Source organism: Patagioenas fasciata, chromosome 2 (assembly GCF_037038585.1).
Source record: "Patagioenas fasciata isolate bPatFas1 chromosome 2, bPatFas1.hap1, whole genome shotgun sequence".
Lineage (NCBI taxonomy): Eukaryota > Metazoa > Chordata > Aves > Columbiformes > Columbidae > Patagioenas > Patagioenas fasciata.
In genome coordinates this window covers 143,551,167-143,623,255 of record NC_092521.1, presented here as the reverse complement: position 1 = coordinate 143,623,255, position 72,089 = coordinate 143,551,167, and the positions used below count along the sequence as shown (strand labels likewise).

At 39.2% G+C, this 72,089-nt stretch overlaps 1 protein-coding gene and 1 pseudogene across 1 annotated transcript; one reads left to right on the top strand and one right to left on the bottom strand.

Moving 5' to 3' along the window:
• The first annotated feature begins 24,863 nt into the window (after positions 1 to 24,863).
• Positions 24,864 to 53,728, top strand: LOC136097731 (probable acyl-CoA dehydrogenase 6; annotated as a pseudogene).
• A 7,386-nt stretch (positions 53,729 to 61,114) lies between these two features.
• BET1 (Bet1 golgi vesicular membrane trafficking protein) lies at positions 61,115 to 68,275 on the bottom strand. The gene is made up of 4 exons (XM_065832683.2): positions 68,072 to 68,275; positions 64,977 to 65,092; positions 62,998 to 63,054; positions 61,115 to 62,481 (listed from the first exon to the last, which is right to left on the bottom strand). The coding sequence occupies exons 1-4, from the start codon at positions 68,088 to 68,090 to the stop codon at positions 62,326 to 62,328; spliced, it is 348 nt and encodes a 115-aa protein (XP_065688755.1). The 5' UTR covers positions 68,091 to 68,275; the 3' UTR covers positions 61,115 to 62,325.
• Between the last annotated feature and the right edge of the window lie 3,814 nt (positions 68,276 to 72,089).

The window sequence follows — 72,089 nt, the reverse complement described above, 5'->3', positions numbered from 1 at the left end:
CAGTTACTCAATTCCATAACATTTCCCAGGAGCTGAGGGGTTTGGCTGTGCCTCTGGGCTGGCAGTCTCCCAGGGGATGACCAGGCTGTGCTGTGCCTGGACTTGGTCCTGCCAGAAGGAAGCTGTCCATCTGTCTGACCTGCAAGCTTTCTGCCCCAGCCAGTGCTCAGGGTTCTCGCCTGATGCATAAAATTATTTAATCTGGAGTTTTCTGTACATCATTAAATGAGTAATCATTAATTTGTCTTATGTTCACATGAATAAGGATTATTCGTGCGTCAGAGAGGTTTTACAATTAGGTTAATCACCCTGTTCCTAGAAACTATAGATGGTCTGCCAAGCGGACAATGTCTCAGCAAAGCACTTAATATATGCTTACATGTTGTGCTTTAAGGAAATAAGATTTTAGAGTTACCTTTGATAAAAGAAGAACTAAATCTAGAATGAAAGTTTATCCAGTCATTTAAAATCTATGGTAAAATAAATATTTGGACTTTTTTTCACATGGACAGCATATTCCTGGCAGTTGACAGAGTTGACCAGAAAGCTGGTGCTCCTTGGCCTGTCAGCTGCTCCTCAAACCTTTGAGCATGTAGCACAAGATACCTTTAGGCCTTTCATTTAAATATGTGCTTAAATGCATTAGATGTCTGGTCTTATTGCTTTGACTTCTAAGGGATGTGATTGTCAACTGGTTGCCACTTGATATCAGACACTCACACTTCAACTGTTTTTTCCACTAATGTGAAAATCTATATTGTCCAAAGAGCCAAAGAGAACAACAGAAATTTTGTTTCCTGAAAACTGCAAATCAATAGAGAGGACATTGATAAGATATGATGAATTGGTAGCTGTTTTTCTTGGAATTTTGAATGAAAGCAAAATAAGTTATTTGATTTCTTTTCAGGTTTGTTTGGTTTATTTTGTTTGTGGGTTTTGTTGTTGTTGTTTGGTTGGTTTTTTTGGGGGGAGATGTGGTGGTTGTATTTTGGGGGTTTGGGGTTAAGTTCTGCTTAGGTAGGATGCTTTCTCTGCAGTCTAGCATCATCACACCAAAAGTTAACATGGTACTCTTAGTGGGTTTTGTTTGTCTGGTCTCCTACATGTTTGAAAAAGATGATGCAGAGATAATGTTTAAATGGAAATGCACGCTGTTAACTTTCAGGACAAACAGAATTGGGTGTCACTTCAATCTCTGTAGAGGATGGGTGCAAAATGCAGGGTAAAGCTAAAGGATGGGAAAATATCACAACTCCAAGGCTCTTTGGAAAGATATTGGTCTTTAGGGGTGGAAGGAGCACTGAGCAGGACTGGTGAGTCAGGTGTGTGGGGCAGAGCTTGTTGCAGTCTTGCCTCCATGGTTTGGTGCCAGTGAAATCTCAGAAGCTGTCTTGGTTATTCTGCAGCTGACCTTCTGGAGGGAGACATTGGGAGGAAATGTGTTAGAAGTTTATTGGGGCAGAGGTTGGGGGGTGGGCATGGGATAATGGGCTTCAGGAGGAAATGGGGAAAAAGTTGCAACATGGTGTGAAGATTTGTTTAACACTTTTATTCCAGGTGGGTTTGGATTTGTGCTGTCATTTCAAAGTCATTACTATCTGGAGGCAATACAGCTTCCCTCTGTTTGAAGAGAATACAACAAAAACCAAGAAAAGTGTCTGTCAGGTTGGGTTTGGGTTTTTTGTTTGTTTTTGTTGCTTTAAAAAAAAAAAAAAAAAGAAAAGAAAAAAGAAGGCTGAATTAAAACTTCTTAATTTTTATTGTTTTCCTTCTGTCCACTCAAGAAACCCTTTAAATACCTTTAGCTTCTAGGGTTTTTTTCAGTAACATAAAGAACTTGAAGCCTTTATTGAATGTAGAGAGTTGTTACAAAGCATCTGTTTAAGTATTTGAAGCGTTGGCTAACTGTGAAGGACAGTGTGGTAAGTATAGTGTTCTTCTAAACACCAGAACTGTGCAGACACTGACATTTAATAACACTTCTCTGTTCTACAGAATCAGTTTTGAAACCAGACTTTGAAACCAGAAACTTTGAAACTTTGAAACCAGAAAAAGTGTCCGGTTATTTTTCTTTTGCTGTTTTGTTCCTTGAGCAGATGCATGGGAGACCATTTGGGACAGACAATGTATTTCTTGCAGGACAGTGGTATTTCCTGAAGAACATGCCTGTTTGTTCCCTTTCTGCCTTTCCTGGGATAGCCTAGAAGAACTGGTTTCTCAGTTGTCTCTAGTGCAGTAACTATTGTTTCCCATAAGAGCACAAACCCACTCTGTGGTCTAGTCTGCTCTGGGAAATGTCTTCAGTGCTGGGAAGCACGAGCCAGGAGCACAGCTCAGCTCTGGAGGAGAGCAGGGACATTTTTGCGTAGGACCTTTGAAACACTATGACCTGTGTATGTGCACTTTCCTCGAGCCTGTGAAGCTGAGAGGAAATGTGAACTTGGCCAGAACCTCAAGTGTTTAAAAATTAGCTCCCCTTGTACAGTTGAATGAAAAACAAAGGGCAGAATTAATGGAAATTTTCCTTGAACGAGTATCACAGGGCCACGTATTTGAGTTTTTTATGGCATCATTAAATGGTTTAAAGATCTCTGACGGTGACTTTCCTCAGAATTTCTTCTACTTCCTATTCTGTACGTCAGAGAAAATGAATGAGATTTTTATGCTCACCCTCACTTTATTATTCAAGAACTGGGGTCTCAGTGGAGTGGAAGATCAGTGAGTAATAAGCCTGCTGAAAGGAATTATTTTCCTTTTTTTTTTTTCTTCTTTTTTTTCCCCCCTTTTTTTACATTATGTATAACCTGTAAAACTCATCCCACAGAAATCACAAAGAGCAAAGTTTAAGAGGAATCCAGAAGCTACTACACACTTTTATAGATAGTGGGACTATCCTCAGTTACTTCAGGAGAGTAATTGTATGCCTGATCACCAGCTACTCACTTACTTAACTGGAGAATACACTATTTCACAGCTTCTTATATTCTGTAGCCTCTACTGTCTCACAGATACCCCCTTACATAGCACATCTAGCACTACCCTGTGTGCTGGGGTCTAAGTAAAGTAGCATGTGAATGCATAATGGCAGATAGGTGGATCAGAGCTTTAGTCCCAGCAAGAGGTTGTAATTTTATGCCTGAAATGTGGACTTTATCTCATGACATTAGTAACCCCCTGGGCTGAGATGTGGTTTAGGATGTTGGTCACATCAACTTGCCTGAGAGCAGAGCTCAGCCTTTGGTTATGGCAGATGCTGCTCAAGGGGGTTTCTGTTCCTCCGGATGGAGTTTAGTGCTTCACTGAGACGCAAGTTGGAGCCCTGGTGCTTTTGTTGGACAGCGGGGGTACCGCTGTGTAGTTGGGGACGAGGGGTCGTGGCCCTGAAGACCTTTGGAAGAAGGTCCAGTTTTCTTGACTGAAACATTTCTGTCTACCTGTTGACCCGTGGGGAGCTTTGCAACTGCAGGACTATGATAGTAAGGGTTGAGTGCCCTTATCTGCTTGAGAGTTATGTGGAGAGCACTGTCCAAGGCTGGGCTCACACAGACATTCCCTCAGAGCCCTCTCCACGTGCTGGTTGAGCACCAGAGGGAAGGTGACATCAGGCTTCAGACAGCTGGTCCAGAGCTGCCGGGGGCTCAGGCAGAGCATGGCAGAGCCAGGGTTCGTGTGGAAAGAAAATAATCTCCTGGGGAACTACTTCTAGCAGAAAAAGATCCACTCCACACTCATTTTTGCCAGGAATTAAAAGCTCAAGTAATAAAAAAAAAAAATATATATATATATATACACCACAATGGATATTTCAGCTTTTCAGGATCCTCCCCCAGCCCAAAAGAGGAAGCTTTTAGTTTTTGCACTTCCTGTTTTCTTCGTATATTGGAATAGTTATGATCACATTTTTTGACAAGTCATTTCTATCTATATTTGTTTTCTAGACCTGACCAGTTGTTTTCAGCCACTTCTGTGTACTCGTGTTTTCCCACTGAGCCTGTTATCTTTTTCTTTTTGCTACTTCTCTAGCAACTGCAATTTGCTGTATCTTCTTTTTTTAACTTAGTTTGGAAAGGCTGAGGATAGTAAGAATATTTTGTGAAAAACTGATTAAATTCTGTGATTAATGAGGTAAAAATCATCTTTTATGGTCAGATATTCTTGGCATTACTAAAGACCTTAAGGTCTTCAAGGCTGATAAAATTGAGGCTTTTTTATCATCTACTTGGTCGGATTTATTCTTCAAAGTCAGTGCAATTCAAGAGAAATTTAGACTGATGGAGTTTGCTTCATGGGGAAAGCTTATTAAAGATCAAATTGCATAATGTTTTCCTCGAGCTAGTAATATACTTTTGTTTCTTTTACCTGTTCTTCTGTTTGCTCTTGTTCCATAATCTTCTCAGGAGTTTTATTTTGGAAGATAAGCAGGATATCTTATTCCTGTGGCATTCTAATAGGAATTTGCTTTCCGAGTCTCTCTTCTCACAGCTGAGCAGTTCAGACAAAATCCTTGTATCATGGAACTTCATGTTTACAAACCGAAACAAAAACCCCCCTCTGAATCTATTTTACTAGCTTTTGGGGGTTTGTTTGTTTTATGTAGAATGCTGAGGGTTTTTTTCCCTTTTCTCCTAAGCGAAGCAGCACAGGAGCAATTTGCTCTTTTGTAGCTGATGTGAAGAAGTTGTTAGCTGAGCTTGTCATTCACAGCAAGTCAGGAAATTCTTTCCAGTGCGTCCAGATGCTTCCTGTGTACAAGGCTGGTGTCATGCTTGGCACATGATTTAAAAACAAAACAAACACAACAACAAAAAAAACCACACACACACACACACAAATCAGACTCAAACTGCTTTTTATTTTGCATTTAACAAGGTCTTTTGGCACCATGGAGGGGGGATAGCCTTGCGGGTTTGACAGTGTCACTGTGCTTGGGTTTGTTTGGAAGCATGAAAAGGAACCACGTAAAATATAATAATTTTTTTAGCAGTTGAAAGCTTCTCTTGACTTTCTTCTCCACGCCACCTTCATGCTGTCATCCTTGAAGCAGTAGACTAACTCCTATTTCATATGTGTCAGGTTTTGCGTTGCTATAAGGTAGTTATGACAGCTGATGGTTGTAGCAGTGCTACATTTCAAAGGGGGAGGAGATGATGTTGTTAACTTTGCATTCTGTGGGGGATTTGAGCTGACCAAGATACACCCTCTGAGCCCTCTGTAGATTGTATTGTTCTCTTTATGTGCCTCTGCATGGGAAAAGTTGTGTAAACCATACACTCTGTTTTGTGCCTGTAAAACCTTATGTGCTGGTGGACCTGTAAAAGAAAGTATGATGCACTTTCTACCTTTGGAGAGGCTTGCCTGGACTCCCAGTCACCACACTACTGATGTGTCTGGATAAACCGTATTCTCCCAAGAGTAAAAGCAGTTTCCTATGCTTTCTCTTTTTCTTCTTCCAAACACAGTGTTGGGAATCCCATCCTCTGTCTCTGCCCAAGTCATAGCTGGATGTCATCAATTCCGTAGTCCCTGAGGAGGATGTAGAGGGAGGAGAAAACAAGAGGAAACAAATGCCAGGAGGAAAATTCTTTAAGTAGGAATCATTTCAACAGGAAATGTTCTGCTCCTTTCAGCAAATTTGCTTTGTAACTATTTTCAAGATGCAAATTTTATTTTATTCCAGTTCTGCAGTTATTTCTTGCTACTGAGAATCCAGTTTCTTAAGAAACAAAGAAGGTGTTACGAATTCTGCTAGGTTGTACTTTTAAAACCAAAGGAACCCCCAGTTTTTGGAGATGCTCATGCAAACTGATGCGCACAAGAACTGATTTGGCCCATGGACTCACTGCACTGTGTAACCACAAAGCAACTCCAGGGATTTTAGAGTTGCACCTGTCTGTGATAGATCAGAGTATGGCCATTGCACAGTTTCTATGGTGTTGCCTACTAAGTTAGGGAAAGTAGGAAAAATACCAGTTTTCTGTTTAGAAACAAGAGAAATGGAGTGGAAAAAAAATTAATTGGACTTTGAAGATGCTTTTCAAATAGTTTATGTCTGAAACATAAAACATGTAGATGTAGAGAATTCAAAAATCTTCCAACTTTGATCTTGTGAAAACTTTATCAGGTTTTAATTGCTCCCAGGTTTAAGGCAAGCGACTTTAAAACAGTTTAAAATTCCAAAGCTGAAAATATGATGTTATTAACACTGGAGATTTTTACCATTGCAGTGACCATTATCTAGATTTATAGCAAAATGCGGTTTCTGCAAGGAAAAGTGGGCAGAGTGGAGAGGGTAGGACATGTGAAGTTGTACCTTGTGCCTGTGTGACAAGGAATCAGGAGACAGCATCAGGTCTTCTGTCCTACTTCTGAGCTGTCTGGGGCTCATGCTGAGTCCTGTGGATGTGGCTTCCCTGCATGACTTTAAAATGTTTTGCCTGGATTTGGGTAGATTTGTGTTTGCCCTTTGGTGTGGATCATCTTCAACTGATGGATTAAGTGAGGAGAAGCTGGATAGAGACTGGATATTCTGTAAGGAAAGGTGGAGAAAACCTCTAGCGGGAACTTTGGGTGTCCTGATGTGGAGAAGGAGCAACACAAGTGAAGGGTGTTGATCTCTAAGGTTAGCTACCATCATCTCCTTTGGTGTTTTTTGAATGAAAATACTTATAGTGCTTGAAGAGAAAAATTAGTTGATACATTAAAATAATTTTCTCTTCCTTTCAGTATTTTATTGATTCAATGAGTTGTAGTGAGCTGTATTGTGTGAGTGCCTCCACATGCTGAATGATCTCATTTTCCATGTAGGAGTACAGAATAAGCTTCAGAACACAAAAGATTGCGCGAAAAGGTGGCATTCATTATATAAAATTACCATCAGAAGGCAGATTATTAGACAGAATATTCTTTTTGACATTGTGAAACAGCTTTTAATTTAATATTAAGTTTGATCTGACAACACTGGGAAATAACCACAAAGCTCTGCAGTTTCATTTCTGGCAAGGGGATATCCTTAAAGCTAGTTATTGAAGCATACAAACAGTTGGGGCACAGGGAGGGGAAGGAGTTTAAATATAAGTTCTGCTGAATAATAATTAAGGGCTTAATTGAAATGACTAATTTTTAGTCATAACATAGCTCAGGTGAAATGGAAAAATACCCAAATTCTTCTCAGAGTCCCAAATATCTACTAGCTGTGAAGTAGTTAATGCCATGAACATGCAAATGTAAACATAAAAGTTTGCAGAAAAAAAAATGGTTTGACATTTAGTTGATGTATTGTTTGAAAAGAAAGAGGAAAATTAATACAGCAAATAAGAAGCTAAATCAAAACCCAATATAGATAGCAGGCACCAATTTGTCTGTGGCCACAATTGCAAAATGTGCAGTGAAGCAAACACTGGTGAGGTAAGGTTTGTATTTTGCAATTATCCCTGGCTTTGGAGCTGCACAAGCCCTTACATGATTCCTTTTTATCTCTGTTTGTGCCAGAGAGATACTGGCTTATTTTAAAAGGGAAAAAAACAACCAAACAAACAAACTACATTTGCAGGGTTAGGAAAGTAGGATGGAAACTCTCATATGGTCATAATTATTTTTCCTCATGTCCAGAGGCCTTAAGCAAGGCCCTTTATGCTGAGCAGTTTATAGATGCCCACGCGGAGCTCATCACTGGCCTGAGATGGCTCCAGGAGGCTTCACAGCTGGGAGCTGAAACGCAGAGGTGGCAAATGCAGTCTGAAGCAGAGCCAGAAACTGGACCAAACTTTTAGGAGGCTGGTTAGCTATGATGAACATGAGAGATGGGAAATTCCTCATCAGGATAGTTTGTGTTTGCTTTCATAAAATCTTGGGCTAATCTCTGTAGTCCAGCGCTTGCAAGACCCCAGCAGATGAACGATGTCGAGAAGTGCTTGCCTCCAGCATCTCCTTAGGTACCCGCTCAGTATCTCCTCTTCCTCCCTGTTTTTGTCTGTGATGTTTTTCAGTCAAGTTATTTTTGTTGTGAGTTAATTTGTTGTGGTTAATTTCAGAAATATGGGGAATGTTTTTCAAACATTAAAAAACTTTCTTGCTTCTCTGGCAGCAGGCTGTGAAATCACTTGGCAGGGATGCTTTCATTTCAGCTGACGCTGCAGAATCTGAAGGATACAAATGCATTTTTAATGGTCAGCTGCAATTTTACTCACAAGTAATAAATTGCAACCAATCATAGCATCATTTAGGGTGAAAAATAACTCAATGATATGAAGTCGCTCTAAAGCGTAGGGCCAGATGAAAATATCAGTGTTCAACACAGGCTTTGAACTCATCATGTTTGTGAAGATGGGCAATAAAAATCAGAATCAAAGTGTTGCTTCATTATTTTTTGTGTGAGATGTGTGTTGCAACCTGCTCTGCAAAAGACACAAACTCGAGGAATTATAGTTAAGTTCATACTCAAGACGTACACAATGAAGACCATATGTCAGTGTTGTATCTTGCTCTTGCAGCAGTGCTTTAAACACTCAGGCTGCTGGCTGAGATTCTCAGATAATGGAATATAGAAACCCTGTCACTTGGCTGGCCCTTTTTATCTGCTTAGGGCTGAATATCACCTTTGTTTACACAATCTCTGTGCAAGATAAACTTTCAAAGGCTTGAGTTCTGATTGTATTTTTCCTATTGAACATCAATAAGAGTTAGGAAAATATTTGCAATTTTAGTTTTTCGAAAATTGAGCTTGTGATGAGAAAAAGGAAACAATGTGATAAATATGCTTCCTCATGTATTACTTCCTTAGAACATCTTTCCTTGTTGTTTCTAACAATGCCTTTAAGCTGCCTTGAACTGTGTAACCCGATCAGCCAGTCTGCCCTAAGCATTAACTGCTGTAGATCTCTCCTCTCTCCTAGAAGGATAATGCTGGTGCAGTGCAGAGTAAGGGGAAGATGAGACAGGTGGTGAGTGCTGCTCATAGTGACTTTTTAATGGCAGCATCCTTGCTGATTTTAATGAGGTATGGATTAAAGCGCAGGAAACCTTTCATGCAACTTGTCTGTAACCAAGGGAAGCCCCCTGAGCCACCTGTGGACATGGCAGCTCTGACAACAGGCAGATGTCACCATATCCCATTTATTGTCCAGAACAGCTTTTAAAGATGGGGCAGAGTTTTACCTGTGATGAAATAGCACTGATGTTACCTGGGCTGCAGCAGTGGTCATTGCAAGGGAAGGGGGCATTGAGAAGAGTTATGGAGCTGTGATGTGGTTTAGCTTGGTTTCCTGAAAAAACAAACAAACAAACAAACAAACAAAACCAAACAAAAAAAAACACACACACACACAAAAAAACCAAACCTCTTACATTTTTAAGTGCTCAGTTTCCTTTGATATTTTTGGATGTTACCAAGCTTAGACATATTAACTGAAGGTCCCAGAGATAACTGGTTCCTGCATGTCTGAGAAAGTCATTAAGGAATGAGAGGAGCAATACAAGAATAAATGCCACCTAGAAGAGAAACGTGGTGGTGTGAGCTGAAGTTGTCTCTTCCTTTGACCCTGTCTTACCTGGTACCAGCTTGGGTGACTGCGTTTGGAGCCACTTACCCCACATGCTGCCTCCTCCCTGGCCGCCACCTGGCCGTGGGCATGGAGGGGGAAGCTGGTCGTGCACAGGTACACAGGACAGTGGGAGGAGAGCACCTGGAGCTCTGCTTTTCGGACAGGATTTCCCTTGATGCAATGGCAAAAGGTATCACAAATTCCTTCACTGAGTCTTCAGGCAGGGTAATGATCATCACTGGTGGTATAAATATTTATAGAAAAAATTTCCATCCCATTTTCCACCTTCATTGACTTTTTTTATCCTGTTTTTCTTCTTATTGTCAAATTACCTGATTCATTTTTCATCATATATCCTCCTCACTCCATGCTTGCGGGATGCTGTAATACTGCGTATATTTGGGTTATCGTGAGAAGAATTACTCTGCTTTTTTGGAGGAATGCACACTGTGTTTCTCTATTGCATAGAGTGTTTCTCTATTGCTTTGAGATGTTATGTTACTATTGTCATTTTTTTTTTTTTTTTTTTTTTGTATATTAGTTACACAGCAATGAAGCTTTTTTGATATTTTAGAAAAGGTTTCACCAATTTGGTTTTTTCCTAAGGAAATCTTTATAAAGCCATTTTCAGTAGCTGTGCTTTACACAATCATGCATTTATACATAATTTAAACGGTCTTAGTATGTTAAAAAAAAAATTAGGGATCAAGCAGAGGCTCATGGATCCAACTAATGAGTTTTCAGTAAATGCCCTTAGATCTTTTGTGTGTTGGGAGTGGGGCACAGAAAAACGTCTCTTGATGCTTATTTCTACTTATTGCTTCAATATTTAGTTAGCATGGCTTTAATTCTCTGTGAGATTTTTTTAAGATTTAATTTGAAAATAATTGGACTCATGCACTGACTCTTAACTACCCAGACCTGCAGATGTAGGAATGGTCAGAAGGTGGTCTCTGTGAGGACATTGGGTATGGTTCTAGATCAAGACTGAAGCTCAAGTGTGGATGAGTAGACTTAGATCTCTCCAGCTTTCCCTGTACCCCTTTTTGTCATCTGCAGAGAGGGAAGAGGTGAGTGGCATAATAGCCTTGATGCTGTCTTTGTCTTACAAAGAGAACTACCAAGTAAGCCCTATGTAGTGGTCTTCAGTCATGTCTGTAATGTGAGCAATATTGGTAAGACATGTTGCTGGTGTGCTTATACATTTCGTATATACACGTCTTATTATACATATACTTTGTGTGTGTATATGTATATGCACGTTAAGACACATCATAGAATGTCTCAAGTTGGAAGGGACTCATAAGGATTATTGAGTCCAGCTCCCTACTCTCTGCAGGACTACCTGAACATAAACCATATGACTAACAGTGTCATCCAGACGTACAGAAATATCAATATTTTCCAGGCTTCAAAGAACTATTAATGAACAATTTTTATTCTGTCAGGAATTTCAAAGGACAAAACGATTGCACTACTTGCGGAACACAATCTTTTTTTTTTTTTTCTGAGGCCCTTTCCTAATTGGGTTTACAGGTATGGGTGGTCTGTGAGGGAGGCCTTCTTTCTTAGAAAATCAGCATGCTTATTTTCTGGCTAATAGACATATTGCTAGTTGGAGATGTTCATTTGTTAATCAGCAAGTGAATTTCCAGTGAAACTTGACAAACCCTAAAGTTTTGCATTCTCACAATTGGTCAGATGGACATTACTATAAATTTGCATTAAATCTGTCATATTGAAATTCGAGAACTGGACAGTTTTATTAAAGTGAGGTTGCTTCCTTATGCTTTGTAACTCTTGAAGTTTTGTTTAAGCATTTCTTAAGCAATCTAAATTGTGTTAAAGAGCATCTAACTGAGTCTCCTTATCACTTCAGAAAAGATATGAAGTGGAGGTTCAGGTCTAGCAATCACTTTTTTTTTTTTTCCCCACATTTTATGAAACAATACTGTCCTTCTTTTCTGCTGATTAACTTGGTTCTCACTTGTGCCTTTAGTCCAAGGTCTTACATCTTGCTCAGTGTTCAGATGTGACTTGTTAGCAGTGGATTTGCAGACATGGGATGTGTTCCTGCGGTTGCTGTGCAAATCCCTCTTGGCTTAGCTGTTCTCCCACATACCTGCAACCCTGCCAGGCAGCAAAATGTATAGATAGATGGCAGAGCAGAGAGCCTGATGAGACACTGCTCCAGTTCAGTGAGGTCTGGTCATGTAGTGATACAGGGATTAGGCTTTTCTGTCCATCATTTTGTTCAAATGGCAGCATGAACCAAACATCTGCCCGATTAAAACCACTACAGTAGTAACTGTGATGGGAAAATATTAGCAAGACTTTTTTTTCTGCGAGTTTACAACTGTTCCTGGTGTGGTGGAAACACATGTTTCCAAATGAATTACTATTTGGAGGGGTGCCCTGTGTTTTGGAGACTTTCAGCTACTGTGAATTGCAGTAATTCAGTGTGAAAGGGGTTGTTCTTCACACAGACATCAAAACTGGCTACTTTCACATCAGTCTCCCAACCCCCCAGTATGTTTTCCTCATCTCAGAAGGAATAAAAGAAGCAGAGCTGTCTCCTAAAATACAGAGGAGATCAAGTGTATCTACTTTCATGTTTCTTGGAGGAGCTAGAGGCCGAACAACTTGAGCCTGTAGTACGAAAGGTGACTGCAGTTTCTGTCACCCTTCGTATTTAGAAAAAGGAACAGTAAGATAGTTTGCAGTAGAATTGGTTATTGAATCACCAGGCATCAGCTGCTCCAAATCCTAAGCAGCAATTGAGGATATTCTTAAGTGAGGTGTCTTTTAGTCCATTATCTGTGGTATACAGTATACATTATTGACTACGAAAGCTGTGTTTTATTTGATTAAGAGCTCAGAAAGAATAGAGGCCTTTTCCTGGCCTGTGCCATGTCTAGCGGCAATAAAAATAACTTGGATATGGTTTCAGTCTTTTAACTCAGGTTAATTTCTTATGCTACTTTTGGTTTTTCCAAATAAAAATATTGAAAAATACCCTTTTTTTTTTTTTTTTACATTCTGCCAGAGACAAGTTATACATATATATGTATATAGATATATATGTATGTATAAAATAGTCTTATTTGGTCTGTGATTTTTGATTTCAAACATTTTTGTGAACCATCTTTCTATCAGCAAAAGAAACCTTTTTGAAAGCTGTTCATGTCTGACTGTTGGAATTACTCTACTCTGGTGCTGGACTTTTTCTGCCAGGAAAAAAGTGGCACCAAACCATGTTCTGAAGCTTGTAGTTTTCCTTTATTTAAGTGCAAGCAAAATTTGATCTGTTCTTTGTTTTAAGAAGTTGATTTCTTTTCCCTCTTTGCTACAAGGCTGCTTTCTACAGCTGTTGACCGATGTTGAAAGGGTCACCATTGTAATTACTAGTGAAAGTTCAAAAAAGAGGGAGTCGATCTTTCTTGTGTTTCAGGGAATTTTCTTTTACAGCTCTTTGTACAAATGCAAAATTAACTGCATATTTTACCAATACTGAGATGGATTTGGAATGGGAGCTCCTAGCTGGGCATGTCTTGGCCTGAAAGTTTTTGGCAAACTCATGAGTTCAGGGAAGAAATGAAGAAGGCTCAAAGGATTGATTTGTAAGAGCAATTATAGAGCTCTGCAGTTGAGCTAGGGAGTGATTAAAGGTGTGTGATTACAATGTATGTGTCAGGCATAAATGAGGAAAGGAGCTATTTAGGACAGAGGAAGTAAAGGAGAAATATAGCCTGAAAAACTGCCAGCAAATAAAACTGAGATTTTAACTTATCACCAACAGTTGGAAACCTTACTGCTGGAGACACAGCAGTTGTATTAAATGAGCAGGAGGAGATATGCAGCTGGGACTTGCTCTTCTGGAACTCACAGGATCCTTTAACTCTTTAATTCTGATTTAGTTGTAAGCAGGTGACTGCTTGAGTGTGTCAGCTGACTTCAGGCTTAATATGGGCAATTAAGTTCCATGCAGTAATCAACTGATCAAATCCAGTACTTGTGTATAGATTAGAGAAGCAGGTTTCAGCCTGTGGCCTATGGATCTCTATAGAGTATTTCCAAGATGAGTGGAAAAAGTTAATAAGGACAGCAACCTTCTTGTCAGTAGGCTCAAATATTTACTGTAAAAAGTCATGTCCCTGAAGAGGGGTGTGAGGGGAAGTAAGCAGTAAAGATATGTCTGTATATGTTTTAAAAGACATCAGACTTTAATTTTTATAGAGGAATGGTCAGCACACTATTTGATGAGATTTTTATAGTGGTTAGCTATACTTGCAGACATAAAAATCTGTGTCTTGTTTCAAGACTCAATTTTGCTATTTTTCAGCTTCTGGCTATTGGATCATGTATTACCTACCTTCTGCTGAATCATTACTTTGGTTGTGGAGTCACAGTAACAGCAGGAACACCAAAAAGTACTGTGGAGCTATCAGAAAGTAACATAGCAATATAAGTTTCCCAACAAATATTTGAAGGGGTAACATCTCCATCAGATTTCAGGCCAGATCAGGTAGCATCTTTCATTTTTGGAGTTGGAGTAGAATGGGAAATCTCATGTTGTGTGCCCTGGCTAATGTGACAGAAATCTGCATGTGTCTGACCCAAGTTGAATTTTTACTGTGATGCAGCTGCTAAAGCATTGGCCTAATATCAGGGACTGGGGAGTCCTGGCTTCTGCTAATCTTCAGTGGTGCAAATACCTACAGTACTTTCTGTGTTACAACTTTTTTTTTTTTTTTTTTTAAAGTACCGACTTACATTTGTTCTCTACATATGTTTTTTTTTTTTTTCTCATTAAACTCAGGAAATGTTTTGAAGATTTTGTCTTTGAAATAACGGTGAAATAACAGTACAATGAGTCATTTCAAATCTAGTTTTTGTAACTTAGTATGGGAAGTAAATTGAAATAAAAACAGAGGAAGTCCTATGGTCAATATTAATACATATATATGAAATATTAAAGTAGGAATTCAATACATTAATATTATTTTTATATACAGACTACGTCTACATTTAACATATCTGTAGAGTTACTTGGCTTGATTTCTCATGTCCTCAAGTCTATTGTTTAATCACCATTAAGAGCACCTTTCTTTATAGATACGATACAGATATAACTCTTTTTTCAGTGAACAGTGTCACAGTATGAATAATGAAAAAGGAATCAAGTTGGTATTGACAACAGACAGTTTGTCTTCAGAATCTTCATAAATTTGTTCAGACAAAGCGTTTATTACAAAATTTCAAATACATGTTTATAAGTCTGTTCCCTGTGAGATAACAGTCCGAAAATCCATCCATTTCTGACTGTGAATTATTTTCTGTGAACATTTTAAGTACATATATAACTTCAGGTATAAATTTTCAGTAGTGAATTATCTTGTATATTTTTGTTTTAAGTTTTGCTCTGTTTCTGTGTAAAAGAAACCTGGCTTGTGGTATCGTTGAGAGTAGTGAAAAATGTTAAATCATTTATCATTGAATGGGAAATAACCTCAGCTGTAAACAGAAAAAGATAAAACTAAAGGCTAATATTTTTCTTGTTTCTTGTTACTCCCTCTAGACAGCTTGTTAAACAGGCAAATCTGAAACTTTATAGAGAGTTTGGATAAGGGACAGGAGTTTTTTTTCATATAGTTCTAGTTTGATTTTTGCATTATCCATACAGTTGTTCTGTTGTGTTAGTGATACTCATTAAAGAGTGTGTAGTGTTGCTTGCAGCATTAGAAAAAGGGTGGGTTTAAATGGAAGAATACCTTCTTGCCACAAAGGTTCTTTGAAAGCTGATGTAAAGATTACAAGTTCATTTAAAAAAAAAAAAAGTGTTCTGTTCTCTTCTAAGAATTAAAAGTAGGGACTTACTATGTTGTGCAGGGAGACAGAGTAACCACTGAAGTGTGCTATAGAAAAATTCAAACCAATCTGCTCTGCTACTTCTGCAACTTCTTTACACCTGAGAGCTGGTTTGCTCTGGATGCTTCCAGCTTACATCTTGCCCTGCTGGTGTTTGGGGAGTGCCTCTGACTTACTCTGAGCAGTGGAACTGGGTTAAGTTTCTCTAAGGTCTCCACCTGCCTCTCAAGCAGCCTTTTCTTACTGTTTCCTTTTGCCGAAAGGAATCTCCATTTAGAGCACATACCAAGTTTGTTGTAAGGATTCATATTTCCCACCACACCTTGCTTTGTTGAATTACATTTTAAAATAAAATACTTCTGTTCTTAAACTTCCTTCTCATTTGCTTTGTGTGATAGAGAGCATCACTGTCTCTGTCTGTTTGCCTTCCTGCCCCATGCTCTTCCCTGAAATTACTCATCTATTGTGTTCCTTGATTAATTATACTTTTCTCAGCTCCAGGCCTTTTTATTTCTCCTTCGACTTTTTCAAGATTGAGACAAAACCCCATAATTTGTTTATCAAGAGACTTGCTCATTATACCTCTTTTGGGTATCTTGCAGCATCTACTTTGTCATAGAAACCTTAAGCAACTCTTCCCTGTCTTTTAGCAGTTTTGTGGATCCTGCTGTCATCTCTAAGGGGAATGGATCTTTCACCTTTTTACTAAGTAGTAAGGCCTTTTAAAAGAAAATCCATGGTATAATGCCATGCCTTTATTGCCTCACAGTTCATTTATTTTAAAGGCACACAAAATGCTTCTGTGCTTATGCAAGCAGATGAGAAAGTGAAGGTAGGTGAGTGGGTAAATAAGGGATAAGAGATTATGGGTGTTTGGCCCTTCTCTTTCATATGATGTTTTCTCAGCAAGAACGACCTGACAGCAGGCAGTGCCCTATATTTCCGGAGTGAAACTTGACCATCCAGAAATGGGGACAGCAGCGAGGCGTGTGGGGAGGTGAAGACTTTTCTCTCAGCAACTGGCAGAGCTCAGTGCTGTGGCTGTTGTTGGCCACAGCTGACAAACTTAGAGGTTAGATTAAAAAAAAAAAAAAAAATAGAGTGAGTCAACATGGAAACATTAGGGATAATGAAATTCCAGTATGATTAGTTTTTATATAACCTTGTTGTTGCACATTCTCCGTTGCTGGCAGCTAAACAGACAGGTCTTCTGATCCAGCTCTCAAATGTGCATGAATTTGTTTTGTTTTCCATCTTTTCTGTGTTTGTAATTGACAAAACAATCAGATCAACAATGCCCATTAATCTCACTAGGATATTCCAAAAGAATCCTGAATGTGGCAAAAAAAGAAGATAAATCTTCACTAGCATAAAGGCTGGGTGATGCATGGTGCACAGAGCTGACTTTACACCGATGATGACCTTTCAACAAGGGAGAAATTAGGAAGCAGTTTCATCCTAGGTCTGGGTGGGAAACACAAACGAAAGGACAGGATTTGTCCGAAGACTCAGTCGAGCTCTGGAAAGCCAAGCATGGAAGGACACACTGAAAAGAGAAAAAAAAAAATAAATAAATCAAGATATGTTGTGTAATTTATCCATACTTGCCTTCAAAGAAGAGTGAGTGGTTTCCAAAAGCTCTTCATTCCAATATAACAAGGCTTGGGGTTTTTTCATATATTTTGCTCAAAGTTATTTAGGCTTAAGACTATTTTTCCTGGAAGCTGAAAGGCTACACACATTTTTTTCAACTTATAGTTCTGGATTAAACCGGACTCCAACAACACCGACCACTCCAACACAAAAACAGAAGTAAGCCAAATCTTGTAGTGCGAATCGCAATTAAATTGCAAGTGGGAGACACTTTCTAGTACTAAAACATTAGCCAGGGCAATCTCAGTCTGCAGCAGCAGAGCTCCCAGACACAGGAATTTCCCTAAAATGGTAATTAGTTGAGGTTTGTTTGTGGTTCTTTTGTTGTGTTTTGTTTTGTTTTCTCTTTATGGTAATACTTCTAACACGTAAGAAGAACCTGTGCAATAAGGAATTGTATCTCATTCTTTTTCGTGTACCTCCTTAAAACACAGGTAATGATGACTTGGTTTGTTGAAAGTATAGCTGCTAAGATCTGTGTTTTAGCATGCTATTTAGGTGAGTTTGTATTTGGTACATTTTTCATGTCTTACTTTAATTGCTCAGTCTCAGTTTAGTCCATACTTTATCAGTGCTACTCTGAAATTTAGAAAATAGCATTAGCCACAGTCACATAGTGAAAAGGATTTCAAACAAGAAAAGACTCCTCACCAGCACTTGGTGTAAGAAAAACAGAAAATCTGTAGCTTGGTCATTACAGATACCATATTTGGATAAATGTGGGCAAAATAAATGAGCCAGTTTTTTTCCCCTGGTTTTTATGGGTTTATTTGTCTGTGTGTTTGCTTTTTGAGGAAGAAGATAAGCATTAATTCATGTTTGACTTCTTTTATGTCCCCTGACTTGAAGTAGTGAGGCTGTAGCCTAGGAGATGCTGTGATCTTTTCCGGATAGAAAAACTTATCTCAATTTGCCACCTCCATCTCTTCTTCCCCCCACCTCCCCCTTTTTTTTTTTCCCTGATGGAAAGAGAATTTCAGCCTTACATTTGAGGAAGTTTCAGTGAAGTATAACGTGGTCTTAAACCTTATTGCTAATTTTGAGGCCATTCAGTATTCAATGAACAATGTTTTTGTTCTTTCCTCAATTATTTTCAACAGAGTAAGTGTCGAGCATAAATTGGTGTATTTGGTTTGGGCTTTCTCATTCTTCATGTTTCACTATAATGATGTAGTTGGAGAAAGGAGGCACAGTCACTGCTGCTTTGCTTGCTGTTAATTTAGAGTTGCCAGAACAGCTCAATTTGGGACTACCTAATGCTGGGAGATGCTATAAACTGGCTTCTCATTAAGTATAATGAGTAGCAAACAGTCGTAGTCCTTAAAAGAAGGAGAGAAAACATTATAATAATGCAGCACTGAAAGGATATGCACTATGCTCAACATTGTGAAGCTTTACATTTACTATAACTTCACGTGAGACATTGCAGAAGCATCAGAAAGGATCATATTAAAATCTGTGGCTGCTTTTATAGCACTTTGCTGCTTTTGTGTCTGGCTCTGGACTTTGATCATTGTTACACAAACTTGAACAACAGATCTGGCTCTTGGGCAGTCTATGAAGACAGTCTGGAGTTGGTGTGGGATTGGTGTCTCCACCAGGCTAAGTGTATGTTGAACATGCTATGTCTTTCCATGGGTGTGAGATACAAGATTTATGCTGGAAATCCATCTTGAAGCTCGGAGCCACTCCAGTGCAGACATCTGCAGGTCTGCTGCCCCTGCTGAGCAATGCAGAAAGCCCACAGCACCTCAGCTGCAGGTAAACTCCGAAGGTCCAACAGTGATGGGCTCCTCGTGTGATTTGTAAGGATGATCCCTCCATGTGCAGCCACCTCCTGTGTCATGCACTGCCTGTCAATGAGCAAACAAGTTCAGCCCAGTTCCTCTTCAGGATGTCTCTGAAATACTGGAAAGATGATCAGCCAGCCCTTTGGAAATGTAGCTTAAGAGCAGCAAGAAGGTGGAGGAAAATGTTTTTCTCTCTAAACAGAAAGAGTGTCCAGGAGACCACGGGAAAACAAAGGGTGCATCAGCAACCTTGGTAGTGTGGCTATGCAGTCAGCCATCTAACCGTGATAAGGGGTGCTTATGGTAATAAAATCCTCTTCAGTTCCCTTTCTTACAGCTCTGTGCTACTCAGCAGGGTCTCATGGCCACAGAAGCCTGTTTTGCTAGAGCTGGATGGATGGGGGCATGTGAAATTCAGCCAAATACTTTCATGGCTTTTGGATGTATTTCTAAAATAGTACATCTGATGACATGGAAAGGAATGTAATTCTCAAAACACATGCCCAAAAGCCTTAATATATTAACACAATTTTATAATTGTGTTTTCTGTTTCTGGAGATTCTTACACCTATGTACCAATAAATTCGCTGGGATTTTCTTTTTTGGTTTAGATGTTTCAGTTGCTTATTTAGAAAGAGTACACACCTCTGGTATCTGATGGATGGTTGCCAAGCCTATCATGTTTTTAATATGGTTTGCAATTAGATGGATCTAATGGAAAGTGCACAGTACAAGACCAACTTTTAAAAAATAGTAATAATATGTAGTTTTGACAACTGCTTTTTCCTTCATGAAAAAGCTATCTTTCCCTCTCCCATTCTTCCCAGTTTTTGCCTACCTGTAGTTGTGTGGGAGAGATGAGGGAAGCAGGATGGCTCTGGGACATTTTTCTCCTCGGGAGGCAGAGAGGACTCCAGCCTCACTGGTATTTTTCCTCCAGTTTGAAAGGAAGGTATGTTATTGGTGAGATTACTGAGCTGCGAAGATAACTCAGGTATTTAGCAGTACTTCTAAAACTATTTTTCAACCATTTCCTGAAATAATTTCCTAATTTCTGGGAAAAAAGATTTCTCCCCTCATCCCCAGATACATGAACTTGTTTTTCTGATTTTATTTTCAAATGTAAATGTTTCAGTATCAGTTTAAGAGCCATCCTATAAGTATGAATATATGCAACCTATACATTGATTTAATATACCTTCCCTTTCAGAATTACTCAGAATATGCGACAAAATTTAATTCCTTTGCAGATTTACTATGTGACCACATATTCAAGGTATTCTTTTCCTGAAGAATACATTTATTGCCATGTAGTTCTAATATATTTTAAGAAGAAGAATGTGGGATGTAATTTGTTGTATAGCTACTTATAAAAAGGCAAATGATTGAGATAAATAGCCAGTCTCTGATGTTCCTGGAGCTCCTGAGTGGTAGCTGAATGTATGAATGTCCCTGCTCAGGTTCCTGAATGGTCCACCATACATAGCAGAGAGAGTATTCACAATTACGAGAGGTCTGACTTTAGCTGCAAGTCTTTATACATCCAATAATGTAAATGCACTTTCATTATAAACTTGGCTTTGCTATGGCTAAATCTATTTTCTGTTTCTGTTGTGAAAAAGTGCAGTTAAACTGTATAGTAAAAGAGTGGTTCTACTACTGGGTGCGTAAATGCTTCAGGTCAAAGTCGTTGTTCAGGTAGGACTGGGAATCAGAGAAGGTGGAATTAATTTTGTGGGGGATTTTGTGGGGTTTTTTTCTTAACTCATCTCACTCTTCTATGGATACCTTTAATCATGTGATTGTTCCCTTTTATCCTAGGCTATTCACTATGTATGTTACATACCTCATTGTGTCATTAGGCAATTGGATATGTCCTTTATTACTGTTTTATCTGCTCTAAGCTGGGTGCTGTCATTCCCTCGTGAAATAACTTGCTTTTTGTAGTTTTGAGTACTGATTTGTTACTGACTTCAGAACCAAATAAATAAGAAGAAACAGATAATCCCGATCAAGAATAATTTCTTGAAGCATAGTACAGGTGATGATGAAATGCTCATAGAAATAATGAAATATTTTGAGTGAAGGCTCTTTTGAAGAAAACAGTCTTGAATGGGGAATTTGATTTCCCATATGTTTTTCAATATACTGAAAATCCTTTCCTTTGTGGCCAGTACCACATATAAGGCGCATCCTCCAATTTCAACATAAACAAAAATGCGATGTAGTGTATACAGTATGGCTGATGTATATCTTAAGGGTAAGGGTGCGCACAGAATCAGAGGCAAAAGAGAGACTAAACCAGATATTTTCAGCTTGAGAATAGTGTTTAAAGTGTTTGTCCACACTCCTTAAAACCAAATAAAAGTTCTCAATGAAATGTTTTTTCCATTAAAATTATCAAGAATAGAGAAAGCAGTTTGACTGAAATATCTATTTGGTTGGAGAAAAAGAAGGGGAAATGCACTGGTTTGACACCGTGCAAAATATTTTATTTTCATCACAGAAAGCGGGTTTTATTGTGAAATTTCCTTTGCGTGTCCTTTTTCTTTTTTTTTTGTTTGTTTGGAGGGGGGAACACACAACAACCACACACACACACAACAACCAAAAACCACTAAAAAAACACACACACAAAATTTAAAAATTACACTCGCCCACCCCCACCCCCCACCCCATCAATTCCATACTATAAAAATATTAGGGGTTTTTGCATTTTTATTTGACTTTTTTTGCCAGTCTGAAATCAAACTCATGACCTTTCCTTGAAACCTAAAAAAATCTCAGTTTTGTCTTAAAAAGCTAACCACACTCTATTGCTCAGAAATAGGGATGCTCTTTTATTGCTTCACTTTTGCTAACTCAAAGCTATTTCAAAGCCAGTCAGATTTCACAAACCATCACCAAATACAGAAGATGCTCCCCTTTGATCTCTGCGGTACTGGGAAACTGAGACATCTGGAAATGCTGCAGCAGGGAGACAGGAGACAGGCTGTGCTGCAGGACAAGGGCTTGGCAGGTGCTGGGTATGAGGAGATGTAACGCTGATGGTCCCAGCCCTGCCCTTGCTGATGCCTGTGTTACCCCTGCGCATGCAGACCTTGCCAGCTGAGGAGAATTTTGCCTGTTAATACTTATAAACAAGGAAATTACCTAATGACAGAGAGGTGTGCTTCTAGCTGTGGCAATAGTCGATAGATGTCACTAATAATTGGGTTGCTGCCACCGTGTTATGAATACGTTGATCTGCAACGTGGCAGGTATTCTGGGATGGTGCAGTATGGTTTTTTCAGTATCTGGCCCAGCTTCTCAAGGACTTAGGGGGTCAGCCACTGGAAAAATCATTTAGTCCTGCAAATCTGTGAGGATCAGAAGTTCCTGTGGAAGCCTCCTGTGGTGTGCGTCTGCTCCAAGTTAAGTGCTGCTGAACTAAAACCCCTTTGCTGGCCATGCTAGCTCCAGAGCATGTCCAAAGTTCATTTAGTTATTCACTGCACACATTCCAAACCTGTTTTTTCAGGAATTTATTCAAAATGAGTATTTCTCAAATTTGTCCCCCCATGCCTGTTAATTCTCAGTTTATAATGACATTTGGAGATTGCAAAATTTGCAACTGCAAGTAAAATTTATGCCTTTGGGAGTGACATCTTGAGCTAAGTGGCTAAAGTTTTCCATATCGGACAAATCTGGATTTCCAACAAGCTGTTTTTCAGGTTGGAATGGAATAAAAGATTTTGTATAATAGGAAAGAAAGTTAAACACAGCTTTCAGCTGATAAGTAGTCAGCCTTTGTATTAAATCTTAGTGAAGGAATTTTAATAAGCAGCAAATGTAACAAGTCTGTTTAATCCCTGAATCACGCAGTATTGTTTTTCAGTTTAGTTATTTATTTATGTGGCATTCAGAAGAGCCAGAATGAGCTCTGGATCTTTTGAATATTGACTCTATATCCTGATGCCTTCAAGAAATGAAAGTAATTAGTTTGCTTTTTACTCATAAGGTTTGCTACAAAACCAAGTACAATTCCTTCTGATTTGAGATCTTGACCCCTTTTCTTCCAGCTTTTAAAAAACCTTTACAAACATACATCCTTGTATTCAGTCCTGTTACTCATCCTTTCTCTCTGTTGTTTTTACACTGGAGAATGTTATTTGGGTTCACCATCTGTTAAGTATCGATAAGTCTATTACCAATTTTAATTTGACCTGCTTACCTGTGGGGTGCTGAATGTCTCTACATTATCGTAGATTCTTTATAGTACTTATTTGTGTATGCACACTTCAGATCCTGTTGGAGGAAAACTTGCTGTGATCTTTTTGTAGTAGTTTGCGGTAATTCACGTGAGGCAGACTCCTGAGTAGGAGCACCAGCAGCATATAAAAAATCTTGTGCCTGCTTCAGTCTTGTCCAGGTGTGAGATTAATTGATTTATTACCTGTTCAAAATGAATGAATAGGTTTAAAAGACACTAGCTGAGCAGCTGTGCAGTTGTTTTCTTGGGAAGAATAGCACATTTTACGTGAGGCTGGCAGATGGCTCATCAAGTCCAAAGGCAGATGTTGGTGCCTGTGGGGTCTGATTCACAGTGGTGTCAGTAGGGCTGTAGTAGACACGCACCACAGTGAAGGATGTTGATGCAACATTTGTCTGTTTATCAGAAGGGTGGCAACCTTCAAGCTGGAGAGAAAAAGTATTCCCTGCTGGATAAGTCTTGACTCAGAGAACTAAACTGAGCATCCTCAAGTAAAGCTTAAACCAGGTAAATGTGCAACAAGTTGTAGGAATCTATATGTTTAGTGTATGTAAGGAGGCTGACAGTTGTTCCTGATTGACTAACCTCAAGCAGGAGGGAGGTTTCAGAGGTGATATTCTTGAAACCTAGACTATGGTTTGTTTATGAGCTTGCCCAAAGAGAAACTTCATGAAAAGTAGCATGGCTTTGCACTGAAGCTCAGGAACTGTGATATTCAGCCCATACACTATTTTACTTCATTTTTTCCATGTTTTTTTCTTGTTTTGTTCATGCTGTGGCATTTTCTTTGACTGACATTTTCAAATATACAATAATTGAGATATGTACTTTTTAACCTTATAGAAAAAAAAATAAGACGGTTTAACTATGCTTCTGTGGAATTGATGTTGGGTCAGATCCAAGGGGGAAAAATAATCTCAGTTTAAAAGCAAGCAGAACATGACTGGGGAATCCGTGACAAGTGATTGCACAAAGTTTTTGTCTGAGTTGGCTCTGATGCAATAGCTGGTGCTTGGGACTGTGTGCAATCTTGGGTTTTCTTTTTATTCTATTATACTGTGCAACTTAGCTTTTCCTTCCCTGCAACCTTTTTTATATACATTTTTGTTTGGGTTTGTTGTTTGTTTGTTTGTTTTGTTTTAAGAGGTCTGATACCATTCTGAGTTTAAAGAATTATGTAGATGTGATTGCTGACTCTGGTGGCACTGCATAACCATTTAGAAAATAGAGAAACCTTACAAATTTGTGAGTGAGGTTTTTGGAAGTTGGAGGGTAATGAGTGCTGCTGCTGTGAACCAGTGATTTAGACTATAATGCTCTGGCTTTCTGAAGTAGTGTCCTACACAGCTCTGAATCCTCTTTAAACATGTCAGTGCTGTCCCCAGCTAGAGACAAGGCTGTGCAGTGCATTTATCTGCTCAGTTGCAGGCACTGTCGAGTTCCCATTTAGTATTATGTGTTGACTTTATAGGTTTTTTGTTGTTGTTCTTTTCAATCCTTTCACTGTGGGTGAAGCTGCTTCTGTATTTTCCAGTGTAGCTGTGTCATAATCTAAAATGGTGCTAGACAGATCAAATCACCTCAGATCCAGTCCATCTCAGTAAATTTAGTTTCTGAAGTGGCAATCATGGTGACTTCTAGTCAATGAGTGCTGCAAGACCACACTATTTGCATTGTTAATTGCTCAGGGATTGTACTTCTCCTGCTAACTGCATATATTTGAAAAGGAATGAGCAGCTAATCCATATTTTTACTTTTCCAGAGACCACTGGATCACAAGAGTGATATTACAAGTAAAACTTTGGCTAGCAGAGGAGGCTCTTATCTGCCTTGGATTTTTTGGATGAACTAGTGAGTATCTGTAGAGCACTGTAATTTTTCCTTGTTTGGGACAAACATTCAGTCAGACTGAGGGAATCTGATCCATCTAAGGTAATCTGTTAAGGAGAACTTTGTATCTGGCACAAGGGTTTTATTTGGGATTTTTGTTTGTTCATTTTGTTTTGTAAATTGGTCCTGAGGAAGTAGCCTAGCCATATGTATGTGTTCATCTCAACAAGACTAAAGTGGATTCACAGTGTTTCTGTTGCATGAAATGAGAGTTTTTTCCACTGCATCCAGCAAGAAACAAATAACCAAGAAGGCAGGATGTATTTTCTGAGCTTGCTTGGACTCAGCTTTTCAGAATGGGTTTGTGGGAAATTGCACAATGTGATTACACCTTTGGTAAATTTTTTAATTGCTTTCATGTATAGAAGAGGAAAGGCATTACAGTAGGACTTCTGTACTGTCCTATCTGATGACATTTGCAATTATGTAACTTCAGGGCTCTTTGTAGTCCTCTGGAGTTGAAATTCTTGAACCATATTTATGGCAGATAAGTAAGGTTTGAGCACTTAAATTTTACTCCTGTTGATTTAAAGTCATAAGCTATGATGAAAACTGGCAATCGGCTCTGTTATTCTAGTGTGAAATGTGGGAGTCTCTCAGACCTGTCCTCAAGATGGGAGTTGATTCATGTTTTCTTTGTCTTTCTAGTCACTAGAAATAAGAGTACATGTTTGTTTTTTCTTGCACTGAGTTAGATGCCAGCAGAAGTAATAACACTGCATGATTTCCTTTGGTGTAGATATACTTTATGTGAACTTCGGAAGGTATATAAACAAACAAGATAAATTATATAAGCATTTAAGATTGAGTTACAAATATGGTTATATTGTGTTTTCAACGTTGCTTTTTTCAGGCTCACTCACATTCTTAAAACGCTCTGAAGGCCCTCTGCTTCTCCTTGCTTCAAATCATTTATAGGCTCTTTTCACACAGATGTTGTCGTTCCCACTGACAGCTACTAGATCAGGTTCAGAAGGAAATTCCAGATAGGTTTTTTTTTTCATAGACATTCTTTGCCTTTGTTTTCCCAGATGATCTTCTCAGCAGTGTTTGCGTTTTGACATGCCGCAGCTGAAGATCAGATAGGCCCACTATTTTATTTGTATTTTTAGGCATCATCTTTGCTGTCTGTCTATATCATATATAGAAGTCCTGATATTCTAAATTGTCAGATTTAGTAGAATGTACATCTGCATCTTTCAAAAACAATGGTTTTCAAAACTTACTGTTTCATCTTGGACTCCCACTCCACTCTCCACTGCATTATCACAAACTTAACATGTAGAAATAAGCTGGTCTATAAATATAAGGAGCTTTTTAATTTTTTTTTTTCCAGGTTAAAATAATGTGGTGGTGACTAGTAGGTAAGCACAAAGACAATTTAAAAGAAAAATAGTTGAATAGACTGACTACGTGTGGTGGATTTACCTTGGCCAGCAGCCACCCAGCCACCCAACTGCTCAGTCACTCGCCCTCCACAACACGACAGAGAATAAAACCCACTGGCAAGGCCCAGCTGTTGAGAGAAAGTCAGGGAGACTACTCACCAGTTACTGTTATGGTCAATGCAAACTTGGCTGGGGGAAAATTAATTTAATTTGCTGCAAATGAAAATAAATTTGTGTAGTGAGAAACAAAAGCAAATTAAATCAATGTGTTCCCTCCATCCTCTTGCCCTTTGCCCCAGGCTCATCTTCAGTCCTTCATTCATGAGTCATCGACCTCCCACCCCTCCTGGGCTCCACAGGGGCATGGGGATGAGGGGCTGTGATCATTCCATAGCAGCTCCGCTCTGCTGCTTCTTCCTTCCCACACTTTTCCCCTATTCCAGTGTGGGTCCTGCCCAGGGTCTGCAGTGCAGAATCTTTAATTATTTGCATATTCTTGTGTTCTTGCTTTGGACTTTATAATTTAATTTCTTTATAAAAGAATCTGAAATTGAACAACAGATAAGATATCAAATAAGGCTGTTTAACAGCTGGATGTTGTGCTATTTTAGCAAAACAATAACAATTTGAATGTAGCCGAGTTACCTTTTTCTATCTGTTTTGAATTATAAAAGTATTAGTGCATTAGTCTTCCTGCCTAGTTTTGCTTTGCTTTGTAATTTTAATATTTCTTGCAAATTAAAAATGGAAATATGGCTAAACAATTCCCTAAAGGTCACTAATCTCATCCTAAAGCTAAATGAAATATTACCTTAGAAATGTCTTACACGTGAATATTTACATATAGTTTGCTATTATTAAAAATAAAAAATATGAAATTTATTTGGTTCCTTTCATTCTGGATTTTTCAGCAAAAGTGATATTAGGCAGGCTGTTTGCTTTTCTGAATGGACATTAAATTGACTTGATGAAAAGTTAGTTATTGTCTGATTAATGTTTTTACCATTTGCTTTTGCCCTTCCTGCCTGTCTGCATCTGTGGTTGTCTCTTGCATTATCTATCTCCAGATTATAAAATCTTCTGAGGATGCATCATCTCTCTGTCTGGTAGGGCTTCCCCCCTCCACCTTCTCATCTCCTGAGGCTTCGTTCTGATTAGTTTCCTCCTTTGGTAGCAAATTCCTTCAGTATCACCATTTTGAGAGCTGGCATTTTGCAGAATTTTGGTTTTAAACTGTACCGCTTAGTAACCAATCTGAAGTGAGAACAAGGCAAGTCTGTTATATAGTATTCTATAATTAATTATGTTATGAACAAAGGATGTATGTAAGCCGTACACTTGCACAAAAGGGTCCTTCTTTGGGTCAGCTTCATGCATAGCATTCCTCTTGTGAAGTTGCTTTAGGTAAATCAAGAAAATAAGGTTTCGATTTGTGAAAACAAGTGAAAGATAAGAATATAACTGCTTGGTTGACAAAACCAAAGACAAAATTGGTGATAACTGTAGTTTGGCAATAAAATCATTGAGCAGTGTAAAAAAAATAAAATCAAATGGAAAGCATTTGTGTGGTGCCAAAACTGACATTTTCTATTATAACTCTGCTATAGTTTCATATAAAATTAACAACAACTCTCTCATATCACACACCTTTAAATAGCCTTATCTTTATGTGGGCATACAATCCTTACTGTTCCTTAGAGCATTTTATTTATTGATGGGGTCTTTATAAAGGCAAGAGAATTGAATTATATAATATGCTAAACACATTCTTGTATTACTGTTTTTTCACTGTACTGCTGAAGTTCCCACTAAGAATTTTAATTTTGTGTATATTTTAAAAACATTCTATACTTTCAGATGTAAGTATAGAAAAACAGCTCTTTTTTGTCTTCCTTTTTTTTTTTTTTTTTTAATTCTGGTAAGCCAGACTATTCAGGATGATCTAAGGAGAAATGTTATTTGAAAATTGAACTTCACACTTAGTCTCTTCAACTTGTGTTTTCATTTCCTTCTGCAGAAAAAGGATGAACAAAAATAGTTTCTGTGGGTTTGGGAAACAGATGACAGCACATAGAGCCCCAGTGTTTGTATATGCTGTAATGATTTGATTTTAATTACTGATGTTTTTTAAAACTTCAAGGCAAGTCAGTAGATGGGTGAGCTCAGATAGTGTTTGATGTCACCAAGTGAAAATGGAAGAGGGTTACCTGCCCCGTATTGTATGTGAGGAGTGCCAGATTGTATCTATCTGTTTGAAATGTTCTCAGTTAGCCTTCAAATGAGTAAAATAGAAAACAAACAAAAAAAGCGGAAAACTTTATCTAATCAAAGCTTCTCAGTCAACTGACGTCAAGCAGTAACCTTCTCTTTCTCAGTGTATTTCCTTTGGACTGTAAGCTATTTATTACAGCTAGAAATTATTTCATTAATCATGGCAATGTAGCTCTTTTCTGTGTTTCGCTACATGGTGGGTTTATCAGCGCTGGGCGTGGGAAGGAGGTGAAGAATAATATCGTCTTTAATTGAATTGGCAGGTTGGAATGTGGGGAGGAGGAACATCCCATGCTCGTGCCTGGCCAGATCCCTGGGTCATCAGTCTCCCACTAATGAAAAATGCTTTCATGACCACAGCAACCAGGTACCAGGATATGAAATACACATGTTTGATATTGTACTTGTGTCTAACATGGATTGTGAGCTACAGCAGTAATTTAACATGGGGACACAACCTACACGTGGTCTTGCTCTGTGCTGGTGTGTCAGCTGGGTGTGGAGAAGGTAAAGTCCATGTGAGTGCGTTGTGGGGGGAGAACATGTGCGATCGGGATTAGCATAAAGAAACCGAAGCATTTCTTACCTTGTAATGATTTTTTTCACATGACCTTGCTGTTAAAAAGAACAATTTTGTCTTTTGGTGTCATTTTCAGAAGCACTTTACTTTTTCCTCCTGTTTCCAGTAAAAGTAAAGATGCTACTTAGGTTATCCAGAGGTGACCTGATGTGCACATGGGTAATTAGAGCAGGTGTAATTTAAAATTCAGATTTTGTGAATAACTGTGTGGCATTACTTTTCTGACAGGAAAGCTGATAATTGTCAAATATTTTAAATTTGCAGTGAAACTGGAGTTGGCAAGCCCTTGAAGCAGCAATTTTTTTTTTTTTTCCCCTATCACTTATGCCAGTCTAGAACATCAGTATCATAGACTTGATTTTTCTGCAGAATATGGTGTCATGGACTTGCAGTGGCAGAAGAGCTGGAAAGTATCTGCTATGGAGGTATTGCTATGGCTATTGGAGTACAAGCTGGCATGGCTACTCCTGCTCCTACAAGGTAATTTTCAGAAAGTTTGATTTAGCCTAAAACTCAAACTGTCATATGTTCAGGCCTAAAATTTAATCTGCTTAAGAGCAGGGAAAAAAATAAAAAAGAAAAAAAATTACTGTGCACATTTTCTTTCTAGTTGCTCTTCAGTAATGTTTGAGGAAAGAACCTACTCTCTACCTCTCTCAGACAGTTTGGTTTAAGGGAGAAAACATTTGCTTTTCATGTTAGAACATTATCTATTAAAACATAGGCCTTATTTAATAGTAGGTGATGTATTTCCAAACATAGAACCTTGTTTTCCCTACCAGTAAAATAATCTTAATTCCAAAATCCCCCTATTCATGTTTGTGTTTTTTCTTAGCTAGATATCCCAATGCAGTCATATTAAGGATGTATTTAGTTGTAATTATTAGAGTTGGTCTAATTCTATTTTATAATTTACTTGTTTTTTCTTGCTTTTCTTAGGTGTTCCTCACTGACTGTAACTTTTCAGAAATAATGATCAATATTGATGTAAGTCCTAAAATTGTACCACATCATTCTTCCTAATTATGCCCATTCCAGGCAATTACTCATCTTGTTTTCTCTCATTTGATAGTGCCATTGTGTCCCTTTTATCACTTGCTATCATTCAGGTTCCTGCTCTTTCTGGATCCATTTTGTTTCCCTTGTCCCCCTCAATAAAAGCAGCAGTTACCAACTACTTCCTCATGTAGCAGTTTCACAGATATTCTGCATTCAAACAGCAGTTTGCAAACCTAGAGGGAGGTGATAACGGGTCCAACAGTTTGCCTCTGGAATATGGATAGACCTAAAATTCTGGAAGGTGGTGGTGGGGATTAAATTCAAATAATGAGAATAAAGTCAGAAACTTATCTTCACAAAACCTATATAGAAGAGGGAAATATTTGCACAGAAGAGCATTTTAGGGTTGGGTTGTTTACAGGTGGAGTTGGCTTTTTGTTCTTTTTTTTTTTTTTCTTTTTTTTTCAGATTATGAATGAAGATGCCTATAATTCCACTGTAGAGCCTGGAATTTAGGCTCTGTTCCCTTGGTATCCATTTATACTTCTGCTTGGTATGTGTGACTTTGGAAGTCTCAGCCATGGGAAGTATTTCTAAAACTTTTCTTCCCTGTTTGTGTAATAAACAAAAAGCTTGCTGAAGTCATGGAGTTCTGTATGTCTGTTGGAACAGTAGCTTAGTTTATAGTGCAAATGAAAATAAAACCAGTATTTTAAAACACTTCAGAGAATAGTATTGTGCACCCATGATAGCCTTTTATTCCTAGGAGTTCAAAAAAATCTATGAGTAAAAGAAGATGGGATTTTGTTCCATTGCAGTTTTTTGTCCTTATGTTACTCTATTCTGATGTAGTAAAGCAGTGAAGCATTATAGTAATAGTTTTAATTACATAAAATACGAAGAGAGTAATAATTCTGAAAAGGTTACTCATATCTGTTTGCCTGTTCACTGTTCCTGCCCCTTTTCACTACATTCCTAATGATCTTTTTCTGACAACCTTCAGAAAGCTATATTATTGGTCACACTTGGAAGCAGCAGTGCAGATTTTTATTTATATCCACTTCTATTGTGCTGAAAAATACAGGAGAAAAGAGGTTTTTTTCACTTGAAGATGTCCAGACTGTTTCTTTTTCCCCCCAGATTCCTTTAAGTGAAACAGTAGCACTTCTAAATTTGAGAACTAAATGCAAAATGTTTTGTCAGCAGTGGTCTGAACTTTGATGTATTCGATTCTGAACATAACTCTCCATCAGTCTCTGAAATGCATTCAGATATAATACTTCACTTGCTTTCATGCTTAGAGTGAAGAAAGCAGCTCTCAGCTGAAGCAGTGAATGAAATACATTCACCTGGGCTTATAAACAAACATATAGGATGACACATCCACAGTGATACCAGAACAGTGTAGAGCTCTTTTATCTCAGTAGTAGGCAGTAAACTTTCCTTCTCTTTTGTTGTTACCCTGTCACTTATAGGAAAACAGTAAGGATAAACATGATTATTTGGTAGGAAGAGTGTTTCCTATTTCATTGTCTTACTCAACATTCATTCTTTCTTCATCCTGAACAGCAGCATCTACGTGAATTAATGTCCAAAAAGTTAAAGTTTTACTGTCTCTTTTCCTGTTTGCTGTAAAGAGGAGAAGCTGCACCTGGCAATCAGAACAGCAGTTTTGAAAAGCAGGATCATTGACTTGATCAGCTGGGAAATGGGTGAAAATACGAAGAGGTCATTCTTAACCCTTTTTACGTTTTCTTTGCTTCTTTTCCTGTATCTTGAAGATCCAGGGAGTACTGCTGAGCTGGAACGGGGTGGTAGGATGCCTGTGCAGCACTACACCGAAGCAAAAATGTGGCATGCAGCTACTGCATTATTGATAGTTTGAGTCAAGGAACAGAACAGAAAGGGAATTGGAAGAAATGCACCTCTTGCTAGCATGTAAGAAGAAAAGTGACAGTAGGTCAGAGTGACCCCCCTTTTTGCCTAAAGAAAATCTTTACATTCCTGGAAAGTCCATGAGCAAACTGTTGTGTCATTTTTGGGATACTGTAGAATAACATACAGAACATCTGAAAACTTCTCTTTTTCATTTGCTTTATTTTTGCTTTGGTGGTGAAGAGCAGTTGAATGCATGAGCTCTAGTGCATAAAAGCTTGAGCTGATGAGATGCCAAGAGTCATGTTAGAACTGCCTGCAGCTGTTCAGATTCGAAATTTCAGTTTGCACTTAATATTGTATCATACTAATGTATCTGTCAGTTCTACTCATAAATTTCCTTACTAATTTAATTAATTTACTTCAGCTCAGTTTTTCTTTCCCAAAAGCATTAGAAAAGATAGTGAATAAGATCTGCAGTTCTAACAGGATGATTATCAGGCCAATTCAGGCAGAATAGTGATGTGTGATTTTTCACTCAATGTAGCAATCTAACCTGTCAGAAAACAGATTTATATATATATATTTGAGAGGAATAAAAGTGACTTCAAATTTCTAATTGGAAAATAACATAAACAGAGCTATGTGAATCAAGGAATTGTTCTTATATCTGCATTTTGTTAGGGTTTTATTGTCCTCTTAGCTACAATTTCTGCAATTGTCATGTTTGTGTTTGTATTCATGACATTCCAGCAATGTTATTTATAAAGCGTAGAGCAAGAAAGGATGGACCACTTCTCTGCAACACTTGGGAATTCTGGGTTACCCAGCATCAGCAAGGAGCTCCAGTTTATTGACTGTAGACTCCTATATGTATATATACACACATGCATGGAAGTATATTTTGGGGCCATGGTAAGGCTGCACAGTTAATCTCATGGGAAACTGTGCTCTGGGGTATGGCCCCAGCCCAGAAAGCAGACACAGTCTGGTCTGTCTTGAGCCAAATCATGAGCTCATTGCAAACAGTTTTCTAATTCTAGAGCTGTTAAACTGGAAAGAAGCGGGTATTACATTTATACAAACCTGAGATATTTCTGGGATGTGTTTAAGATGAGTAGAATTTTACAGAAACTGCATATTTCTAACACAATAGCTAGTTGCTTGCTGAGCTGCAAATCCTTCCTGCAAGACATAGAGACCCATGATTTTCTGAAGATCATGTTGCCAGACTTTTTTTTAATTGCAAAGTAACTTCTTTTGTAACCTCATTTTTGGGAAGAGCTGAACTGTTTTCTGGAACTTCAACCAACCAAACAAAGATATCAAACCCAAAATATTATTCTGAGAGAAGTTCCTGTCATGGGAATCCTCTGTTGAAATAACTAAGGGTTGGCAAAGTTTTAAGCATTAGAAAGCACTGCCAAAACCCCCTGCTAGCTCCTCTCCTAATCTGTTTTCATGTTGTTGGGGTGTTTTACTTTTCTGTTCTGTTTTGTGTTTGGTTTTTTGTTGTTGTTGTTGCTGGCCATACTTGATCAGGTCCCAAGGAAAAAGAAAAAAGAAATAGACTGCATAACACCAGGGGACTTTGTCCCAGTATGCTGGAGGAAGGAGTAAACACTGCAAGATCACTTCTTGTATTTATTTGGGATCGCTGCTGCGATTGTTATTGGCAGGGACAGGACTAGGAATTGAGCTCCCTGTGTGCACAAAGTGTCTGCCAGCTCCCACTGTGTTCTCTGGCCATCCCATGTCCTTTGGCTTTTTTTTGTCAGGGTTGCAGTGGAGAGGAAGTGTCAGAGTCTTAGCTAAAATGACATTGCTCCTTTGGAAGTGCTAGGACAGTGTTTTAAAAGGAGGCCCCAGGTGACTGCAGCCTGCTTAGGCAGCACTGAGCTGAAGGAGATGTGGACCTGAGAAGCCTCATACCAGAGAGGAGGCTGAGGAGGAATCTGACTTTTATGGATTTCTGCTCACAGAAGAGGCATCTCATGACCTGACGTGTTTCTCAGTCTGGCACGCATGAGTTTCAAGAACTAGACCACAAGCTCACCATTCATATTGCATGACCAAAGCAGCAAATGTGAATTAGGACAAAATCAACAGGGAAATGTGTTGGACCATATTTTGAGTTGATGAAGTCAGCTAAATGTTGGAAAAAAGAGTGCCTCTTAAATGAACTGAAATATTGTCAAGAGAATTTTTTGTGTTAAAATACTATCAGCCATTTGTTCTTTGCATTTTTATTTTTGTGGAGAGTAAAAGAACCGCTTGGAAAATGCACTAATGGATTTCACTGTGTGGCTTAATGTGGATGTGAAATATTAATCATGTAAATACAGATATTTTCAGAGGGTGCCATCACATGTAATAACTTTTCAGTCACCACTAAAACCTAGCGAAGAGCTGGTGCAGAAGTCAGAAGACACGCAGAGAGATCCTCCATCATGGCTGGCTGCAGACTGGTGCAGGAACATTTAGGGGGAACCCCAGGGGCTAGGTTTATTTGGATCTGATAGCTCTCAAAACAATAGTCACAAAGACCAGATACTTACAGATAGTTTACTTTCAAAAGCTTTTAATATCATATCTTTTTTTATTATATTGTTGCAGGTTTGGTTTGGTTGAGTTGAAAACCCAGTTCCTTGTATCCACTCTAGCTAGAGATTTTGTGGCTTATTTGGGAATCAGTGAAGCTGGATCTGGGTCAGATGTCACAACTAAATTAACCTCACAAATTGCCAATTTTAGACAGCCTTGTATTTTAATGGAAAGAATCTGGTTTCCCTGACCCTTGCCTTTGCCACTATCATTTGTAAGAAACACAAAGGAAGGAAACTCTGGTGTGATGAGGGCAAAAAGTAATATTGCAGGAGCAGTAACTCTTGCCTCTGACGCATCTAAAAACAATCAAATTAAATGTATTTGTCAGTGAGTCAATAGCTCTAATCCTGCATGGACTGAGCACAACAGATTAACGTGCAGCCGTCATTCTGGCCCTGAATTTCTCCTACAGTTTGTGCTGCTGCTGCCTCCCCTGTTCCGTCCAAGGTCCCCCCTATAGTTGCACAGCCACCATCTGTTGTGCAAACCTGAAGACGTACATGATGGGGGCATGACCTATTCAACTGTACTGAAGCTTGCACTTCCTTAAAACAGATCTCTCTGCTGAACATGGGCAAATTGCAGAGCTAGTGCATTCTGAAAACGATGGCATCACACTTTCACAATGGGTTCCTTTCACTCATTCTTACTTCACTTCAGCCTCTTCCATCATTCCTGTGCAGCAAAAATGTCTCTGAAGTGCTGATTGTTTTATTTAGAGCAAATGAAGAATTTGCCTTGTTAAATCTACTAGTTTTGTAATTTAGCTACTTTACATGCAAATATTTTTCTTCTTTCAGCGCAAAAATATGTTTAAAACCATGGACAAATGAAACTATTATTCTGAAGTGCCTGAGGCTGTAGGTAACTTGAACAATTAAATTAAAACTAGCATGGTAGAAAAAGTAAAAGACATCTCATCTGCCTTTGAATTGTGGACTTCAAGGAAAAAAGAAAGACAAGAAAATACTTTTAAAGGTTTTGCTGTTGGATACAGGATGGCTCTGACAAATTGCTGTGACGTCTTCCTGCAGACAATAGCGCCAAGTTTGACAGAAGTTTTCTGATCAGCAAAGAGGAGTCCTATGTCTGTCTCCTTGATCAAACTATGTTGTTTTCTCAAACAAGAAGGTAATTATTCAATGTTAGAGCAAGAGTGCAGAAGGTAGTTTTCAAGAGAGTTAATGGGGATAATGAAATAATGGGACTAAATCTTCCTTCATGATCCATTGCTGTTTTCCTTTCTAGTTAATTGATTTTATTCATAGGAAAAAATCCATAATTTTTATAGACTTGCTTTTCATTAAAATTATTTGAAATTCGAATTTTGCTAATGTAGGAAATCTATCATTTATTTTAATTAATGCCTATCTAGTTTAATTAGAGGATTATCAGAAATTTCTAAGTATTAATTATTTTAATTTTTTATGCACTGTTCCAGATAATAAGTAACATAAAGAATTTTTAGCTGTGTGGTGTTTGTCATGTAGTGTAATTGCAGTGATGCACTTGGATTAATACAGTTAAAGAGAAATTTGGAATCAAATAGGATTATTTGGTGGACCCAGACTGCAACTGTCATAGAAGACCTGATCCCTGGTATAAATCCGGAAACAGGCTTACAGTGCTTCTAAAAGGTAACTAAATGGACCACTTAGGCACAAGCAGCTCTATCTTATGTTCTTGGTAGCACTGTTTTGCACAAAGCATGCGGACCATCTAGTCTACAGGTGGCCCAGCTTTAAAGTAAATTGAACTGCATGAAACTGTAAATTTTACTTCCTTTGTTTTCTCATGTAATTAGGATATTTTTCTTCCTTAGATAAGTGAAGGGGTAGTAAAATTTAGCAACTGTTCATATGTGAACCTTCTGCCATACGAGCTGGTGTGTTCTAAACTAAAGTATGCACCAAGTAAGATATGTCTAGTGTTTTTTTCTGCCAGTTCCAAAGTTGTTGAATGAGATGGGAACACAGGAGGAAAAAAAAAAAAAAGAAAAAAGGCGGGGGGGGGATTTCTCTACATGAGAAGTGAAAGGTGTCTGCAATTAATTTATTCAAAATTCAATAGAACAAAAAGGACCATATATTTTAGTCTAATACAAATTTCAAGTTGATTTGAAGGAAAAACTATCTGCACCCTCTATATGCTTCACGACTTTTTCTCATTCTCTTTTTATTTCCGTGGTTGAAATATTCTTGTTTGCCTCCTCAATCTTCTTGGATTTTGTTGAGTTTCATCTGCAAGATTTAACTTAGGTTGACCTGTGGCAGTTCTTATCTTCTGTACCCCAAACTGTAACTTATTTTGATGATTAATTTATTTCCTTTCCTGTAGGCCATCTCCTGTTTTTTTTAAAGTTTTGGTTGTTTTTTTTTTTCCTGTACTGATGATGTAAATTGAAGATATGATATTTTTCATTTTTTACTTTAAGGATATGTGTTGCCTGTCTTTGATCATAAGATTGACCTTAAGAGCTGAAGTCAACAAGCTGTTCAGTTATAGATACAACAGGTCTAGTGGTGTGGACCTGCCAAAAATGAGTTATGGAGCACTCACATAAGTAGCCTCTTCCCAGAGCTATGCTCTATCAGGGAGAATAATTACAGTCAAATATTCCAAAGTATCTTTGTAGCCATGTACTTGATACTGAGTCCACTTGACTTTAGTAAATTAAGTAGTTTTTCAAAGCTTGCTGTATTTTAAACATAAAACTTCCTTATTGACTTAGTCATCTTTCTTCTAATTAATGATAAAAATAATCAGCTCTTTGTAAGTTGATTTTAAGTAGTAATTTCTCAAGCATTTGAAGCAAACTATCAGCCAGCACATTTGGGAATACCTGAACATTTCCATTAGTAAGGCATTTGTTCTTATATCTGTATTTGGGTGGTTAGTCCCCTGTGACGCCATACTTGCAAGAACTGTTTACATTTTAGTAACATCACAGTGTTCATTGTTCCTCTGCAGACCTTCTATGGAACTTCAATCTAATCTCTTCAGCAGCTGTTCCACAACAAAGGGATGTGTGATGTAAATCGTTGTGTATGCTCCCATCCTTTTCACGCTATTTCAGTGCAGTGACACATTTCTTATTTCAACTGTTGTGTGTCCTTCTTTTATTTAGTCTCCATGTGTATCAGTGTCTATGTCCATGCACTATGAGCAGTGCTACTTTAGATTCTTTCAGTTTGTTGGCCTTCATTATTATCCAGATGTCATATCAAGGCCTTTGGACAGATTTGTCATAGTCCTTTCATTGAATGAATAGCTGTAGGGCTACTCTTTTTATCCACATTAGTACTATCTTTTTCTCTTGCTGTTCATTATCCTGTTGTAAGTTCCTTTATCCATAAGTATATCTGGTATTCTGTTGTCTCATACTTTATACAATTTCTCCCATAATTTTCCCCCAGTTCCTTCATTAGCAAGACTTCTTTCCAGCCATGCAGATCTCAGTCACAGTTTATCTTGTAAATTAAGATCAGATACTTGCTTTTGCTTTGTTTCATGTTTAGAGCCTTCGGGAAGAAGCTTCACGTGCAAATTAAGGTGTGTATGAAGGTATAACCACCTGCTTTAAATGTGTCTGCTCACTCCACTTGGTGTCTGACTCCCACCCTCTGAGTCTGCTGCCTCTCTCAGAAAACGGCTTTGTATGGACTTTATAGACTCATTAGATTTACAGGTGCTGTTAGGGTATGGTAAGGTTCCTTTATACCATCACCTACTTATAGCTAGATATTTGTTGGAGAGTCTTCCTCAGACGGGCTTTTTGTTGAAGAAGTTCAGTTTCAGGGGAAAGAAACCAGCCCTTCAGAAAATCTCCTGGAGTGTAAATAATAACTAATGATTCACTCTGGCTGTCTGTTGCGGCTGGGGCTGCTTGCAGCGTGATGGGAACATTCACAGATGAAAATAAGATTTTCATGTACATGTCCTGTACATGTCCTTCATGTACAGACATTCCTAGCACTTAGGCTTGACCTTTTGAAAGTTTACTGGCTTTGAATTTATTACAGTGTTCTGACCAAGAACATGCAGGAAGTGCGTGTATGCATATCTTTATGCATACACAGATACTGAGGCTTATGTTTGTTTAAGTCGGGATGTTGAAGTTAATGGCCTCCTCTGTGATTAACATGCACAGTAACAGATACACCTAATAGATCACCTCAAACTGAAATGTTTCTGGCCTGAGTTTGACAGCCAGTTTTACTTAGGTGAAGTTTTCTGTTTTCATCCACCAGGATGAAGACTCCACCTAAAGGAGGGTGAGAGAAGTGGTGACGTTTCCCTGGGTTGCCTTCCAAGAGTTGTCCAGATGGGTCTGCCTTGTGCAGCCTGGAAGAGTTGGAGGACTTGGGGGGCATGAAGGGAGGACCAAATATTAGTTGTCTGTCTGAGAGCAAGGGAATGGCTCTGCCAGTTGTACAGGAACCAGCAAGAATAACCCTCCTTTTCCTATGTTTTGAAATAGATATCCAGACAACAGCTTTGAGAAAAGGCGATTAATATGTCATAAATGGTGGGAAGATGTGGACTATGTCTGGGTGCCAAGCGAACTGGATGAACCTGCTTGTAAACTCCAGTGAAGGATCTTCCCATCGAAAGAAATCTCTCATCTGTCTGCCAATGAATCTACTTGGTAATAACAAAAAACTTTTTCTCTTCTTATCTGGTTTTATTGGTGGTTTTGTGTATGCTTCATACAAGAAGGAAAGGTGTTTTGATGGAAAGAACTGAACCCGTAAATGCTCTTCTAAGTTAGGCGTTTCACCATCAAACAAAGTTGGTTCTGAAATGTATTTGGACACTTCAGCCAAAAAAAAAAAAAAAGCACAAGAGGAAACAAGAAGGAAGTTAAATATTTTGCAGCCTTCAGCTTGTGACTCCAAAGTAATTTTATATGCAGTCTTTTCACCAAAAATAACATAGAAGTTGTTCAGAGACATTTGCATGGGAATATTTCATAACCTTCTGTGAGAATGAACAGACAAATCAATGCCAAGGACAAAATTGATGCCTCAAAGAAATTGTTAAAAAAAAAAAAAAAAAGCCAACATTTGGTTGATTGGTTGGTTTGTTTCTGAAAGTTATAACATCCAGCATATTTTAGTTCTGTAGAGGTTCCACAAAAACTTTATCTTGGTTTTCTGTCTCCAAAAGGCAAGAAGATGCAAACAGTCTGCAAAATAAATAACATATTACTCTATTTACATAGATCTTTACTACATCTGAACTATATGTAAAATATTCTTAAATTATGTTTCCAAAATAGTGTTAAAGTCTTCCCTGTTTTGTGTGAACACTGGTGAACAGAATATGAATGGAGAAGCATTTTTAAGCTTGCTATCTTCTTCAGAAAATATTGAAAGTGATTCTCAAACATATGAAAATAAAAGGATAAAGAGTTTAGAGATTTCAAACTTGGGAAATACCTCACAAAACAATCTTATCCCACATGCCAACACATGCCTCCCAGGAGCCCATCTGACTCCATTGTTTACTGACCAGCTGTATTGAATACTAGAAGGATACAATGCAGTGCTGTAATTGTATTGAGTGGATGATCCTAATCTTCCTCCAGTAACTGTCCTCCACCACCCAAACCTGATGGGCTTTCTGAAGAGAAGTGTAGGCATACCCAGGGTGCTTCATGGCTGTGCACTGCAAATGGAGCCTTTTGCCAGGGCACTACTATCAGTTTCAGTTTATATTACAAAAAGAGTGTGTGAGTTAAATGTGAGCTGGAATGAAAGCTTCAAAGGTCTTGGAAGTAGAGACTTTTTGAAGAAGACTAGTAATTGGAGTAAAGGCATTGAAGAAATACATCCTGATCTAAGGTACAAGTTTCACTGGTACAGTCCATGTGGTGTCTGTTCTTAAGCAGTTGGCAGACCTTGCAGCAATAGTGTGCTGCATCCATAAAGGACATGATTCGGGCAGGATAGAGTTAACGTTATGTTGGCAGGGACATTTTGCAGTTTTAACACCTGTTCCAAAGCTTTTAAACCTTTCTGGTTTTCACTCATTTTAAAATTTAAAAATTATGTAGAATATTAATTTAATATAGCATATATTTTAAAACCTATTTTAAATATATATTATCTATTTAATATATAATAAAGTATATTAGTGTTATTATATATTAATATAAAATATTGAAGCCTCTGGCATTTTTTTTCATTCAATTCAGAGTATTTTACATACCAAATATATGTCATTATCAGCATTTCACATGTAGGGACACTGTCATGGCAGCAAAGTGACGGTGCATTTGTTCACTTCATGGATCAAACTGAGAACAAAACCTGGGTCTCATATGTTGCAAAAGAGGGTGATGAGAGCTACCTAAGGGAAGATCTTTTAAGTGGATTTCAGTATGGAGTAAGTCAAGCAAGTAAGTGGGAACCTTGGGAACCAAGCAAGTTCTGAATTTCTCCAACCTCTACTCATGCAAGATAGACTTAAAATGAGAGCTCACAGGAGATGGACCTGAACTTTGTCCTTATTGATAAGTGATGAACAAATGTGTAAACTTGGAGCCAGAATATCCCTGAATTTCCAGATGAGCTCACCAGCCATCTGGATGAAGTTCTCTTTGTGATTTTTCATAAAAGGGTCAGAGTGTTTATACAATACTATTCCTCTGAGATCAGCTTTCCAAAAACACCAAAGCAGCCAAGGCATTGTTAGAGGCTGATCAAATACACAGAAATCGACTTTGAGGTTTTCAACTACTTTACTTCTTCCAAAAAGACATGTGAGTCTTTGTAGCTTTAGGGGGTGTATTGTTAGGTCGCACAGCCTACACACAGACTTTCTTACCTACAGTGAATAGATTTTGAGTAGAAAAATTACCTGAGTCACCTGTAGCTGATCTGCAGAGGTGTAGAAATCTTCCTAGAAACAAAAATTGCACTCCTCAAAGTGTATATGCTTTTATTCTTCTGTGTGATACAGATATTGACCTCTAGAAGGGTCACTGTATCAAGACTGGTGACCTTTTGAAATTAAATATTAAGACAGTTGATTGCGCTCAGTGGGTGGGTCATATCAGAAGTGAGATTTTTTTTTCAGGAAGACAAAGAGGAAAAGTATGAAAAGGTTGCCATTTGACACAGCTGTGAGGAGGAAGCTCCAGCTGTCTTGATACGTCCTGAGGATGTCTGTCAGCCAAAGATTGTGCTCCTTGAAGGGCAAGAAGACCAAGGCTGTATGGGAAGTGTCTGGAGGACATCACTGAATGATGCACTCTCAAGCGTCTGTAGATGTATGTGTGTCAAAGCTCAAGAACGGGTGTGTTATCTCTGACTAACTGCTGCACTCACCAGCCTATGTGGCAGGGGAAGGAAGGGACCCATGGCACAGTGTAACTCATTCTTTACAAGCAGCTGGAAGGACATGAGAGACTAGTCCAGCATTTTTCTAAAAATTCTTAATAGTTTCATATTTGTATAATATGGTGATTAAAAAAAAAAAAAAGTTCCAAGTCTGAAAACAAATTGTGGCTTCACAACGGATATCCAGATATCTCATACTAAGGATGTCTTTGAAAAAAAGCTGAATTTCTCATCTGATGAAACAGAATCTAAAAATGTCATAAAATATCTGTGTGAAAGTTATATAGACAAATGGCTTTCAGCCCCAATCTGCTACCTATTTGTGCACTAGTTTGTCCTCTGAGTCCTCAGCACTTGAGTAGATTGCAGGGAGGAGATAATAAAGAAAAGAGCATCCAGAAAAGGGGAAAGAGCATGTTTCTTAGGTTGCAATTTAAAATGTGTCTCCATTTGCAATGACACTAAATGGTGTCAGGAGCAAGCAACTGCCTTTCACTCAAGATAGAATATAGGAAATAAAAGACATTGTCAGAAGGTTGGAGGAGTGGGAGAAAATGAAAAATCAAAGACACTTGGGAAGAACTGCCCAGTAAGAGATATACCAACCCATCTCAGTGATATTAGTGCAAGTAGCATAAATGGCTCTGTTAGAGTGATTTTTAGTAAATCAGGCACTTGACCTTGTTAGATTGACATTTGTGTGTTATTGAATGGCTTGTGATTTAGTCAAAACAAACTGCAGGAGTTATCTGAGCAGATGATTTCTATTGCTGCTGGTATTTTTTGGTATACAGTGCCCCTTACAAAAATAATGAAAATAATTAAACTAAGTAAAGGAAGATTTTGATGCCCACGTCATAGCCAAAGAGATGGTTATGTATCAATGTCTTCAAAAAACAGAAAATTTACAGCATGTACCAGTAACAGAGGGGGTTCTACATGAGGTTGATGCAGTATGGCCTTGTCCTGAATGAGGAACATGAATTAATCTAAGAGCAAGTGAAAACCAATAAGGCACAGCAAAGGAGGGTATGCTGTAGAGTTCAAGAAGCTTGGACATGGCCTAATCAGGAAGAAGTATGGACAGAAATCGTTAACACATTTAGCTCCTCTAATCAAACCTGTAAGTTACTGTTGTATGTGGGTCTGGGCAAGTACACAATAGTGTTGGTTCAGGAATATAAAGAAGCAGCAGCAGTTGTATTTTTTTCAGCAAAGTCCTTAGTAAACCACCCACTAGCAGGAGCAGTGCATCTTCACATGGGTAAGGAGCAGTGGTTGCATAAAACCAGCTGGAATTGTATTGAATACTTGACCCCTGAGACTCTCAAAGAAACCAAGCAGTAATATTTCAAGGGGAAAAGATGTTCCAGAAATCATTTAGGCCTGGAAGTGGTTCAGTGTGTGATTTTTTTTTTTTTTTTAGCTATGATTTTAATACAGGAATGAACCACAAATGTTTTTTTTGGCATGACTGGGTGCAAATTGCTGGAGAATTTTCAATTCAACAGTCAAAAATTTTTATACAGCTGTCCTGATTTTCTTCCTGTGTTGAATACATATAAAACCAAGTATTCCTGACACATAATCTTTTTATAGATTGGCTGGTGGAGAAAAAGCTTGAGTGGAAGGCGCAGAAGTCTATGTGGACATTATTCTGAGAGCAGTCTTGGCACTGGGAAATAGTGTCAGTATTTCATCTCTGCGGAGAGATGAAGCTTTCCATAGTTTTATTCAATGCAGTCAGAGTGAATTTGAAGGGAATGACTGCTGACTTCTTCTGCCTGCAAAACAAAAGTAATTTTCAGATGGCTGAAGGCCTCCTGTCAGTAGAAGATGGGATGTCTGCATTAGTTCAGAAAGATGTGTTAAATGAAAACCATGGTAAAAACAAAGACAGGGAGGGACCACAGGAATTCAGTGTCCAGCCTCTATAAAGCCACATTAAGAGCAGTAGACTATTGGAAAAAAAAATAGAATAAAGAGGAAAATATTACCAGAATACCTCATCATCAGAAAATTGGTTAGAATACCATGTATGTGGGTAATAAAATATTTGTTTTTTCTGTATAGATATGTATGCTGATTTGGAGGATTTACTTCTATGTATATTGACTTGGCAGATGCGATCAGCATATTTTGCACAAGTCCTCATACCTGGTTGTTAGCCTCAGTTTACCTCTTAAGCATTCTTGACTTCCATCCCAAATATTTGCATTAGCCCCAAAGCAACAAGAAGGTCAATACTGAAGACAAGAGAATTGCTGCAAAAAAATTAGTGGATGTCTGTTAAACCATCATGGCACAGGGGTAAGCCATGCTTGCATCTGAACAATAGCAAGAAAGAACTTGCAACTAGGAAAAAACAAACAGCAGGAAGGAGTCCTACCTGGTGTGACCAGGTATGTGAAGTCTTACGTGGCCAAACCTGAAGGAACTGAGTTCACCTCCAGCAGAACATTCTGTGTGGGGTAAGAGTCAGTGCTGTGTGGAGAGGTCTGTGGGGAAGCAAACCCTATTCACAAGCATGCTCATAGGAAAACTCAGAGGAGTGAATTGTGATCATTATGAACCATTCTATGACTACTTTGAACTAAATGGTATTTTGTAGGCCATCATAAAATACATAGTTTTAACAAAATTTGGAGTTAACATGGAATTGTTGGATGTCCGTAGCAGTTATGAATTTCTTTATTATTAGGAAAATGCAGGGTGGTGTGGTTATTAATTCTCTATTCTACAGGTACCAGAAAAAGTCAGGATAGGCTATAAATGGCAGGATAAATGTAGAATAGAGGGAAGGAAGAGGATTTTCAGAAGGAGAAATTCTCTAGTTGCAGCTTAAAACATAGAACTGGTTTTGCCATTATTAAATATTTTTCTACTGTTTCACGGTAGTGTAGGCACTCAGTAAACACTACTAAATTGAATTCCAGCATTTTATTATAGTGCACTAAAAATCAAACATAAACAAATAAATATTGCATTGTTTCAAGATGTGTATGAGGTAAGATTATTGCTACTACTAAGTAACTATTATTTGGGGACATAAGGAAAAGTGGGACCTTTGCAATTGCAGCTTCTGAATTGCTAGTTAAATAAAATGGAAAAACTCTTAAAAATAGGATGTGCATTCTTTTACTCTTAAATTCCAGAATACTGTTATGTTTTTCCTAAAGGTAGTCTTGGCAAATACCTTCACATCTGCAAACTTTGCTTTCTTAAAATGCTGTGCCCCTACACAGTGCTTCTAATTTTTGTGGCCTTTCTAAAACCCCTTTTTTCTTCAGACATTCATGTTGCTAAAAAGATAGACAAACTGGGCATGAGGTCATCAGATACAGCTCAGATCTTTTTTGAAGACGTAAGGGTCCTCAAGAAAAACCTCATTGGGGAGGAAGGAAAGAGTTTTACACACCAGATGTTGCAATTCCAAGAAGAGCAGCTGCAGGAGTAGCCACTGGTAAGTCATCATTTGTACTTCTGGGGCTGGGCAGGGACATGGGGGTCACCCTGATCGTGACTAACAGCACTTTCCTTTTTTGTAAGTTGCAATGACCTCTTATGATCTGTTTTTGAAATCTGTCATAGCCTGGATACAGACAACCTTCCCTTTCTATAGGAAGATTTGAAATAGAAAATATTTTGTGAGGCATCACAGAGGCTGGTTTTGCCTTGTTTCTTTTTCTTAGTGCTTTTTCTGCTGATAAGAGAATGTGGTATCATGTTATGTCTGCTACTTTTATAGTACAAAGGCTATCAAAATACTGACATGAAATGGAAGGATGGTGACTTTTCCTGTAGTAAAGTAAGCTATGAGGTTTATCCTGGATTTTAGAAAATTAATATAGTGGCTGTGTAAATAAGTGGCTCTTACAAGATGTAAGAGCTTTGTTTTGAAGAGCTGTTTTATGTCTGTAAACTTTGGGCATAAAATGGTACAGCACCAAATTCTTTCTCTGAAGTTATGTTGTCGCAGCATTCCTGTGCCTCTGAGTTTAGGCTGTACTTGAATCTGCATATTTGAGTTATATCGATACTGGATATTCCAGGAAACAAGATACAGGTCTGGGTTGCTCATCTTCAGACTCTCAGCCATCACCCCCACCCAACAGTGTTTGCTTCTTCAACATGAATATAATGTGGTTCGCTGTAAGAAGATTGGTCCTCTTTAAATTTCAGGATTGTATAAATAATCTCTCCGTATTCATGCTCCTGTGCATACCCCTCTGTTACTGTCTGTGTGTGGCTGGGGAACTGGGAAGTCTAAGAAGTGATTTTCTGATTCAGGGACCAAATAAAAAAATCAATTCCTGTTGTGGGTTGATCCCAGACCAAATATTTTACAGTTCAAATGCTTTAAAAAAATCTTTGGTTTGGGCCAAAATTCTTGGTTTAACCTGAGGTAATAGTAAACGTGAGAGCAGTTTTGGCAAACAGGAGGTTAGACTTGTGAGGGATGCCACTGCAGACTCAGGCAAGGAGCAGACATGGTCCTACTGCTGGTCCTGTTTTAACCGAGGCATACACAGACTGCAAGTACATGCATTTGTGCATTTTTGTGCTCAGTTTGAAGTCTAAGTTAAACAAAACAAGCAGAAAATCTGGGCTGCAGTGATACTCTCCAGACAGCAGAGTAGCCCACTGTGTTAGTCATGCCACAGGCAAAAGTGACAAACACTGACAGCATCAAAACACGAAGCCTGGCAGGTTAGATCATTCTTGCTAAAACCACCGGCAGCTTGGTACTGTCCAGCCTTGCACAACTGCCTGGCAAGTCACTGTGTTCTGTCAGGAAGTAGGACACCAGGTTTCAATTCTCCTTTTTGCCCAGAAAAATGTGGCAGGAGCAGGCAAACCCTCACCCTGGATGAGCCTACAGGGAAGGGCATCTTCACTCCCTCCTCCATGGCCAGGCAGGGGTCATTAGAGAGGAGCAGCCTTGGAGGTCACCAAGGGAGAGGGAGCTGCCTCCTGCAGTGCAGGGCTCCCTGGTCTTGCTTTTGTCCACCATCTGGTACAAAAGGCGTGAAAGCACTGGGAGGAGGGACAAGACCCATGGTTTGGGTCAAGTTACAATCTTCAGAGGAAACCAGTTGTGGTAAACAAGAAAAAAGAGAAAACAATGTTCAGAAGGGAGCCAGGTGTTTGATGGTTGTGGTTTGTTACACCACAACATACAGGTGCTAGCTTCCAGTCCTGAAAATGGTTTTACATATGTTCAACCACAAGTGATTTGCTGAAGGTGGAGATGTGCAAAACCATCTACATGCCTTTGGCAGTTCTGTGATTAGGTCTGCAGGTGTAGTTCTAGTCCTCACTTTTGGCCCTCAGAAGGGCATTTCTGTTCCTTCCCAGTTCATGACTGTTCATGTGGCACTGAAAATCATCACTCTGCTTTTAAACACTTTAGGGACCAGTCTTAGCATCCTCACTTTCACTGCTTTTTAAAACTCGGAAGATGCAGTTGACTGCCATTCTTTTCTTTCTTCTCTTTTTGAGGGTTGTTTTGTTTTGTTGTGTTTGGTGGTGGATTTGTTTTGTTGTTGTTGGTTTGTTTGGTTTTTGTTTGTTTGGGGTTTTTGGTTGGTTTCGTTTGATGTATTTTTAGCATCAAGTATCATGTGCTCCAGCCTTCTCTTTGTTTATTAATTACCTTCTTCGTAGCCAGATTTCAGAATGTGTGTGGAGAGTTTTCTTCCTTCTTCACCTTCTTTTTTATTTTCCCTTTTAAAATGAATTTCCAGTCAAATAGTTTTAAAATATAAATGGGAAACTAATTTCCTGGAATTGCAAAATTTGGTCACAGGTGTACTTTTTTCCTCCAAGTGACACATTATTATAGGCATTGGTAAAAGTCTCTGTGTTTCTTGCTTCATTGAAGTAGAAGAGCTGCCACATATCTCTCCCATGTTGTGACACTCACTAAACACTGTCCGTTTGTGGACCTGTTGCACTGATCACAGGAAAAGAATGTTGCTATGGAAAGAAAGCAAACAGCTTTTTGTAAATTGCTCAACTTGGAGGCAAAGAGGGAGCTCAGTGTGTGTGAGAGAGCAGAATGGCACTTTTCTAATGACTTCTATTTGCTCCTGTAGTCTCAGTTTTATGAGCACCATTGAGTCATGACCAGTAAGCAGGATGACAGATCTTCTTGCATGGGCAATGTACGTCCTTAAGAGACAGATTGCACAGCTTGGGGCTCACTGTACATCTCACTAGAGAGTGATCAGCCACAGCCTGAGAAAAACGTATTAATTTCCTTTTGTTTTGAGAGAAGATGTAGCAAGGCAAAGTGTGTTTACAGTGAGGAGAAGTTTGAAGTGGAAAAATATAAGTTGGATGGAGGTACAAGGAAAAGATTATTCTGCATCTGGCAACTTCAAGTGCTTTCACAATTCTCAGCTGTGTGGTAGACCATGCGTTCCTGAGGCTGCCCTAGAGTCACATTTCATGCAAGCGCTGTCAGTTGAAACTCATGGGGCCAAGTTTGTCCCAGGATGTGGAGAACATTATATGACAAAAGAGGAAACACATATACACACACAAAAGGGAAAAACAACAACAACAACAACAAAAAAAAAACCACAAATGTTCAGAGAGAAAATGATTCTCACTGTCAAAAATGGCGTTTCTCTGTGCTTGTATGACTGTCAAAGTATCGTGTGCTGTTACGTTGTACAAGGCTGTTGGTAGTCATGATATTCACAGTGTGTTGTGTCTTGTTTCTGTTTGTTGCACAGCTAAGCTTTGCCATGTTAGAGCTATACTCATAGCCCTAAATACATGTAGTCATAGCGTCACAAAATGGTTTGGGTTTGAAGAGTCCTTTAAACATCGTAATGTCCAATCCCCCTGCCATGGGTAGGGACATCTTTCAGTAGGTCAAGTTGATCAAAGCCCCATCCAACCATCCAATGATGGGTCATCTACAACTTCTCTGGGCAACCTGTTACAGGGTTTCAGCACACTCTTCATAAATAATTTCTTCCTTATGATCAATCTAAATCTACAAGCTTTCAGTTTAAAACCAATGCCCCTTGTCCTGTTGCCACAGGCCCTGGTAAAATATCTCTCTCTCTTATAAGCTCACTTTATATATTGAAAAGCCACAATAAGGTCTCCCTGGAGCCTTCTCCAGGTTGAACAACCCCAACTCTTCCAGCCTATCCTCATAGGAGAGGTGTTCCAGCCCTCTGATCATTTTTGTGGCCTCCTCTGGCCCCTCTCTAACAGGTCCATGTCTTTCCTGTACTGAGGGCTCCTGAGCTGGATGCAGGACTCCAGGTGGGGTCTCACCAGAGTAGAGGGACAGAATCACCTCCCTCAACCTGCTGGCCACATTCCTTTTGATGCAGCCCAGGATTGTCCTTAGAAGATTTCCTCTCTTTACTCCTGCAAGCAAATGGCAGTTTGAGGGGTAAGCTGAAGGGTCATGATGGCAGCTGAGGAGACAGGAGGGGGTATCAGCTGAATCATGGGGCAGGAATGGGCAGGAAGGAAACAGTGAAGTGGAGATGTGGACACCATGGGAGCAATTCTCAGGCCCCTCACTGGCAGCCCTGATGTGTGGTGACAGTCTAAGCAGAGATGGGCCAAAACTCCTTCATGATTTTCAGCCCTATTGTAAGCAGGACCCGAATAGGTGCTGTTCTGTTTCTTCCCACCCAGTCCTGTTCCTGCTTCGTCTTTGGTGTTTCCCATTTTTTTTTTCCCTGGTGCTATATGCTGGGGATTACACAAGTCATGCTGGAGCACGTTGCTCTGACAGACCAACACTAGACTGGTCCCTTTTCCTTATCCCTCCCACCTTCCTCTGCTCTCCTTGCACTGGCATGTGCTGTTTAGTTTCCCTTCCAGCAGCTCACACTCAGCTGTATGCTTCCTAGGTGTCAGTTTGGGGACAAGGGACAAGAGGGGCCTGGAGGCTTCTTGCTCTTTCTGTAGTGTCTCTCAAACTGGAGACCATAGACATACAAGTGAAAAAGTTGTTAATAGTATACATAGTCCTTTGGAAGAACGGGGATGTTCCTTTTGTACAAGAAACGCCTCCAAAAAAATGTCCAGAAAACCAGCGTTAGGAATAAGAAAAGCTGATTACCCTGTGGAATGTGGGGACAACATGTGAGAATGCTCTGTGTAAAAGCTGGTGAATAATCGATGTAAGGGACAATTCGTGGGATGCAAAGTCTGCATATGAAAGTAATATAGGGATGAAATTTACATAGAGGTGACCTTGAAAGTGATGCAAAAAGGAATGTGGAAGCACTCCAGGCTCCTGTAAGGAACTGTCATGGGAGTAACTGGAGGAGCCATGGCAAGTTGGAAAAGGGATTTCGTAGTACTCCAGGGCTTGGGGTTTTTTTTGCATTTCAGATTCAGAGTTTTGTGGGTTTGATTCTGCATGTAAATGGATGTGGATGTGCATATTTTGAAAAGAGAAAATGTGAGTCTTCTCATACAGTAAAGCCTTTGACACAGTCTCTCACAGCATCCTCACAGCTAAGTTGAGGAGGTGTGGTCTAGACAATAGAGTAGTGAGGTGGGTTGCAAACTGGCTTAAAGAGAGAAGCCAGAGAGTGGTGGTCAATGGTGCGGAGTCCAGTTGGAGGCCAGTATCTAGTGGAGTGCCTCAGGGGTCAGTACTGGGGCCAATATTATTTAATATATTCATTAACGATTTGGACGAGGGAATTGAGTGTACTATCAGCAAGTTTGCTGATGACACTAAGCTGGGAGGAGTGGCTGACACGCCAGAAGGCTGTGCTGCCATCCAGCGGGACCTGAAAAGGCTGGAGAGTTGGGCGGGGAATAACCTGATGAAATTTAACAAGGGAAAGTGTAGAGCCCTGCATCTGGGCAGGAACAACCCCAGGTTCCAGTATAGGTTGGGAAATTACATATTAGAGAGCAATGTAGGGGAAAGGGACCTGGGGGTCCTGGTGGACAACAGGATGACCATGAGCCAGCACTGTGCCTTTGTGCCCAGGAAGGCTAATGGCATCCACAGGTGTATTACAATGGGGGTGGTCAGTAGATCGAGAGAGGTCCTCCTTCCTCTCTACTCCGCCCTGGTGAGACCCCATCTGGAATATTGTGTGCAGTTCTGGGCCCCTCAGTTCAAGAAGGACAGGGAACTGCTGGAGAGGGTCCAGTGTAGGGCAACAAAGATGATTAAGGGAGTGGAGCATCTCCCTTATGAAGAGAGGCTGAGGGAGCTGGGTCTCTATAGTTTGGAGAAGAGGAGACTGAGGGGTGACCGCATTAATGTTTATAAATATATAAAGGGTGAGTGCCATGAGAATGGAGCCAGGCTCTTCTCAGTGGCAAACAATGATAGGACAAGGAGTAATGGGATCAAGCTGGAACACAAGAGGTTCCACTTAAATTTGAGAAAAAACTTCTTCTCAGTGAGGGTAACAGAGCACTGGAACAGGCTGCCCAGGGAGGTTGTGGAGTCTCCTTCCCTGGAGACATTCAAAACCCGCCTGGACACGTTCCTGTGCGACCTCACCTAGGCGTTCCTGCTCCAGCAGGGGGATTGGACTAGATGATCTTTCAAGGTCCCTTCCAATCCCAAACATACTGTGATACAGATGGATTTGTGAACTCTCTCTTCCTCTCCTTCTTGCTTGTCATAGCGACATGGGTCCATATTTGCCAAAAAAACTTCTCCACATATTCCTCAGCTGCTGCGGTTCTAGCTAAGCTGCAAGAGGCTGACAGCCTGGCCCTTCGCTTCAAGGCTAGTTTGCCTTGGAAAACAAACTTTTTCCTTTTCTTCTTGTTTAAGACAGCGTCTCCCTAAGTTTGCTCAAAAAGTAGCAGCAAACTAGTTCTCTTGCTTTAAAGCAATGTCTCCCATCTCTCTCACCTGTCTTCCAGCAGCATCCTGATTTGATTCTGTTTCCATTAGTAAATGTTAAACAGTGCTTCTAAAAGTGGCTGTGAATCTTAATGTTTTTCCCTTCCTTTCTATTCCGGGATCTGATCACAGAATGCAGACATAGTAAGCAGTCTGTGTTCCTTGATCCCTAAACAGGTTTCTGTCTTCTCCCTGAAAGCTTCCTTGAATTTACATTTCTGCAGCATTTCTCAGGGAGCACACTGTCTGCCTTCAGATTTGCTTTCAGGATTGTAACAGACCTTCAAGACACAGGTAGCATGGAAAGCAGGAGTTGCCACAAGCTTTTGACAGGGCCCCAAATGAGGCATTAAGGATAAAGTTTACATATTCATCATTACATACTGGTATCTATGACTTTCCTTCCCTCCTTCTCATCCCTCCTCATGCTCCTCTGGGTTTGGTAATTTGAGGCTCAGGTGAAACAGGCATAAAGAGGTCTTCAAGGTACAAGGAAATTCTAGATTTTTTCCACAACTGAAACTCTGCACCCCAAACTGAGCATATGGAATAACTTACTTTAGAAAACCTAATATATTGTTTGTACCATGTGAAAAAAGGCACCTTTTTCAACAAGAAAAACAACAAATCTGGCTAAAATGATGTCTTGTTCTGTGCTTCGCTTCTTCAAGTCCTGATGCTGCTGGAAACTGGAATACAAGAAACTACTGACTACACTCGCCAGTGAAAAGTGTGTGAAAAGTGTTTGAAAAGTCCATCCTGCACAACAAAGCTGTGACCTTCTGCCTGGCCAAGCTGGCAATGAAGGTGGACCTCTTTTGCTCGCTGCTGTACCACACCACTGGTGAGCTCCTGTGGAGGGGTTTCGTTAGAAGGAGATATGTTGTTGAATTAGTCAGGCCCAAAGGAATCTCAAGGCCACTTCGAGAAGCTGAGAACAGAATCTGCTATGAGAAAGAGGGGTGTTTCTTCATTAACAGGGCCTCAGCATGGCATGAGTCGTCAGGCCTATCATCGGTGGGACTCCAGCGTGTGGACTGTCTGTGATATTCACTTAGCGAATCCATGCTTGGAGCGTGGACGCGTGATTAGAGAATAGTTGCGTATATAAGGAGGCTTGTTTCTGTAATAAATGGCTTTGCGTGATTCACATTGAATCGGAATGCTGAGTCCTTTATCGTTCCAACAAGCTCCCATGTCTGCCTTCCCAGACGTGACTGTCTTCATGCAAAGAACATTGTCAGGCTAGAGAAACACAGGGAGGTGATCGCCAGAGAGGAGACACACAATGTTCAGTGACTATGCATGTGTAGCTCTGCTTCTGTTTTCCTTATTTTCTCTAGCTCTGAATGTAGAGGGCAACAATGTGACAAAACTTGCTTCCATAGCTGTCTGGCCTGCAAAGTGACTGATAGCTCTCTCCAATTTTGAGGATAAATGTGATTCACCAGTGAGGTTCTGGTGAACCTGCAGATTTTACAGGTAAGCAAGCAAGTGGCTTTACAAGATCACTCGCTTTTCAGGGTGTCAGCTCCTAGTCGATGTGCGTGCTAGTGTTCCACTAGATGGTGTGTCGCTGGTTTACATTGTGGATGCATCCACTGTCCCATTGACTTTGGGGTGAGGTGTGTCAGGAAGTAGGCTGACTATTCCTTTGCTGAGTCTTGGCTCTGCATTACAACTGTGCAGTATGAACTACTGAATGTGTCAGGCAATAGGAAAGGTAAAAAAGGGGGAACCTACGAACAAGTGTGTTGCTTTTTTTTTCCTCTTTACTGTAATCTTGTTTACAGGAACAGAACTAAAACAAAACAAAAGCTTTCTTCCAAAACAATGAAAATCAGCTTTATCTTTTTTCCCCAAATATATGTTTAAACTGGAGTGCACCATTAGGCTCCTTCATTAGTCCTTTCTGATAGCAGTCTCCACCTGATTAGTCACACCAGGTACCATGTGAGAAGTATGAGAGGTGCAGCTGCTTCTAGCGAGTTGTTAGATCATTTAAACAGTACAGAGGCCCCTTTGCAAATTAAGTCCTATGCCAGGCCGTTGAAATTTTAGCATATATCTACTTACAGCAAAATGGTCTCTAAGCAAACAGGTTTCCTGGCAGCTGTTAGGAAAATTCTGGCCTCAGTATCTTACATTTTATAGAAGGACCAAAAATGTAACTTGCATTTTCTTGCAGTAAGAAATTTCCTTTCAGCCTTTATATATGTATGATACCTAATCAAGGATTAGCAAAACCTCTTAGTGGTTCAGTTAGTTGAAAGTTTTGGTAAATATATCTCTGTGAAGACAGAGCAGAACACTTAAATCTGTAAAAAGCCTACTTCTTTTCAGTAAGTTATTTTTTCTCTTTTTAATAGCACTTATGAACCAGAATGCCATTGTGGTAGGTCAAAGATATCTTCAACCTTTTTTGATTTGTGGATTCCTGAAAGTTACTGTTGAAGGTACAGACTGCTGTGTGGTGGTGGTTTTAAGCCAGCTCTAAATATGATGGGTTTTCTGAAGTACTTTTCTTCATAGACTCTTTATTAGCAGCTAATGGTCCCTGGTGATACAGATGTTGAAAGCTACTGCAGTAAACATTCTGAATAAAATTAATCTTTATCTTGAAGAGTTTCCCGTCAATGTAGTCATGTGTACAGATTAATGTGTATAAGCTTTTATATAGCCTTGATTTGTCGTTAGATTTCCTACCCCAGTATATTATTGCCAACTGTGGGAAAGGGCTTTTCTGTGTGAATTCCAGCGTGGTTTCTAGAGTAAACCAGCACAGTCACATTTTTCCTGAGAAGAAATCCAGAGTATTTCCTATTGGTATAGACTGTGTCAGCTGGCTAAAGAAACATATCTTTCTGCCTCTAAAACAAACACTGTTATAAATGCGGCTAAAGGTGATGTGATATTCATACTCAAAAATTTTCTGTGAATCAGTAAAACTCCATTATTGAGTAACCTTAAGCTCTAGGAAGGGAAAAGTCAAGTATTACCTAAACAAACAATTACAGGTTCAAGTCAGAATATTTCTTGTTAATCTGTAATGATAAGCAAAGCAGCAACTTTCCAAAAGCCGTTCTTTTCTGTACAGCTGTCTGAGTAACCGTTCACGTCACTGTGACATTTGTAAGTAGCAAGTGGGGTAACTGCACAGCATGACATCTGGTCATAACGTACAAAGATTTTCATAGCATAATCCTTACCAAGTTTCCAAGGAAATTTAGTCTCTGACACACGTCAGGCTTTTACTCCTCAAAGAACATACAGCATAAACAAAAGTCTGAATTTTAGTTACTGGTGTTGGTGGGGAGATAATAAGCATACACAGCACTAAACTGTCCACCAGATGACTTTCTTCATATCTGTCATTTTAATCATTAATATTTTAAACTTTGAAGAACAAGTGACTTTTCTAAAGTGCAATATTCTCTAGAAGACATAAAGATAGCTGTTTTACCATGTAGGTGTCTACGCTGGGCTGAGTTTATAGCAAAAACGTCTCCTTTCCGGTTGTATGAATTCTGAGGAGGTGAATAGTTTTGGAAAAAAAAAAAAAAAAAGTTTTGAGCCCAAATATCAAAGAACTTAATAGAAAAATACAAGCCAATTTGAAAAAAACAATAAGAAGGCACTTTCCAAACTTTACCCTACTAGCAGGATTCTGGAGAAGTAGAGTGCCAGACTGAAGTTGTGTTTGGTTTCTTTTTTTCTCCCCTGCATGACGTGCCTCAAAGACATCATGACTTAGGAAAAAACAATTATTGAATAAGCCCGCAATCTATATCAAAACCCCAGGTTGTGAGAGATCAAAGGAAGCAAAACTTTTAGTAGCAAGTATATTGCAATTTTTCAGACTGTATAACATGATTTTCTAAAGATTTCAAGTAGTGATGTATATATTTTAATAGTAATTATGTACACTTCAATTGTTATAGGAAGAACTTGCCTGGCCTTCTTGAAAAAGCTGGATTTTTTTTTTGTTTTAGTCTTTTTAAATTGAAATTGTTTTTAAGTACTAAACAGTGCTGCCAGTTCTCACAGGTTTTACTTTTGTGGGGTGTGATGGAGAGAATGCTGTTGTTTCTTTATTTACTGCATAGTGAAAGTCTGAAGAAAGCAACAGTGAAAAATATCGACTACTCGTGTGAAATAGATAAAGTGCAAATAGCATTTCAAATGCACAGAGCTGCAGAAGAAAAACAAATTCCATTTTTTCCCTCAACTGTCACCTAGGTATTGCAATACGAAGTTTTATTTGTAATTAAGGGTAGTCAAAAATCCAACTTCTATACAGTTGTGGGGATTTTTAATTTGTAATGCAGTTCCTTCTGAATTATTTTCTATATTCCTCACATGTTTAAAAAGTCAGTTGAAATATTTTATTATTTCTTTCTTCATTTTTTTTATATTCTTTCTTTCTTTGCCAAGCATGTCTGAACCAGAATGAGTGTAGACAATTGTTGTTTTTTTTTTTAAATCAGTCTTTGTCATTATCACAATTTATGGTTATATCAAACAAAACGTAACCTATCAATTCTGCTGACAAAAACAATTTACTTTGAAGTCAGTAGCTAACTGTTGGGACAAGGTTTAATAACAATTCCTCAGTGAACTGTGGAAATTAATCTGTAGTTCAGACTTTTTCTGCAGAGGTTTTGAGACAGATGCCTGTCTACCACTTTGGTTGACTTTTATGAGTACCTTGAGAAGGAATTTAGGAGATGAAGCACATGACATCTAGCTCTAATAAGGCAAATCAATAACTGTGCAGTGATGACTTTAAAGCGAAGCCCTGCCCCAGAGCAGGCCAAGGTGATGTCCACCCCTGCTCCCCTCTCCATTCAAAATGCCCCTTGGGAGAACCAGCAGGGCCATGGGAATGGTCAGGTGGCTGCTGGTGGCCGGGCTGGGCTGCGCTGGGCTGGGGATATCAAATTTCTCCCTCTGAGTTGAAGTCTCTTTTAGGTGCTGCTTCATTTGGATGGCCTATAAGCAGTCTGGTTGAGTCTGAAGATCATTAGATATTAAACTTGAGGGTACATCAGTACATTGTGTGGACAAAAATCGTGCCATTAATAGAATTTCCTGAAAGGAAGCATGGAAATGGCCTTCTGGGAAGCAATGATACTCTGACCCACATAAACGTTGGAAAGGATTAACCAACGTCCTCCTAACCAGGGAGGCAGGGAGCAGCACCTCTGAGGGACCACCGCCATGAAGCCAGACTGCTAGGGAAAACCAGAGCTGGAGTCACCAAAAAGTCACTTTCTTCCCTATATCTGAGGAGCATGGATCACTGCTGGAAAAGGGAAGGAAAATGACTTAGTTTATTTTCTCAGGACTTCAAAGTTATGTGAGATATCTACACTGAGGATAGACAGTGAAATGGGCTCCTCTCAGGGTGGTTGTGAAGAGTAAAGGCTCTTTAGATCCCAATGCCATGTGGCTTTCAAGAAGAAAATGTAATGCAGAGCAGCTCCTGGAGCAGATATAGCTTCTTGTCTGCAGGTAGCAAATGGTTGCAGGACGCTTAACTGCGAAAACCATCGTATTTTATTAGCTTGTGGCTACAGACAGATTTAGTGTGCCACTAGCTGCAGCCATAGTGTCCATACAGCACGTTACAAGGTCAAAAGCTTTCCTTGTGCTGCGAGATATTGTGAGAGAGGTCCCTGTCCCTGCTTCATGGCTGGAGAAATCATACACAAGGAAGAGCTCATACTGGAGCAAGGACCAGCCGGGATTTTCAGGATAACTGGGACCAAGAGGTTTACAGGCAGGCTGATGGACATGGCTTGATTCGTGCAAAGCAAGGGCTGTGTGGTGCCCTGGGTGCAGGGGGCTAAACACCAGCCAAAAGAGGAATGTTAAACTGAAGGGCTATACTGGATTGTACCACTCAGTAACGCATTCAGGCTGAAAATTAGAGGGTTCCTAATAGAACAATTTCATTATGTAACAGCCTTCAAATTAGGATAATGCAAGATTAAAAGGAACTTGTTTCTTCTCCCTAGAGCAGTGTTTGATGCATTTCTGAAGGAAGGTATATGATATGGTACCTATGGAGATAGCAAATTTTGTTTGATGATGCAGGGGGACTTTTTTCTCCCTTTTGCTACCTAACTAGAAATTACTGATAACCTGGATTGAGTTTGGTGGGTGGGAAGGTTCCTCACCCTCCCTCATAAACATATTTTTTTAACTTACCTTTTGATAGATGTATATATTTTTTTTCCATCCATCAAAAATTGATTGCTTTTTAACATTTATATCTCTTGATAGGCAGAGTTGAGCAGAGTAATCTTATCATCTACAGCTGGTTTCAGGTGTATAGGATTTCCTGAATGGGAGGAAACTCTTTGCAGGGAGTGTTTTGGAGTGCCAGAACACAACAGTCAGGACTTCTCTCTTTCCTCTGGCCAACTCACATTCTCTCAGGAAAACAGCATTCAACAAGTGGCAAGAGGTTTGGGCCCTCTAAATGACACTTTTCTGTAACTGGTGCATTGTAGGTTCTCCTGGTCCGGGTAAAGCCACCACAGGTCGGTGCTCACCTCAGCAGGGCTGTAGGTAACACCGGACGTGCTGTTCTGTTGTGGAGCAGTGACAAGGTGACAGAGGGACTGGAAAGCAAAGTGATGCTGTGCCAGAAGAAGAGCATTCCAGGGGTAGCCGGTCTGAAGCAATAATATTCTAATATATTTTATATATATTAAAATATTTATATGCTGTATTAATAATGCATTATTGATAAAATTTGAACCATCAAACTGTGTGTATATATATGTGTGTATATATATATATATAAATAGCTGATATACAAGCTTACTTTACTATGCATCTTACCCAGCTTCCTCACAGAGTTCCTGGCAGGATAGTGAGTCCCATGGTTTTGTCTTCTTACATTGAAAGCAAGTCTCTTTCCCAGAACAGGGCTGCTAGATTAATATCATGCAAGTCCTTTGTCATCTGGATCCTCTTAAATGAGGTAAAATCTTTTGTCCTGTCTCCATGGGGAAGAGATGGGCATTAGCTGCCTGCCTGTAGATGCTAGAGGAAACATTTCTTATCTCACTCATAGAGACAAAAATGTTATCACCAGCAATTTTGTAAAGACGTACAAACACATGTGAAAGGTTTTCTGTTTTTCTTTTTAATACTGTATTTATATAATGGCTACATGTCTGTCACATTGCTAAAGCCAGATCTTACCACTGCCCATGTATAACTTCATATAAACAAGTAACGTGTCCAGGATTCCTGCTGCAAATGAAGGGCTTTTATCAGCATCACAGAGGAGTGCTGCAGATTAATTACTTACCATAGCTACAGTGCTGTGAAGATGCAAGATGCTAAGTATTGGCAGGGGCTGCCTGCAGCTTGAAAAAGCAGACAGCACTGCAGCACAAAGAACGAGTGACCTACAGTTGTTCCAGCTCTGCTGTCTTCAACAAGGCACATAGGAAGATGGGGAATCTTCAGGCTACTGAATTAAGTAGAAGTAGTTTAGCAGAACTATGGTGTTCCATGTTTGGTGTGTTTGTTGTTTTTTGGGTTTATTTGGTTTGGTTGGTTGGTTGGGGTTATTTTGTTTTGTTTGTTCATTTGGTGTTTTGTTTGTTTCTTTTCTTCTTCTCCCCAAAGGTGAAATCTGAGAAGAAAATTGCTTAAGGTACAGGTGTTAGCAGTCTGGCTAGCACAGGGAACTGTTTCGGATGACTCAGTGATATAAAATGGCAGTTTTTAAATGAGTCTGATTAGAAATATCTAATCAAAGGTAAATAAACTTGGAGGAGCCATTCATTTTGAAAGCAGAAAAGCTTTATATATTACATACTACTATGCTATAGTACCATGTAATACTAATACTATACTATAATACTAATATGGATTGTGCTAGATTTCACAAAGCCATTAGGGAGACCAGGATGCTCATTGGTTAAAAAAGCTTCAATGAAAATGTACCTTCTCTGTACAATTTTCCAATACCTGGTGTACTAATTAACTAAAACTCTCTTTACCACAGTTAAGCAAAGTTGAGTGCTGCAACCCTTCTTGCTGTTAGGAGAGGTTTTAACTTATTTCAAGATGAAAATACAGTGTTACATCAAGGGTATTCTTTAAATAATCTGAAAATTAGATGTGCCAAATTATATCTTAAGTCTTCTGAACTAGCAACATCCCTGTACACAAAAGGGTGTTTATGGTGCTGGCAACACATTTGTCCACACCATGTATGTTACTTCTGTAAACAGGGGTTTCAATGTAATGAAAGCAGCGCCATAATAAATGCATAGAATACATGGGTTATGTACAGTTTTGTACTTGCTCCATCAGTATAGCAAGCAAATGTTTAATGTGATTAGGAGGTGGTACAGATGAAACCATGCTTGTCATCATATGCAGATAACTGGAAACAAGTCCAAGCAAGCGATGCATCTCCAGTCTTCCTTGAAAATTAACCAAGATCATGCACAATGAATGTAACAGCCAGTGTGTTTCAAGGGTAAAATAAGTACCTTTCAATCTGGCTTGGCATTTAAAATAAAAGTCCTGGGTTTTTTTATACATGATCTGAAGGACTGGTAAAAGATTTTTACCAATATGTGCTCTGTCAAGACTTAAGGAACACTGTTAACATATTCTTCAGAACAAAGACAGAAAAATGTATTGGTCATAGAACTAGGTGTATCCACCCATTTTTCTACTTTCTATTAGGTAATTTAAAAAATTACAACTTATTGGTATGGCAGATTGTTAGAAAAAAAAATGCCTGAAAATTGTTCAAACACCATGTTTAAGAACCAGGAATATATTCCTAGAGGACAATGAACTATCAGGGGAGTGCAGTTATCAAACATATGTCAGTAATTAGCATCTCATTAGGTACCTTGTACTCTACGGTCTCACTAATACTACAAAAGTGCAACAATTTTTGATGGCAAATTCTATCTTACTGGCTAGCTATTCTCATAAAAAGACAATGCATTATCCTGGTGTTAGTACTTAGATGTTCTGTTATTTGTAGAAGTATTGTAGACCTTTTCATAAAAATTAAACTGGCCAGAGATACTTAAGCTTTAATTACTTTTATACATACTGTGTGTCTCATATTAGATATGTGATTTACATGCCACACTTCTGTTATATATGAAATCTAGTATGAAACAAATGTAGCAGACACCTCCGTTTCTTACTTTAATAGTGCTCCCCACAACAACATAGCCATGTAAGTGCAGCTCCATTTCCAAAAAAATACACTGATGTTCTACAGTAGAAAAGAATGTATAAAACCAACACTATCTAGAATACTACAGCACACTTTATTTGCCAGCTTGGAATTAGTTATTAATGACAACATGTTATACAGTATTTCTAGAAAAGTTTTCCAAAAATTGTAGCTACAATTTCATTATCTAAGAAACTTAATATTTGAATGTTAAACTCAACAACGTAACAGCTTCACCTGTTAGAAACTATTTGGTGATCCAAAGCAAAGTCTTAAAAATAAAAAAACCTTAATATGACAGCACCTCCAACAAGTGCATCACAATATACTTTAATATAAAATTCAAAATATCTGAACTTGTATTTCAGACATAATGCAGTGTAGATTTAGGGATCATCACAAACTGGAAAGTAAACATACTAATGGTAAAAGTTCTAAGTGATTCAATGGAATCATCAAGTTTATATACTTTAAATATAAAGAATACATTTGCACTGTGTCCATATTGGTTGATCCCAACGATCAAAGGCATTTGCTTAAAGGCAGAGATGGGTAAACATGATTTGTCACATTTAAATTAAAAAAAAAAAATCCAGTTTTAACACAGTTTAAGCTACCTAAACACATAAGCTACCAGACCTATCCACAAAAATAACTGGGGGGGGCGGGTACTACTATGACATTTGTTAGCTTCAGTCCAGCCTTTTAAAAATCCACAGATAAAACCAATTTAGAAAGATCCAAGTATTCTTTATGCTTTTGCAACATAGAAATTACTATATGCCTGAAACTGGAGCTCTAATTTAGAGCATGGCCCAGAATGAAAGGCAGAAAGAAAAAGAAAGCCTTGTAATTCTGCAGTTGCTTAATATCCGAACAACCCGTTGTTCTATTTTTCAAATCAAGTCTAAAAACTATTTTCCCCTAAAAACGCAACCTATTATGCTAGCAGTTTCTGCATATTTACAAATAATCTCCCCAAAACAGAGGATGATGGGAAAAATTCTGACACATTAACTATATATAACATTGCATTAATAGTTAATGCAATTTACAATAATTTCACTGTGTTTTACCAACAGAATTTGTCACTTTAGATCAATGTCTTCATTAATTAAGACTGCTTCATAGTTGAAATTAAACAATTTTAACTGAAGGTAACATGCATCACCTCAGTTTAATAATCCAGTATATTACCAAAAAAACAAACAATGCAAAGAGCATCATGTAGCATAATAACTTTGTCTGGCTTCCTCTGGAGAGTGTTCTCAGTCGGCCCATGGTTGCACCTAGAAGTCCACCCGCAGAGTCAAAATCATTATCCTACATTTAAAAACAAACAAAACAACAAAAAGCATGTTATACTGGGAGGAAAAAAAATAATCATTTTAAAAAAGACTACTCCTAAAGCTTGCTAAATGCAGTTTTTCCTGTTTTTTTCAAATTTTCCAAAACTAAAATAATGTCAGAGGCAGTTTCTGAAACATTAACCAGGAAAACTCTGGCCAATTTATCCAGATTGATGTAAGCAAGAAAGGTATTTCTGACTTCCTTATTTTTTGCTTTCCTCTTCTATTCTTAAATATAATTAACTACAGAACTGCCTTTTTAATAATACTTTACAATTGCTAATTGAAAATAAATAGCCCTATCTGAAGTGGAAAGATCTTGGCTGTGCCTTCGAAGTAATGCATCTGCACATCTTTTTGTGCAGAAATATTGCTGCTGAATTAGTCTGTCAATATTTTAATACAAATGCTCATACTAAATTAAGGAATGCTTTACATTAAATACGGGGTGGGATTAAAGGTTTAGTAAAGTTAGTGACTAAACACTTACCATTTCTGATAACATTTTATTTTGGTTTTTAACTTCTGTTCCAATTTCAATGGAAAGCTATTAAAACAAACAAAAAGCATTAAATGAGTAATCAGTTATACACAGATAAGAGAAACCAGTCTAAAATATTTGATGTGACTAGCATTTCCCCAGGTAAAACGATAAAACAGTATCTGGTATTTTCAATAAACAAAATAACATGCACAATATTCTGTCAATAAGCCTTAGGAAAGTAAATATTTGTCATTTGACTAGATGAGTCTAGAGAGACACAGCTCAGTGATTCTCTTCCCCTTTTCTCCTTCAACAGAGTATTCCTTATTAGAATTATTGCATGGACTTTCAAAAATTCAAGATCTAGTCAAGCCCCGAAGTAGCAATTACCCATTTCCTGGAGCAATTGTTAGAACTACTGGCACACAGCACAGAGGACCACAAGCACTCTTTTTGTCTCAGTGTTGCTGGAGTTGACACCTGTAACCTGGTAAAGCATCTCTTTTGACAAGCTGCTTCTATGCTATAAATGGGAATTTCTTTTCTGAAATTGTGTATTCCTTCTCTGCTTTGCATCATGGAACAGCAAGTGCACAGCAGGACAAGGAGGCACATCAAGTGAGAGTCTGTCCAGAGGTAGTAACCAGGGTCAGCAACAGCCTGGTGATCACCCAGCACATCCACAACTGCGAGACAAGTCCAAGGTCAAGCCACAAAGTCAAGTCTACAAGTAAGGGTCGGAATTAGGGAGGTATGGGGCCAGGCACAGACACAGCTGCAACACCGCAAAGGTGGGGGCCAGCCAGGAAAGCCTTGGCTTAAAAGCAGCTCCCAAGTGAAATAAGGAGAAACACCACCAAGGCTTCTTGGCAGCTCTTCCTCTGTCACAGTTCTTACCAGCATGTGGCCCTTGAGCAACCAGCCCACCTCTGGGAAGGGAGGGAAATGTGCTCCAGGCCCCCATGCTTTGGATTAGCCAAAACCCATGCTTTTTGTGGCATAATCTCAAATCCCATGATTTCTTACTGTTGCATTTTTCTGCAATCTATAATTAAGTCAAGAGTGAAACTGACTGTACATGAGGCTTCTCATTACATTGCAGTAGAAGATGCAACTGCAGAAAGAACACACATGCTACTCCATGGGGTACTACCAACTGCACTGTCGACATAAGCAGATTTTGAAATGTAACAGAGAAGGAGACAATAAATGAAGTTCTAGAACAAAGGTCAAAGTTCTTCTTTTGCCCCCTTAACTTATCCTAAATTATTATTCTAAACCTAAGGCTTTTGTTTCTATTTTAGACTAAACAAATTACTTTTAAGCAAAAGTATTAGCAACAGAAATTTGAATGAGTTTAGGCCTAAGAATTCATTGGCTTGTACTACATACATAGAAACATCACCTATTTCTAAGAATGTATTTTAAAAAAATCTTTAGTTGTTCAAAAAAAAAAAAACACACCACCACACAGTTTTAATCACAGAGCTCTCTTTCAGTTAGACTTGCTTGAAAGAAGTCCTCAATCTCCAGAAGGAATCAGAATCATTAAAACAAAAAACTTCTCTTTCACAGGATATTGGCATATTATTTCTAACAGTTGCTTCTACAATACAGCTTTATCAGCAGATACAGCAGAAGCTGATGGGCCATAATGATAACACCAAAAAGTAGTCCATTTTCTTAAATGAAACAGACAGTTTACTGACCTAAATTCTAAGTTTCTAGCTTCTGCAGACAGTAAATCATTCTGTAGGACAGCGAGGTAACACCATAGCTCTCCTCAAATTAGCAAAAAAGGACACCTTTACCTTAAAAAAATCTAATTAAAGGAAGAATCAGTATACAAATGACTGACTGCTTATTTTGGCAGACAATAATTCTTTCTTGTATTAAATTTATGCTTTAAACTATGTCTACTGCTTCACTGGTGCATATAATTTAATTCAATAAATGTGATGATACCACTATAATTAAATACTTACTGACTTAATGGCACTGACTTTTGTACGCAGACTTTCTGTTAACCTGTCATTTTCTTCTTCATAAACACTGTATCCACTATTGGTATAGCCATGGTTCCCAGCAGGTGCTCCATCGCCTACAAACACAACAGCCAGGAGTTACAGAAAATACCATTGGAGCAAGTGCTCTTCACATGCACAAAAGCTCTCTTTCCATTTAAAATGCATTTCCTTAGCGTTACCCCAGCAGTCAAGAAGAGGTGTCACGTGTCTGAGACAGAGATTCAACCTTATTGAAACATCTAAGTTATCTTTCAATATGCAAATCAAAAAAGGAAAACTGGGGAATGGCTGTAGTTTAATACTACAAAATTTTTCCCCAGCAAGCATTTTCAGATTACGTCTATGGAAGTCAACCTAGCCATTACATGGAGATGTGAAGAAAGATTTGAGACCACTACATAGAGCAGTAAACCTAACTGAAAATAGGAAAGTTGAGATAATTCTCTAATACAGGAGAGCACATACTCTGATCCTTACATGTTTCTCTACAAACAAGGGCTCAGACCAGAAGCCAGGCCTCTGAGCAGAACACTGCCACTTCTGTCACCATTCTGCAATTCTGTTCCACTCCTGCCTTTGCTTTTTGAGTGACAGAGCTTCAGGACTGTTAGCAGACAAATGACACAGCAGAGTACGCAGGGCAGAAGGGAATGAAAGCTCCCCAGCTCCACACATTCGCTTCCTCCAACCTCTAATAAAGATCCCCTACAGGTCAGCAGCATGAGCACAAAAGAATTAAAGCCATGTCCTGTCTAGACAAAAATCAGTCTTAGGCCTCAAATATAAGATTTGAAACCAAAGCAGAGAAACCAAGACTGAGAAAGGCAACCAGAAAAGAACTATTATAAGATTATGATAAAGATCCTACTAGTTGAAGTCAACTAGCAATCTAGCTATAACATTAACCTATATTTATGTGCTCATCAGAATGCCACATTAAAATTATCTGAATGCCTTTGCTTAATTCCTCTTCAATGCACTTGAAAGATTTTTGTGTTGGGGTGCCTTTCTTCTTGAGGAAAAGGGAAAAAGAGACACCAACCACATTCACAGATAAAACTCCACCTCAGTTTTACTGTGTGCTTGGCATACATAATATTAATATTTTAAAATATAATTACAATGCTATTTCAATAATAGATGTAATTTTATATTAAACCATAAAGCTGTTATTTAAGAAATGACATTTCTTTAGTTTGTACTTGTAAACTGCTGTACTGTTATTCTATAAATTAAGCTAACAGATAATTCTCAACAAGACTGGGTGAACTGTATGTTTCCATTTCATCACAATGAGAGCCAAGAAGTTCTCCCCCAGGCCAAAATACAAACACTGAATATAGAAAATCGATTAAAATTACATCATTTAGAGAGGCAGGGTTGTCCCCTTTGTCTTGTTTTACAAATATATCTTACTACAGTACTTCCTACCAAGTGACACACAATTATGAATGTATTTAAAGTTAATATACCATATAGCTTCAGGCCAAAATACCATAACTAGTATTATTATTACACAGAGTGTGTCATAACAACCGCCATAAACCTTTAAATAGGCACAGACACTTCTATATATGTTAAAGAAAGCACTTCTGTAGAAGCCTGGCTACTGCTTTTTACAGGATGGACAGAAACTTCAGCATGGCAGATGTAGGGGCTGCCTTGCAATACTGTTCATTGACAAGACACGTAATATAAATGTGACCATAACATAATCATTGGTTAAAAAAAGAGGTACCAGGTAGCAGGTGATAACGACATAAATACTGGTATCCAACTTCTATTTACAGCCTACTAAATAAAAAGGAATTCCAGACTGAGAGTTGAAATGCCAAGGAAAAGCAGCACATTGTACTGCAGCTGACAGCAGTCATAACAGACATTTAAGTCTTCCCTTTGGCCTTCTAGCAGATTTCTTAAGAAGTAGTTTCAGGATGTTTCTTAAGGCATTGTCTTCCTGAGACATGCTAAAAAACCCACATGCTCTTTCCCCTGCACTCCTTCCATAACCATCCATCACTTTTTCAGAAATATCATAATGAGCAGGATGGCCTTCAGTCTAACAATTCTCAGTTCATACCCAAGAGCAAGTTGATAGGGTGACACAAAAAACGATTGAAGAAGTAAGCATTATCAAATGCCCACATTTTAATGATAAACATCCCAACACCTTTCGTCATCTAGGAAGAAGAGATTCCAAGACTTAATTTTCTTGTGAAAATCCTATTACACAATACAAACCAAAAGTGTAGAAGTAAATCTTGAGTAGTGTTACAGACACATCTAGTTTAGACATATGGCATTTATCAGCCCCTGAATATTCACTTTCTAGGAACAAAAATCAAGAACTCAGTCATAAACTTCTAAGGTGCAAACATTACCTAAGCTTTAGAATGAGATCACTGCACCTACATGGTTCTAGAATCCAACATGGAAGTTCAAAGTTTCTTTATAGTCATCAGTGTGGCGGTCGGTTGAAACGCAAGGCCTAAACTTCTCAAAACACTCAGCAGGAAAACACACGCACACACAACAAAAAGCATTTGGAAAGGACTTGACTGAAGAGTGATAAATCTGTCCATCCACAGACGCAGGACTCAAACTAGCACTGCATTCGAACCATTCACGAATACAATTAAATACAAATCCCAATGCTGCTCCGTAAATCCAGCTGAGATAAAAAGACACGAGAGACAGAAGCACGGGTGACGGACACGATACTTTCGCTGGCCAAAGCCACCGGGCTCTGTCGCAAGCCCACAGCCCCCTTCCCGCACAGACCCTCCCCGAAGCGCCCCAGGGGCCGGGCCGGGGCCTGCCCTTCCCAGCCGGCTCGGGCAGCGGCTGCCGCAGGCCCGGGCACAGCGTGGCCCACCCGACAGCACAGGCTGCCCCGGCCCGGCCCGCCGAGCCTCTCACCCCTTCTCCCCCTTCGTTTAAACCCCAGCAACAACCCAGGGAGGCCACGCAGCCGCTGCCCGCGCCCGACGCCCCGCCGGGCCGGGTCGGGTCGGGCAGGTGCAGGCCGCGCCGCCGAGAACCGCCGCGCTTACCCAGCCCCGCGCGCCGCATGGCTGCGCCAGGAGCTGCCGAGGGGGGAGGAGGAGAGGGAGGGGGAGAGGACGGCAGGGGCTTCCGCGCCCACGGCGCCTGAGGGACACTCGGCTCTGCGGGGCTGCCGCAGCCCGACTCGGCCTCCCGGCGCAGGCACCCGCCAGCGCCACGACAGCGCTGCGGGCTCCGCGGGGCGGAGCCGCGCGGGGGTTGGCGGGGCTTGTAGTACCGCGCCGGGCGGAGGAGCGGCCTGGCCTAGGCTTGGGGGGGCCCAGCGGCGGGGCCGTGCGTGGCGGGAGGGCGGGCTGGGGACGGGCCTGGCTCCTACAGCCTCGTGGGGCACAGTTACCGCAGGCTGGAGCATGGTGTCTGCAGGGGATCCCCGCAGCGCCCCAAGGCGCTGAAGCAGCGTGGCGTTTGTCAGGGGACAGTGTGACAGACCATTCGACCCACGTGTGCCCAACGGGCCCTGAAAATGGCGTGCTTTACTAAAAGTGCGCATTTCAGGGGCCGGACTGTGAGACAGTGGTTTCGGGGCAGACGAAGATGGGAGAGCATCATGTGAGAGCTCAACTGCTGGCTGAGCAGCCTCTGCCCTCCATGGTCACCTCCCTGCGGCTTCAGGAGAAAGGCAAATTCTATTAACCAGTCCTGAATTTACTTAACACATTACCTACTTCAGCTTGCATTAAACTTTTAAGAATTGGTCCTGAAAGGCAAAAAAAATATCTTTGCTTTCATTTCAGAGGGCCATAGCAGGCAGTCAAAAAAATAAAAATTCAGTGCTGAGTGGAGCTTTACCACCTTTTTTTCACACTGTTTATTTAGCAGTAACAGGCAAGCAACTGCAGCATACAGCAACTTAAACTGGAAATCCGCAGATTTCATTATTGTTGGATCTTTGGTTCTCTAAATGATTTAAATTTAATTTGTAAAAATAATTTTTTCTTCATTCTTTAACATCTTGTAATGCTTTATCAGAAGTGGGTTTTACCTGCTTGTATTAAAAGATGTGACTCATCCTGTATACCGGTGGATTGTATTTATTTCCTGGGATGATACCAGAATGATTTCTCAGTACTCCAGCATAAAGCAAAAAATGTTACGGAGCCCATTCAGAGTCTGCTACTTCAAGTGTAGCATCCACTGGAGTAAAGATGGGCTTTTTCCAATCACAAGAAGCTACCATACCACTGATTTATTTGGGGTGTGTGTTCTGGTAGGACCTAAGACACCAAATATTCAACCAAGACCCACTTTTGTTGTACAAGCTATATGAACTCAGACTAAAGCTTGTGCTTCAGTTAGCTTGCACTGTAACAGGAGGCTTCATCTGGGCAGGTAAAGTTGTAGAAGGAAGAATGAAATAACGCTCATCAGTGAGAATGCCTGTGCCCTTCTGCTGACACCCCGCGTAGCGCCTGTAAGACAGTCCATGTATCTTCTGCAGACCATGAAAAAGACAATTGTAGCATTGAGAAGCTGTTGTTCATTTATTTGCTCCTCAGCCACATCTGAATGCCCACATCTCAAACAACATTATAAAGAGTAAAATGAATGTAATGTAGAAATTGGCCCTATAGTTTATTTAATGTTTGATAATTTAAACAGTTTACCCAGAATTTTAACTAAGGCAGTAATTGCACATACTAAACGGAAGAGAAAAACAACTTCAAAACTGTCTACCCCTACTGTTCAGTGAGGCAAATCTCCATGGGATTTTGTCTGGAAGTGAACAATTCTTGCAGGACTTTGCAAGCCGCCGTCAGTGGTGATTTGTGGCTTAATTTACATAAATTCAGGGAAATAAATCAGTTGTTTCAAGAAAAAGAAAGCTGCTATCACCGATTAAAGATGTTGTTCATGCTAAGACTGCCTGAAGCTCACAGTTGGGCCCATTTCTTAAACTTGTCAGGACAAAGGTCTGTTGCTTAAAACTGCAAAACTGAGATATTGTCTTATAAAATTTGTAGAAAATGAACAGATTCTGAGAAAAACTTGTTTATGAGTGCTGTAGGTTTGAACTAGGGCCCTATTAGGAGCAATATCCCTTTCAAACACAATTGCTGAAGTGGGGTTAGAGTGACAGTCTTTGCAGCAACTAAATTCAGAACCATAGAGTAAAATTGTGGCTCTAGGAGGCACTAGAAAAAGATCCTTTGGTAACAGCTAGGCTGAACCTCTCATTGTTATGTATCATGCACATTTTTTTCTTCATACACCGTCCAAGAAAATGATTACATTTGGTAGCATTGCTATATGAAAAGATTTTTCTTTGCAATATTTGCATATTCTGTGTCAGCCCTCTTCCCCCCACCGACTCCTTTCTTCTTCCCTTTTTTTAATAAATATGGATTTATACCTAACTAGGTAAAAACAAACGAAAAAAACCCAACTCCCCACTAGGATTGTAGTTATAGTTCATTACTAAGCAGCTCATTTTTCATTCTTACTTAAATTTTCTATAAAATAAAGTCCCAATTAGCAACATGTAAGTTGATTGCAACTCAGTGACTATAACCTACGTATGATGTTTTGAAATAACATATTGCGTATACATGCAATTTGTAAATAGCACATTTAATTCTTCACCGTTTGTCGCAGCAAAGCATGGGAATGATACTGCCGTGATTAATGTTTCAAATCTATTTTTATCATATTGAGTTTATATTTTTTCATATGCTGAAAGTACCTCATAGAAAAGTAAATTTTATAGTTCTCCTGATATTACAGTAATGAGATCGTGATTCCATTTCACAACACAGACTGGACACAGAGGTCAGTTGGGTATCGTTCATATTCACCTTGTTTATGTTATATTTCATGCATGGGGTTTATCCATATTAATCATTTCACAGAATGAATGTGTGAAATAAACCCCATTTTTGTGTTGGTGTGGTTTATTGTGCTCCTGTTGGCTTTGTGGCCAGTTCCCTGGCAGCTCTCCCACAGCTTTGCAAACCAGCTGTGCAGGGTCAGCAGGTGTGGCTGCAGCTGTTCCTGAGCATCTGCAGTTCTTCCTGCCAGGAAGCCTAAATGACTAGTCAGCAAGTGGTTTCAATGACTGGCTCATCAGTGTTTTGTTTGCCAGTGACAACATATAGGAAGAAGATGCACATTAAAAAAAAAAAAAACCAAAAAGTATGCAGTCTGCAATTTTATCTGTCTTGACTATGTTTTTATAATCTTTTTAGCCCAGGTGTGTCATTGTCAAACGCTCTGCTTAGTCAGTGTGTAGTCTCCTTTCCCCCAAATATTATTGAACAATTACTACTTTCTTTTTTTTTCTTAAAAAAAGACAGCATGTCCCACATGTCCTACCACTGTCCTGCCACTGCAACCGTTTTTGGTTCTCTTTACTGTCTCCAATTAAATGAGATGAATACTTTTACAGAGCAAACAGCTCATGTATTTTATTAGTAGATTACTCCATGACTCTACCACAAAAGCAATAAAAGATTTAAAAATCCAAGGAAGATGTCTGAAAAGGTCCTGTATACACAAGCTTCCAATAGACAACTGAAAGCCCGGGAATCTTATTAACATAATAATAATGACATTATTATAATTTAATTAATTAATATGTAACCAGAATGTCAGTGTTCTTACATGTTTGATAAACAGGTTTTCACAGTCATCATTAGTAACTTCCTACTTTTAACAATTATAGGCTGTGAAAACAACCTAACAAGTCACAGGCATCATTAGAGAGTTGAAAAGCTGATATTGCATGATATTATGTTAATATCAAATATTTTAATCACTGTTTTGTTAAGTGGTAAGCTTCAATTAGTAAGAAAAATGTTTGCTAGTTCAAGCTTGATCTATTGTGCAATTAAGTAACAGCTGACAAGACATTTCTAAATAAAACTATTACATTAACCACATAGAAGCAGAGCTAGATCACAGAATGTTTATAATTAGGATCTGGTGTCTTCAAAGGAATAATGTCAGCACCTTTCATCAGTATCCTTGTCACTTAATATCCTGGTTTATTCTAATGCTATTTAGCAAATG

Excerpts from the sequence above, each read along its gene's own strand:
- BET1 (XM_065832683.2), bottom strand. Across the intron at positions 63,055-64,976 it reads AAGTCAGTGCCATTAAGTCA|CTTTCCATTGAAATTGGAAC; the intron begins GTAAGTATTTAA and ends TTGTTTTAATAG. Across the intron at positions 62,482-62,997 it reads ATAAAATGTTATCAGAAATG|GATAATGATTTTGACTCTGC; the intron begins GTAAGTGTTTAG and ends TTTTAAATGTAG.